Source organism: Apium graveolens, unplaced genomic scaffold (assembly GCF_009905375.1).
Source record: "Apium graveolens cultivar Ventura unplaced genomic scaffold, ASM990537v1 ctg6109, whole genome shotgun sequence".
NCBI lineage: Eukaryota > Viridiplantae > Streptophyta > Magnoliopsida > Apiales > Apiaceae > Apium > Apium graveolens.
Window position 1 is genome coordinate 122,945 of NW_027419224.1, and position 64,767 is coordinate 187,711.

General features: G+C 32.0%; 1 protein-coding gene and 2 long non-coding RNA genes across 4 annotated transcripts; 1 reads left to right on the forward strand and 2 right to left on the reverse strand.

Annotated features, from left to right (window-relative positions):
• The first annotated feature begins 36,394 nt into the window (after nt 1-36,394).
• On the forward strand, nt 36,395-37,788 carry LOC141703042 (uncharacterized). 2 transcript variants are annotated; one of them, XR_012567339.1, is made up of 3 exons: nt 36,395-36,803; nt 36,984-37,030; nt 37,329-37,788. It is a non-coding gene; the product is annotated as an uncharacterized LOC141703042 (long non-coding RNA). The 2 variants fall into 2 exon arrangements; XR_012567340.1 differs by lacking the exon at nt 36,984-37,030.
• A 4,750-nt stretch (nt 37,789-42,538) lies between these two features.
• On the reverse strand, nt 42,539-43,519 carry LOC141703037 (uncharacterized). Its single transcript, XM_074506655.1, has one exon. The coding sequence runs from the start codon at nt 43,517-43,519 to the stop codon at nt 42,539-42,541; it is 981 nt and encodes a 326-aa protein (XP_074362756.1).
• Nucleotides 43,520-50,001: 6,482 nt separating this feature from the next.
• On the reverse strand, nt 50,002-50,573 carry LOC141703040 (uncharacterized). The gene is made up of 4 exons (XR_012567337.1): nt 50,476-50,573; nt 50,326-50,397; nt 50,089-50,160; nt 50,002-50,017 (listed from the first exon to the last, which is right to left on the reverse strand). It is a non-coding gene; the product is annotated as an uncharacterized LOC141703040 (long non-coding RNA).
• Nucleotides 50,574-64,767: the final 14,194 nt, after the last annotated feature.

The window sequence follows — 64,767 nt, forward strand, 5'->3', positions numbered from 1 at the left end:
AATTGTCAATTGATTTTTATGTTTGTCTTCTATGAATATGTACATAATCGAAAGAATCAATGATGTTTGTTGATGAAAAAGAAAGTTGCAGATTGTTGATGATGAAGAAATTGTGGAACGAAGTGTACGGAGGAAGTCCAATTTTCTAATTTTTTATCTTCTTGTATTGTTGTCGTATTTGTGCAATATAAATTGTTTATTAACGTAGATTTGCAAATACTTTTAAAAACTGTAATTATTTTTGCAAAACTTTTATTTTTTTAGTATATTTATGAAAAATCCCCTAAAAATATAATTAAAAACAGGAAAATGAAAGAAAGAGAAGTCTATATGAACATATCAAAATATGATTTGTAAATCTCTTCTACTCAACAACTCAAGTATCTTCCACACAATATTTGAACAAAAACAATAAAAACGTATATTATTTATATGGGCTATTAAATTAATATACAAATATGATTAAAAGCTCAAGATATGAAACTGAAATATTAATATAAAAAATGTTAATAAGAAAATATTTAGTATAATAATTGAAAAAAATTATAAAAAAATTATTTTTCTTGAAAAGTATTTATTCAAAAATATCTAACAAAATATCTCTTAAAAATTGTCACTAAACTACATTGTTGCAAAACTAATATAATATCAATGTTATAAAATTCGGGAATCGAAAGATATCGGTCAAGATACCGATTAGAATTTATCGGAGATCTGGGATTAATCAGATGCACTTTATATTTTAAATTATATTTAGTTTTAATATCCTTATTTTAGTAGTAATTTATAAGTCAATACACATTTATCATATTATATAATTATCATTATTTATGTTTAATTAAAATTCTATATTACCGATTAAGAAAAATACATAAAGATTAATCGGATCTCAAAAATCGAATCGGTATCGTGCCTTTTCGAGAATTAATCGATAAAATCGGGAATCTTTAGAATCATGGATAATAATGTATATCCGACAAAAAGAATGTATAATAATGTAAAACATAGATCCTTATTATATGATATGCATAAAATGGATCTTATCCAGATTTTTGATAGTTATTGTCCATTTACTATCAGTTTAATATGGATCGTTATATCTTTAAAAAAATTGATCATAACCGTTAGAATTAAAATAAATGAATATTTTATAACCAACGATAATTAGGTATTTTATATTAAATAGAATATCCTACCCTTTCAATGATTTAAACAAAAAATAAGTAGGTATTCTAAACCGAATATAATAATAATGCAAAATTCGTAATTACTATTTTCTTCAAATTCTAGATCATATTTGTTGAACAAAATTTATAAACCATCACTGAATTAAACATTAATTCGTGAGATTCGCATGAGCTGTAAATCGTAAAAATCTGATGTACAAAACTCAAGATAGAGCCGAAATAAAATCAAATGAAACTCAGTAATTTTTTTGTTTGTTTAAAATTTAATATATTTTTTTACTATTTTAAATTAATGAACAATTGTTAAATAAAAAGTAAAATATTCGTGCATTGCATGGCGAAACATTAAAAATTTGGTAGTCGGTTAGTCGGTACCGTATTTGAGTTTATATAATACTTGAATTTGATCATATAATGGGTGTGAGGATAAAATAATTTAAAATTAAATTAAATATGATTCACATACTTTTGAACGAGGATAAAACTTAGCGTTTAATTAAAAAATAATTATATTTTGTAAACACACATAAAAATAACAATAATACTATATGTTTCAATTTGAAATATTTCTTTTCAAAGTTATATACATTTAAATAAAACTATCAAATTATATTCTTATATAAATATATATAAGGGGCTTTTATCCAAATTTTTATTAGTTATGACACTGTACAGATTTAATATGGACACTTAGATCTTTTTGTAAATATATGAGTATATATGTATAATTATTCATATCTTAATCATATAAAATAAGAGTAAATAAATTTCGCAGCCTAAAAGTTGTCATTCAATTATTATTTAGAAAAATATAAAAAAAATTGCATCGCATTGGTTAGTAATAAAAAGAATAAGACGTGAGGAATGAACTCGCTAAACAAGAACTTGTTAAAAATTGTTTCGTAGACAAAATTATTTATACCAATAATTTAGTTTATCAGTTTTTAAGTTTTGGGAAAAATAATTTACTTGTCAATAAGGCTTTTCCTGATAAAATGAATTAATTGTAACTAAATTTAATATTATAAGATGTCGTTCATATAATTTTTATTCAATTTAACATTAATTAATAAGATTTTCCCTATATTTTGTTTTTGTAAAAAATTATAAGATTTTTAATTTTATATGGAAAAAAAGTATTATTTACAAGTAGCATCAATTGAGCATAAAATAAAAGTTGATCTAAAATTTGATATTACGACTCATTGCATAAGTATTTCTTTTTCTTTTTTTATTGAAGTATGTGTTTCTTTATTTTTTTGTCTAAGTATGTATTCTTTCTTAGTTTAACATTAATTAATAATTTATTTAATAGTTAATATTAATGTCAGTCGATAATAGTTAACACACCTAATTTATTGTCCCAGCAATTAAGAAAAGTAAACAACTTTCCATGTAGTTGCTTACTTGACACAGGTGATATTATACCCAACGGCACTTGGAACGACACTAGGACTAACAGCGGAATAATTAAGATTTATTACAAATAAACAAATTGTAATTAAATTAAATAAGAATTCGAATAGAAGTTCTTAAACTCAGCCCATAAACCCAGCTCACGTACTATATAAACATTAATAATCTTGAATCATTAACAACATTAGAGAATTGTCACAGACTCACGAACGATGGACAGAGAGGAATGTGACATTTGCCAAGGACTAAAGGTAGGGTTTCGCTTTGCGCCTTCACCACACGAAGTCTTGCTCCAATATCTCATCCCTATGATCCAAAAACAACCACTCCCCTGCGATCGTATCATCAAACAAGCTGATGTTTACGGAGCCTCGACGCAATGCGAAGTTTTCAGAGACGATGATCTCTTCTGGCAGTCAGCATCATCCGGCAAGAAGAAGACTATTTACGTGTTCACTAAGTTGTCCAAGAACGGTAAGCGTGTTTCGAGGAGAGCTGGTCGTGGCACTTGGGTTGGTCAGAGCAATAAAAAGATTAAGGACAAGAAGAGTAATGAGGTTCTTGGAAGCAGAGGAGCTTTTACGTACAAAAGGTTCTGAGTTCAGACTCGTTGAAAAGAATTAGTTACATAGTAGTATAAAGGCATTGTAGGGGTAAGTGTTTTTATCCGTAAGGTTATGAGTAATAAAGAACTGCCAAAACATCGATTAAAAATTTAATATACGGTTCCATTAAAGTCGAAACAGCACAATCATTTGATCATGGTACTCCTGTATGTGCTTTAGATTTCATGAAGTTCTGACTTCTGAGTTCTGACTCGAAAACAAGCTCCCTACAAAAATAAGGATAATACTGCGTTATTATGAATTTCTCTTCAACAAGTCGACGCTTTAACTAATTACAACTATTCATACCTATGCAATGATGAAAAGTGAAAACAATGCCTTTACTTTGTCAAAGAAAAGATTCCCCTTGTTCTGTATATGCACTGTTTAATACTAATCAACAACACAATACAAGCAGATTAAGGTATGCAAATGTGTAGCAGCAGCCCACTTTAGGAGAAGGAAGAATTGCAGAAAGAATAAAGCCGATGTAGAACTTATATTCAACGAATGTAGCGATGATTGTCGTATACAAATGACATTCTTGACGTAGTTATAGTGCATATACTTTTTCTCAGGTAAACGGCCAAAAGAATGGCATTAGGACTAATATGCATTGGTTTGATCCCACTATTTAGTTTTCTGGGTAGGATATAGTCATATCCTTTGACCTCTATAGTATCGGTCTTCATACATTTTAACATTTTTTCTTAGTAAAAGACGTTTTTACCCTCCGATATTGGCCGATATGTCGTTTTATCTCCGAAAATGGCTAAAATGAACGATACCTAATACTACAGGGGTTAAAATGTATGACTTCATACTTTTGAGGCTGAATACTTTAGGGGTCAAAAAGTCATTAAGCCTAGGAGTTTTTTACTTTTGAAATACTTTTAGGTTTTCTATTCCAACATTGTTGTAATTTGTGGTATTATTTAAACTTTCATTTAGTTTTTGCAGTTTCATATTTCTACCTGTTTAGATAATTTTCATCTTAAATTTCATGTAATCTCTTGATTCAGTATATCTACTACTCTGCTTTCATTTAATAACTCTATCATATTTCAAGTTGAAAACTTTTGTCAAGGCAACAATTTAAATGTGAACGATCTAATCTTTTAAAACCTAATGGATGAGATCCTGGTTCTCTAGGTTAGCTCACTGAAGTAGATTTCCCTATATATTGCCTACAAATTCGATAATGTTATATAAATTTAAGAACTTTTTCTACTGATACAGCATGACAGAGTTCACAATGTTAAAGACAATTTAAAAATCTCAAATTATCGGTAATTGAGCGTAATGCTACAAAAAGTGAAGAATTAAAGAGTCTAAAAGTGAGGTTTAACCGTACCATCACCGATTTTTTCACAAAATTCTACGACCTCCAAATTTTAAAGGTGGATCCGCCATAGCACATGAACGCATATGTATACACGTTTCAGGCCTTTTGGGCCTGATGTATTGATAGTGGCTCTATGGCTGTACACTACTGACACTAAGTTGGTGCCTGGTGGGAGATCAGAATTGGAAAATTGGATGCCTTTGGAAACGTGTATTTGTTTGGGCATGTTTTGGCTAGAGATTGCTATAAATTCCATGATCTCTCTAATCCACAGTCCACAGATCAAAATATTCTGAAAAGTAGTGTGAGACATGGAGTCATGGAAATATTATATGCAGTCAATAGCATGGTGGAACATGAATACATTCATCCCAGAAATTAACAGTGCTGCACATAATTCAAAATAAAGCAAGCACATCAATTACATTGGCAGAGACATCATTAAATAGAATCCTTAACATCACTATTAATCCAACAACAAAAGAACAAGAAACTTATACTGAGGATGTAAAAGCTAGCTTAAGAATTCCCTGAAGAATTAGTCTTAGGTCCACTTCCTCTGGTGGGCGGTCGCCTTGGAGGCGTCGGAAACGTATTGTCATGTCTTCCTGTATAAATCCGAGGACAGATAAATACAACAAAATTACAGTGATCGAACTAGAATTTTAAAATATTTGTGACAAAATACATAAGGGTAAGGAAACAATTAAAATTTCAAGATAGTCGAGATTAAAAAAAATAATTCAATTTATTTACGAGGTTAGTCGAGTTTTAGCCTCCCCTGGTTCCATCCCCGGATTGAGGAGGTTAGCACACATTAACCGACTTCTGTAACCATATTTTTGTTTTGTTTGGGAGAAGGTCAATTTGTGACAATTAAACCTCATATACTATCAAAATATATTTCACACATATCCAAAATTCCTTTATCTTAATCTGTGTATATATTCAAGTAAATGGAAGAGATTAACAGAACTTACAGTTGGTTGTGGAGAAGATGATGGACAGGGTTGAGGAACAAGTTAAGTTGTTGAAGAAGGCTGTGGTGGATCTCCTTCTTTCACATCTGGAGTTGCAACAGCAGCGTCTGGTTCAGTACTAGTTTCATAACCAAAACACTTGAAGAAAATAGCTCTTACAACTTTATGCAAAGAATACTTGCAAAACACTATGTTACTGCAGCAACTATAATGATCATGTCCCCACTCTGTTTTTCTCTCTCATGTTCTCTCTCTCACTCGTGTTCTCTCTCTGGTGCTCTCTCTCTCCACACACACATAAATATACATACAGGTTCTTATATTCAACTTGTTCTCAATTAAATTCTGAACTATTCTAGTTTATTGATTCTCGTAATTCACAATTCAATCAGCTCAACCTTGTTCATAGTGATTTATGTGCAGACTTTAAGATTAGGGGATGGGTTTTTGGGATTTTGCGTTCATGGGTTGTGGTTAAGAAAGGGTTTGTGGAGTGTAATGTGTTTGTTTGTAATATGCTTACGATGATGTATTTTAAGAGTGGGGTTTTGAGGGATGCGCGGAAGCTATTTGATGATATGTGTCATATACGGGTTGAGGATGTTGTTTCGTGGAATTCGATTGTGGCTGTGTACATGTAGAGTGGGGGATGTTAAGGGTGCGTTGAGGTTGTTTGAGAGGTGGGGAGAAGGGGGAGTTTGGTGTGAGGGTGGATGCGGTTAGTCTTGTTAATGTTCTTCCTGCTTGTGGGGTTGAGAAAGTGTGGAGGAGAGGGAAGGAGGTTCACGGGTATGCGCTTCGGAGTGGGCTTTCTCAGGATGTGTTTGTGGGGAATGCTATTGTGGATATGAATGTAAAGTGTGAGTTGATGGATGATGTGAATAAAGTGACTGAGAGGATAAAGGTGACAGATGTTATTTTTTGGAATGCAATGGTTACTGGGTATTTTCAGGTTAGGAGGTTTGAAGATGCTTTGAGCATGTTTGAGATGATAAAAAGTGGAGAAGAGGTTTGGTATTGACGGGAAGTGGAAGAGAAGATTTGAGAGGATGGATTTTGGTTGCGTTCAGGCGATTTTTGCTCTGATTTTAGTTGATTTCATGGTTACTTTTGTGATATTAGTATTGGCCCTGCAGGCGCACTTATTTTTCATCATTTGCAACCACTTGCAACTTATTTTGCAACTAAATGTAATTTTCAACATATTTTTTCAAATTTGCATTTGTGGTTGCATATATGGTTGCTAGCAGTTGTAGGTATGGTTGCAAATACAACCTTCATCTTTAAGTTAACCTTTGGATAAGAGATACTTCAGTTTATGCCAAGTATCTCAACACTCATCACAATAACAAGTTATGTTATGCAAAAGATTCCTTAGAAGAGGGTCACGTTTCAGATTCTGATACAGTAATCTCCCATGAACAAGAGTGTCAAATAGGTAAAACCATAATTAGTTGATTTTTCCAAGTATTAAAACAATAAAATGATATGCTGGTAACTGATAAGTAAATACATTACATGCTTAGCAACTTTTACTGCAACCTAAACTTCATAAAATGGATATCCATGTAATTTTTGCAAGTACAAATTAATTCCTTTTTTGGAATAATTTTTTTAAAGTTATACAACATATAACTGATGACACAAATGTTTTAACAAATGACAAGATCATTGCAAAACGATCCTCCTAAACTGCAAGGAGCTCTCGATTTTCCTCAACCATAACTAATACAATAGTTTAAGTTAATTATTGCAAAGTTCGCAACCTAGTGACTGAGTACACAAATGTTTTGACAAGATTGTTGCAACCTGAACTTCCTAAATTGCAAGAACCTCTCGATGTAATTTTTAAAAACATAAACCAATAAAATAGTTCTAGTTAACTATTCAAAATTGTGCAACCTAACGACTAAATTCACAAATCCTTTAACAATAAAATTGAAACCTGAACCTCGTAAATTACAAGGGCATCTAGATGATCCTTTCGCAACCATAAATTAATGAATTACTTTTACACTTTCTTTTTAAAATTATGCAACTTATTTAAGAACTGAATAACTACTTTTCTAGACACATCAATCGCAACAAAAAAAAAAGCTAAAATGAAACATCATTTAGCTTAGACACTTAAAAACATAATCTAATTAAAGAAATTTGTTACACATTATTCAAATGTATGCAACTTAATAACTCAATCATATTGAAAATCAAAAACCTCTTATACAACTAAAATAATCAATTGCTCAAACTCAACAATAAACTTCATAATCCTTTCATAATGTATATCTACAATTTTCATATAAAATCAGTAATTAGAAGTTACCTTTTTACGATTTGAATAAATTGGAAGAAATAGTTTGACTTTCGATATCAATGATGAAGTACAGATAAATTGTCAATTGATTTTTATGTTTGTCTTCTATGAATATGTACATAATCGAAAGAATCAATGATGTTTGTTGACGAAAAAGAAAGTTGCAGATTGTTGATGATGAAGAAATTGTGGAACGAAGTGTACGGAGGAAGTCAAATTTTCTAATTTTTTATCTTCTTGTATTGTTGTCGTATTTGTGCAATATATATTGTTTATTAACGTAGATTTGCAAATACTTTTAAAAACTGTAATTATTTTTGCAAAACTTTTCTTTTTTTAGTATATTTATGAAAAATCCCCTAAAATATAATTAAAAACACGAAAATGAAAGAAAGAGAAGTCTATATGAATATATCAAAATATGATTTATAAATCTCTTCTACTCAACAACTCAAGTATCTTCCACACAATATTTGAACAAAAACAATAAAAACGTATATTATTTATATGGGCTATTAAATTAATATATAAATATGATTAAAAGCTCAAGATATGAAACTGAAATATTAATATAAAAATTATTAATAAGAAAATATTTAATATTATAATTGAAAAAAATATATAAGAAATTTATTTTTATTAAAAAGTATTTATTCAAAAATATCTAATAAAATATCTCTTAAAAAATTGTCACTAAACTACATTGTTGCAAAACTAATATAATATCAATGTTATAAAATTCGGGAATCGAAAGATATCGGTCGAGGTACCGATTAGAATTTATCGGAGATTTGGGATTAATCAGATGCACTTTATATTTTAAATTATATTTAGTTTTAATATCCTTATTTTAGTAGTAATTTATAAGTTAATACACATTTATCATATTATATAATTATCATTATTTATGTTTAATTAAAATTCTATATTACCGATTAAGAAAAATATATAAAGATTAATCGGATTTCAAAAATCGAATCGGTATCGTGCCTTTTCGAGAATTAATCGATAAAATCGGGAATCTTTAGAATCGTGGATAATAATGTATATCCGACAAAAAGAATGTATAATAATGTAAAATATAGGTCCTTATTATATGATATGCATAAAATGGATCTTATCGAGGTTTTTGATAGTTATTGTCCATTTACTATCAGTTTATTATGGATCGTTATATCTTTAAAAAAATTGATCATGACCGTTAGATTTAAAATAAATGAATATTTTATAACCAACGATAAGTAGGTATTTTATATTAAATAGAATATCCTACCCTTTCAATGATTTAAACAAAAAATAAGTAGGTATTCTAAACCGAATATAATAATAATGCAAAATTCGTAATTACTATTTTCTTCAAATTCTAGATCATATTTGTTGAACAAAATTTATAAACCATCACTGAATTAAACATTAATTCGTGAGATTCGCATGTGCTGTAAATCGTAAAAATCTGATGTACAAAACTCAAGATAGAGCCGAAATAAAATCAAATGAAACTCAGTAATTTTTTTGTTTGTTTAAAATTTAATATAATTTTTTTACTATTTTAAATTAATGAACAATTGTTAAATAAAGAGTAAAATATTCATGCATTGCATGGCGAAATATTAAAAATTTGGTAGTCGGTTAGTCGGTACTGTATTTGAGTTTATATAATACTTGAGTTTATATAATATACGGGATTGTTTTTTTTATTTATGTTATTCATTATATTTTCTCAAAACTTAAATAGAGACAGTTCGTTCATCGGTGTAATCACATTGGAATAAGACAAAATAATATATGTTATTTATTCTGAATAAAACAAAATTATACTATTGGACGTGATTAATATAAATTTAAAACAAACTAAATATAACTTCTTAAATTTAGTCGGTGCAATGGATTTCGGTTTAAAATAAAATAATGACTACTTAGCTAAAAAATTATACTCATTATGTCCCCCTAGTATTATATACTGGAGGATGGGGGCTTGACACACATTTTAAAACTCCTTTAAATTATAGATCCGTAAACAGTTTTTAAAACTTTTTTTTGTTCCGAATAAAAATTTGTTGTTTAAAGTTTAATAAAAAACTCAAAAATAAATAATAAAATTATACTTTATATTCACTTTAAAATGCGTGTCGAATATTGAAAAAAGACTGTATTCCGTCGATCGAAATAATAGCACCAGGTTAAAACAAAATAACTTAAACTATTCATCGGACTAAAAAATTATACAACCCATCCGCGGTAAAATAAAATTAAAATCAAAATAAAATTCAACCAATTTAAACAAAATAATATGTACTATTCATATGAGTTAAACAAAAGTCTATATTTATCTGGGTTTAAACTAAATTAAAATCAAATTAAATATTATTAGTAGAATTTGATCATATAATGGGTCTGAGGATAAAATTATTTAAAATTAAATTAATTATGATTCACATACTTTTGAACCAGGATAAAATTATCGTTTAATTAAAAAATAATTATATTTTGTAAACAAACATAAAAATAACAATAATACTATATGTTTCAATTTGAAATATTTCTTTTCAAAGTAATATACATTTAAATAAAACTATCGAATTACATTCTTATATAAATATATATAAGGGGGATTTTATCCAAATTTTTATTATTTATGACAGTGCACCGATTTAATATGGACACTTAGATCTTTTTGTAAATTTTTATTAGTTATGACAGTGTACCGATTTTATCCAAAAGAATAAGACGTGAGGAATGAACTCGCTAAACAAGAACTTGTTAAAAATTGTTTCGTAGACAAAATTATTTATACCAATAATTTAGTTTATGAGTTTTTAAGTTTTGGGAAAAATAATTTACTTGTCAATAAGGCTTTTCCTGAAAAAAATGAATTAATTGTAACTAAATTTAATATTATAAGATGTCGTTCATATAATTTTTATTCAATTTAACATTAATTAATAAGATTTTCCCTATATTTTGTTTTTGTAAAAAATTATAAGATTTTTAATTTTATATGAAAAAAGAAAGTATTATTTACAAGTAGCATCAATTGAGCATAAAATAAAAATTGATTTAAAATTTGATATTACGACTCATTGCATAACTATTTTTTTTCTTTTTTTATTGAAGTATGTGTTTCTTTATTTTTTTGTCTAAGTATGTATTCTTTCTTATTTTAACATTAATTAATAATTTATTTAATAATTAATATTAATGTCAGTCTATAATAGTTAACACACCTAATTTATTGTCGGAGAAATTAAGAAAAGTAAACAACTTTCCATGTAGTTGCTTACTTGGCACAGGTGATATTATACCCAACGGCACTAAGAACGACACTAGGACTAACAGCTGAATAATTAAGATTTATTACAAATAAACAAATTGTGATTAAATTAAATAAGAATCCAAATAGAAGTCTTAAACCCAGCCCATAAACCCAGCTCACGTACTATATAAACATTAATAATTTTGAATCATACAACATTAGAGAATTGTCACAGACTCACGATGGACAGAGAGGAATGTGACATTTGCCAAGGACTAAAGGTAGGGTTTCGCTTTGTGCCTTCACCACACGAAGTCTTGCTCCAATATCTCATCCCTATGATCCAAAAACAACCACTCCCCTGCGATCGTATCATCAAACAAGCTGATGTTTACGGAGCCTCGACGCAATGCGAAGTTTTCAGAGACGATGATCTCTTCTGGCAGTCAGCATCATCCGGCAAGAAGAAGACTATTTACGTGTTCACTAAGTTGTCCAAGAACGGTAAGCGTGTTTCGAGGAGAGCTGGTCGTGCCACTTGGGTTGGTCAGAGTAATAAAAAGATTAAGGACAAGAAGAGTAATGAGGTTCTTGGAAGCAGAGGAGCTTTTACGTACAAAATCGACAAGAAGGTGAGTAGTAATGGTGAGAGTGATGATAAGTGGTGCATGTATGAGTATACTCTGGATGATAAATTTTCGAAAAAACTTGGTTTACCAGAATCAGTTCAAGACTATGCGATATGCGAGATTATTAAGCGAGGTGATGATAATGCCAGCGAGTACTCTGTTAATCTACTGGAATCATCTAATCAATATGATACTGATTCTTCAGTGCTTATGGGCGAAGTTAATCAGATACTAACAGATTCACAACGAGTTCCCAACATTATTGATACTTATTCTCCGATGCATGTGGGCGAAGTTAATCAGATAGTCCCGGTTGCACAAGGAGTTCCCAACACTGATCACGAGCCTTGGTTCGATGCTGATTTTTCAATGCCTATGGGTGAATTTAATCAGATACTACCTGTTGCAGAAGGAGTTCCCAACATTGATGACGAGTCTTGGATTGATGATATTGATTTTACAATGCCTATGGGTGAATTTGATCAGATACTACCTGTTGCAGAAGGAGTTCCCTACCTTGATCATGAGCCTTGGATTGATACTTATTCTTCGATGCCTGGGGGTGAAGTTAATCAGATACTACCAGTTGCACAAGGAGTTCCCAACATCGATCAAGGCCCTTGGATTGATACTGATTTTTCAATGCCCATGGGAGAATTTAATCAGATACTACCTGTTGATCAGCAAGGAGTACTTCCCAACATTGATCACGAGCCTTGGATTGTCGATGACAGCAATTATTCGCAAGCAGCAAATCCTCAACATGTTATCAATCAGAATAATCCTAATATTTTAATCCTTCCTGGAGAGACTGACCAACCAATCCCGGTTGCAGAAGGAGTTATCCACAATGTTCCTGCACCGGATTATCAACCTGAGACTGTAATCGGGAACAATCAATCATCAGCGACTATTCCATTGATGGATGAAGGTGAGCTCGAATCACTAGTTTCGCTTTTTGCTTCATTACCAGGGGAAGATTTCGACGACTACATGCAGAGAAGCTCGATGAAGTGAATTTGACAAACAAGAAAGTAAAACAAGGGAACCAACTACACAAAACAATGTTTGTTTAGGGTTCTCTTAAGTAGTGCAGTATCTTTTTCCTACATTAGGAGTTTTTTGCTTTTGAAATACTTTTAGGTTTTCTATTCCAACATTGTTGTAATTGGTGGTGTTATTTAAACTTTCATTTAGCTTTTGCAGTTTCATATTTCTACCTGTTTACATAATTTTCATCTTAAATTTAATGTAATCTCTTGATTCGGTATATCTACTACTCTGCTTTCATTTAATAACTCTATCCTGTTTCAAGTTGAAAGCTTTTGTCAAGGACATCAGCAAGGCAACAATTTAAATGCGAACAATCTAATCTTTGCGAAGGCTTGCAAGAGTTATTCCCCCACACTTTGCATTAGGTTTGCTACTTTCTTTTGTGAAGTATATTGTCTCTTCAGGGGCATTATTTCAAACTTTTATCAAGAGATTGATTTTATCTGGATAACCTCTATTCTTGACAAATGTTGTCTCAAGAGAATTTCTAAATGACTGAGAGCTAAAAGTATGTGACCCGATCTTGTTTGATTTACTTTCCTCCATTGAAGGAGGCAAAGTATAAAAAGGATTTTCCATGTAAGGTTTACACGGTTTCTCTTTGGAGGGTAGTGCTTTTCTTACATTCTGCATTTCACAAGTCTGCTTGTCTAGAGCTTGTATTAGATGCTCTTTAGGAATAATTAGGACCATATCCTTTCCTTTCTCTCTGCATTTCAAAAGCATACAGCACTGAAATTCCTACCTATCTGTTTCCAACTAAATTCAACTCGTTTCGGCTACAAAAGGTTCTGAGTTCAGACTCGTTGAACAGAATTAGTTACATAGTAGTATAAAGGCATTGTAGGGGTAAGTGTTTTTATCCGTAAGGTTATGAGTAATAAAGAACTGCCAAAACATCGATTAAAAATTTAATCTACGGTTCCATTAAAGTCGAAACAGCACAATCATTTGATCATGGTACTCCTGTATGTGCTTTAGATTTCATGAAGTTCTGACTTCTGAGTTCTGACTCGAAAACAAGCTCCCTACAGAAATAAGGATAATACTGCGTTATTATGAATTTCTCTTCAACAAGTCGACGCTTTAACTAATTACAACTATTCACACCTATGCAATGATGAAAAGTGAAAACAATGCCTTTACTTTGTCAAAGAAAAGATTCCCCTTGTTCTGTATAAGCACTGTTTAATACTAATCAACAACACAATACAAGCAGATTAAGGTATGCAAATGTGTAGCAGCAGCCCACTTTAGGAGAAGGAAGAATTGCAGAAAGAATAAAGCCGATGTAGAACTTATATTCAACGAATGTAGCGATGATTGTCGTATACAAATGACATTCTTGGCGTAGTTATAGTGCATATACTTTTTCTCAGGTAAACGGCCAAAAGAATGGCATTAGGACTAATATGCATTGGTTTGATCCCACTATTTAGTTTTCTGGGTAGGATGTAGTCATATCCTTTGACCTCTATAGTATCGGTATACCTTTTAACATTTTTTCTTAGTAAAAGACGTTTTTACCCTCCGATATTGGCCGATATGTCGTTTTATCTCCGAAAATGGCTAAAAGGAATGATACCTAATACTACAGGGGTTAAAATGTATGACTTCATACTTTTGAGGCTGAATACTTTAGGGGTCAAAAGGTCATTAAGCCTAGGAGTTTTTTGCTTTTGAAATACTTTTAGGTTTTCTATTCCAACATTGTTGTAATTGGTGGTGTTATTTAAACTTTCATTTAGCTTTTGCAGTTTCATATTTCTACCTGTTTAGATAATTTTTATCTTAAATTTCATGTAATCTCTTGATTCAGTATATCTACTACTCTGCTTTCATTTAATAACTCTCAAACCCAATTTTCTTTTTCACTATGAGGCGAATATTTTATTTGCAGAAGGTGATAAAGTCTGGACATCATGTACAATGATTCTGGTTGAGGTTTTCGTCGATGGCGGTTGTGACAAACAAGACGTTTTCTGCAACTTCTCTTCACATCATCAAACTCCCAAGAGAATGGAATCTGCAGCAGTTGATAAAGTAAAACTCGGTTATTAGTGATTATGTCGAGTGTGGTGTTCATTGCTAGGCTAATAGGGAACACGGTTAGAACCGAACACTAACAGAAAATAAATGAGCGAATGAAGAAAGTAAGACCTGATAAGAGTATAGAAGGGATGCATATTTAGGCATTTTTGATTAGTTTTACTGGTTTTTGTAGTTAAAAGTTGCGAGCAGCCTTGTTCTTTGGAAGATCCATCTCGTGTTAGTATTTTCATAATTATTGGCATTACTTCTATTCCAGAGAAAAGTTTAAGATTATAGCAAGATAACGTGCAACCTATATATCCTCTCTAGCATTCATCCACATGTTATTATAATTAGTAGAGAACTAATCGAAACAATCCACGTGTTTTGAACAAAATAGAATGAAAGATATCATAAAAGAACTGACACCGGAGCAGAGATATGGCTTGATTCAGACTCAGAAAGCCTCACCTGCTGCATTGCTGGCAGTACCTTTGCTCTCCGCCTTTGCTTATCAGAACAGGGATCTTTGAGTGACCCTCGCAAACCCTGTGGCGCCTATGGTACTCCCTGCACTTATTGAGGTCTTCCAAACACCCATCCACTAAACACGAGGACTTTTTTGCGTAACTGAAAGCACATACCTTCTTCGATTCTAAAGGTAATGGCAGTGATGGTAACCCCTTTGGCCCCTGCAATCTGTCCATTGCTCCATCTCGCACATCTCCTAATGTACTTGGTCTTTGATCATAGCAAATCATCACCATTCTTTGACAATCACGCATACGCTACCATTAATTACACACTTTAATTGATTTTCTTTGTTTTGCTTTTTTTTTCTCTTCTTAACTCAACATGTTATAAATCAGAATAATCCTAATATTCCAATGCTTCCTGGTGAGACTGATCAACCAATCCCGTTTGCAGAAGGAGTTATCCACAATGTTCCTGTGGCCGATTATCAACCTGGCACTGCAAACGGGAACAATCAATCATCAGCGACTATTCCATTGATGGACGAAGGTGAGCTCGAATCACTAGTATCGCTTTTTGCTTCATTACCAGGGGAAGATTTCGACGACTACATGCAGAGAAGCTCGATGAAGTGAATTAGACAAACAAAAAGTAAAACAAGGGAACCAACTACACAAAACAATGTTTGTTTAGGGTTCTCTTAAGTAGTGTAGTATCTTTTTCCTACATTAGGAGTTTTTTGCTTTTGAAATACTTTTAGGTTTTCTATTCCAACATTGTTGTAATTTGTGGTGTTATTTAAACTTTCATTTAGCTTTTGCAGTTTCATATTTTACCTGTTTAGATAATTTTCATCTTAAATTTCATGTAATCTCTTGATTCAGTATATCTACTACTCTGTTTTCATTTAATAACTCTATCATGTTTCAAGTTGAAAACTTTTGTCAAGGCAACAATTTAAATGTGAACGATGTAATCTTTTAAAACCTAATGGATATGATCCTAGTTCTATAAGTTTGCTCACTGAAGTAGATTTCCCTATATATTGCCTACAAATTCGATAATGTTATATAAATTTAAGAACTTTTTCTACTGATACAACATGACAGAGTTCACAATGTTAAAGACAATTTAAAAATCTCAAATTATCGGCAATTGAGCGTAATGCTACAAAAAGTGAAGAATTAGAGAGTCTAAAAGTGAGGTTTAACCGTACCATCACCGATTTTTTCACAAAATTCTACGACCTCCAAATTTTAAAGGTGGATCCGCCATACCACATGAACGCATATGTATACACGTTTCAGGCCTTCTGGGCCTGATGTATTGATAGTGGCTCTATGGCTGTACACTACTGACACTAAGTTGGTGCCTGGTGGGAGATCAGAATTGGAAAATTGGATGGCTTTGGAAACGTGTATTTGTTTGGGCATGTTTTGGCTAGAGATTGCTATAAATTCCATGATCTCTCTAATCCACAGTCCACAGATCAAAATTTTCCGAAAAGTAGTGTGAGACATGGAGTCATGGAAATATTATATGCAGTCAATAGCATGGTGGAACATGAATACATTCATCCCAGAAATTAACAGTGCTGCACATAATTCAAAATAAAGCAAGCACATCAATTACATTGGCAGAGACATCATTACATAGAATCCTTAACATCACTATTATTACAACAACAAAAGAACAAGAAACTTATACTGAGGATGTAAAAGCTAGCTTAAGAATTCCCTGAAGAATTAGTCTCAGGTCCACTTCCTCTGGTGGGCGGTCGCCTTGGAGGCGGTTGGAAACGCATTGTCATGTCTTCCTGGGACAGATAAATACAACAAAATTACAGTGAATACTTTCAAAACACTATGTTACTGCAGCAACTATAATGATCATGTCCCCACTCTGTTTTTCTCTCTCATGTTCTCTCTCTCACTTGTGTTCTCTCTCTGGTGCTCTCTCTCTGCACACACACAAATATACATACAGGTTCTTATATTCAACTTGTTCTCAATTAAATTCTGAACTATTCTAGTTTATTGATTCTCTTAATTCACAATTCAATCAGCACAACCTTGTTCTTAGTGATTTATGTGCAGACTTTAAGATTAGGGGGATGGGTTTTTGGGATTTTGCGTTCATGGGTTGTGGTTAAGAAAGGGTTTGTGGAGTGTAATGTGTTTGTTTGTAATGTGCTTACGATGATGTATTTTAAGAGTGGGGTTTTGAGGGATGCGCGGAAGGTATTTGATGATATGTGTCATATAGGGGTTGAGGATGTTGTTTCGTGGAATTCGATTATGGCTGTGTACGTGTAGAGTGGGGGATGTGAAGGGTGCGTTGAGGTTGTTTGAGAGGTGGGGAGAAGGGGGAGTTTGGTGTGAGGGTGGATGCGGTTAGTCTTGTTAATGTTCTTCCTGCTTGTGGGGTTGAGAAAGTGTGGAGGAGAGGGAAGGAGGTTCACGGGTATGCGCTTCGGAGTGGGTTTCTCATGATGTGTTTGTGGGGAATGTTATTGTGGATATGAATGCAAAGTGTGAGTTGATGGATGATGTGAGTAAAGTGACTGAGAGTATAAAGGTGACAGATATTGTTTTTTGGAATGCAATGGTTACCGGGTATTTTCAGGTTAGGAGGTTTGAAGATGCTTTGAGCATGTTTGAGATGATAAAAAGTGGAGAAGAGGTTTGGTATTGACGGGAAGTGGAAAGAGGAAGATTGGAGAGGATGGATTTTGGTTGCGTTCAGGCGATTTTTGCTCTGATTTTAGTTGATTTCATGGTTACTTTTGTGATATTAGTATTGGCCCTGCAGGCGCACTTATTTTTCGTCATTTGCAACCACTTGCAACTTATTTTGCAACTAAATGTAATTTTCAACATATTTTTTCAAATTTACATTTGTGGTTGCATATATGGTTGCTAGCAGTTGTAGGTATGGTTGCAAATACAACCTTCATCTTTAAGTTAACCTTTGGATAAGAGATACTTCAGTTTATGCCAAGTATCTCAACACTGATCACAATAACAAGTTATGTTATGCAAAAGATTCTTTAGAAGAGGGTCACGTTTCAGATTCTGATATAGTAATCTCCCATGAACAAGAGTGTCAAATAGGTAAAACCATAATTAGTTGATTGTTCCAAGTATTAAAACAATAAAATGATAGGCACTGTGGTAACTGATAAGTAAGCACACAAAGAGGGATTAGTTAAAGTACCTATGATAATGATCATCATCAAAATCATAACCAATGGCCTGGTCAGAGCAATTAGTTAGCATCTTTAAGTTATGCTTTTTTCATCAATGCTATTTTTATGTCTGATCATACATACCCCAAGTATCTCAACACTGATCACAATAACATTTGAGTAATTGTTTAGAGGTTCACCAATTCCATAATTGGGTTTTAGAAGCTTGAGTAAGACTGTAACATTTGCGGTTACATCTAAAGTTACATAATTTATGTATTAGATAAATTTTTAATTTTTAAATTTGCATAGGTGGTTGAAATCTAGGTTTATATTATTTCTATAAGGTTAATTTACAGTTATGGTGAGATTATATTTAGAGTTATATAATGGTTATATTAGATATTAATAATCTTGTAATTTTTATAGTTGCATATGTTGTTGAATTCTAGGTTTAAAACATGTATATAAGGTTGCATTAAACATGTTATATTTAGTATTGCATAAGTAGTTTCATAAAAAGTTACAAATAACATTGTATGTTGCTTTTTATAACAACATAATATGAAATGTGTTGCATTTGAGATTTTTTTGAGTTGCAAATGTAATTGAGGTATCTAGTTGAGATTTCTTTGAGTTGTATTTGTAGTTGAATAATGGGTTTATAGTTTCGTATTTATATGAGTTGCACCGGTAGTTGAATTTTGGATTTCTTTGAGTTACAAATGTAGTTGCAGATAAGGTTTCTAGTTGAATTTGAGATTTATTTGAGTTGTATATGCAGTTGCGTAGTTACTCATAGTTGCTCATAGGATCTCTCAATGATACTGTCACAACCGTAAGTTAGTGAACTAGTTTGAAATAAGTTTTAGAAAATGCACAACCTAACTATTGAATACACCAAAATCTTCGATGTAAGTAATATGACCAAGAGCAATTTCAGATGAATCTTAAATCAAATTTAGAACCAAATTATAATTCATCTTGGACCCTAATTTAATAGTTTTTTAATATTTAGAGTTCAATAATCCCCTACTGGGTTTTAGAAACTTTTATAAGACTGTAATATAACGTACAACGATTTTATAATTTTTAATTTAACCCTTAACCCTACAATCCAAACATTTTATGCTGAACATTGAGTTTCATAATATGTTTACATATTAAATTTTAAACATTTTGTAATTGCATATGTGGTTGCAATCTAGGTTGAATATCATGTGTATAAGGTTGTATAATATGTTTAATATCAAAATCTATCACATTAGGTTGTTTATCATGCATGCTTTTTTATTAGACTTAGAGTTTATGGAGAGGTTGCATTGAGAGTTACATAAGTGGTTGCATAAATAATGTCACAAACATTATATGCAATGTTGCTTCTGTGGTTGCATTGAGAGTTGAATCATGTACATAAGGTTGCATAAAGAGTTCAATATGTAGATCTATCACAAGATGGTATAGTACAAATGCTTTCATAAACCTTTTAATCATATTTCTTATTCAAATAAAAATGAAGCCAAAACTGAATTTGTGTTATACAACATGAAACAACTATTTTATGCCAATTGGTGTTTCCTTGGCTTCATAAATCTGAAATTTTGATAAATCTCGATGGTGTTTGTCAATGATCACCTCGTCTTTCTTGTGATGTATAATATCTTCTTCTACTGTTGTTTCAGTTGGTATTTGTAGTATTTCTATTAAAATTAGGTCTGCGTAATCCACTTAATCTCCAATCATTATGGTATTTACTTCATCACTGATATCATTTGTTGCGTTTGATGGTATAACCTATTAAATTTGAATATCAACACGTCAATATTTGTTATCCTTTCACTATTAAAGATGGTAGCTGATAGTTCCATAACCGAGTTTTCAATTATTATTCACAAAGGGTATGTGTTGAAGTCCGTTTCCCTTATCTTGAGCTCTTTATAGAATAGTCATTAAAGATCGTCAAAAATTGTGAAAGGAGAACATGCCTAACAATGAAAATTACACAACCAAAGAACATGTTAGGTGACATAATTTATAGGAATTTATCAATTCATATATAACATAGTTGAAGATATCAATTGCAATCACAAACTGCTAAAATGCAGGAAAAAAATAACATCTAGGCTTTTTAAAAATATATGCAACTTAATACAGAACATTTTTCCAGAATCAATTGCATTAGCAAAGTCATAAATTGAAAAAACGGGGTAAACCATGTATTTTTCGGACATAAACAAATTCATCACATTGTTCAACATGTATTGCTGCATGTAATTCCTTAAATTAAAGTACATCTAGATGAGGTGTTTTAAGCATCAACTAATGCACCAATTTGACTTATTTTTAAAAAGTATCAAAATGTAGCAAGTAAATACATTACATGCTTAGAAACTTTTACTGCAACCTAAACTTCATAAAATGGATCTCCATGTAATTTTTGCAAGTACAAATTAATTCCTTTTTTGGAATAATTTTTTTAAAGTTATACAACATATAACTGATGACACAAATGCTTTAACAAATGACAAGATCATTGCAAACCGATCCTCCTAAACTGCAAGCAGCTCTCGATTTTCCTCAACCATAACTAATACAATAGTTTAAGTTAATTATTGCAAAGTTCGCAACCTAGTGACTGAGTACACAAATGTTTTAACAAGATTGTTGCAACCTGAACTTCCTAAATTGCAAGAACCTCTCGATGTAATTTTTAAAAACATAAACCAATAAAATAGTTCTAGTTAACTACTCAAAATTGTGCAACCTAACGACTGAATTCACAAATCCTTTAACAATAAAATTGAAACCTGAACCTCGTGGGCATCTAGATGATCCTTTCGCAACCATAAATTAATGAATTACTTTTACAGTTTCTTTTTAAAATTATGCAACTTATTTAAGAACTGAATAACTACTTTTCTAGACACATCAATCGCAACAAAAAAAAAGCTAAAATGAAACATCATTTAGCTTAGACACTTAAAAATATAATCTAATTAAAGAAATTTGTTACACATTATTCAAATGTATGCAACTTAATAACTCAATCATATTGAAAATCAAAAACCTCTTATACAACTAAAATAATCAATTGCTCAAACTCAACAATAAACTTCATAATCCTTTCATAATACAAAACAAGTATATCTACAATTTTCATATAAAATCAGTAATTAGAAGTTACCTTTCTACGATTTGAATAAATTTGAAGAAATAGTTTGACTTTCGATATCAATGATGAAGTACAGATAAATTGTCAATTGATTTTTATGTTTGTCTTCTATGAATATGTACATAATCGAAAGAATCTATGATGTTTGTTGACGAAAAAGAAAGTTGCAGATTGTTGATGATGAAGAAATTGTGGAACGAAGTGTACGGAGGAAGTCCAATTTTCTAATTTTTTATCTTCTTGTATTGTTGTCGTATTTGTGCAATATAAATTGTTTATTAACGTAGATTTGCAAATACTTTTAAAAACTGTAATTATTTTTGAAAAACTTTTCTTTTTTTAGTATATTTATGAAAAATCCCCTAAAAATATAATTAAAAACAGGAAAATGAAAGAAAGAGAAGTCTATATGAACATATCAAAATATGATTTGTAAATCTCTTCTACTCAACAACTCAAGTATCTTCCACATAATATTTGAACAAAAACAATAAAAACGTATATTATTTATATGGGCTATTAAATTAATATATAAATATGATTAAAAGCTCAAGATATGAAACTGAAATATTAATATAAAAATTATTAATAAGAAAATATTTAATATTATAATTGAGAAAAATATATAAGAAATTTATTTTTATTAAAAAGTATTTATTCAAAAATATCTAACAAAATATCTCTTAAAAATTGTCACTAAACTACATTGTTGTAAAACTAATATAATATCAATGTTATAAAATTCAGGAATCGAAAGATATCGGTCGAGGTACCGATTAGAATTTATCGGAGATCTGGGATTAATCAGATGCACTTTATATTTTAAATTATATTTAGTTTTAATATCCTTATTTTAGTAGTAATTTATAAGTTAATACACATTTATCATATTATATAATTATCATTATTTATGTTTAATTAAAATTCTATATTACCGATTAAGAAAAATACATAAATATTAATCGGATTTCAAAAATCGAATCGGTATCGTGCCTTTTCGAGAATTAATCGATAAAATCGGGAATCTTTAGAATCATGGATAATAATGTATATTCAACAAAAAGAATGTATAATAATGTAAAACATAGGTCCTTATTATATGATATGCATAAAATGGATCTTATCCAGATTTTTGATAGTTATTGTCCATTTACTATCAGTTTATTATGGATCGTTATATCTTTAAAAAAATTGATCATGACCGTTAGATTTAAAATAAATGAAAATTTTTATAACCAACGATAAGTAGGTATTTTATATTAAATAGAATATCCTACCCTTTCAATGATTTAAATAAAAAATAAGTAGGTATTCTAAATCGAATATAATAATAATGCAAAATTCGTAATTACTATTTTCTTCAAATTCTAGATCATATTTGTTGAACAAAATTTATAAACCATCACTGAATTAAACATTAATTCGTGAGATTCGCATGAGCTGTATATCGTAAAAATCTGATGTACCAAACTCAAGATAGAGCCGAAATAAAATCAAATGAAACTCAGTAATTTTTTTGTTTGTTTAAAATTTAATATAATTTTTTTACTATTTTAAATTAATGAACAATTGTTAAATAAAAAGTAAAATATTCGTGCATTGCATGGCGAAACATTAAAAATTTGGTAGTCGGTTAGTCGGTACCGTATTTGAGTTTATATAATACTTGAGTTTATATAATATACGGGATTGTTTTTTTTATTTATGTTATTCATGATATTTTCTCAAAACTTAAATAGAGACAGTTCGTTCATTGGTGTAATGACATTGGAATAAGACAAAATAATATATGTTATTTATTCTGAATAAAACAAAATTATACTATTGGACGTGATTAATATAAATTTAAAACAAACTAAATATAACTTCTTAAATTTAGTCGGTGCAATGGATTTCGGTTTAAAATAAAATAATGACTACTTAGCTAAAAAATTATACTCATTATGTCCCCCTAGTAGTATATATTGGAGGACGGGGGCTTGACACACATTTTAAGACTCCTTTAAATTATAGATCCGTAAACAGTTTTTAAAATTTTTTTTGTTCCGAATAAAAATTTGTTGTTTAAAGTTTAATAAAAAAAATCAAAAATAAATAATAAAATTATACTTTATATTCACTTTAAAATCCGTGTCGAATATTGAAAAAAGACTGTATTCCGTCAATCGAAATAATAGCACCTGGTTAAAATAAAATAACTTAAACTATTCATCGGACTAAAAAATTATACAACCCATCCGCGGTAAAATAATATTAAAATCAAAATAAAATTCAACCAATTTATACAAAATAATATGTACTATTCATATGAGTTAAACAAAAGTCTATATTTATCTGGGTTTAAACTAAATTAAAATCAAATTAAATATTATTAGTTGAATTTGATCATATAATGGGTCTGAGGATAAAATAATTTAAAATTAAATTAATTATGATTCACATACTTTTGAACCAGGATAAAACTTATCGTTTAATTAAAAAATAATTGTATTTTGTAAACACACATAAAAATAACAATAATACTATATGTTTCAATTTGAAATATTCTTTTCAAAGTTATATACATTTAAATAAAACTATCGAATTATATTCTTATATAAATATATATAAGGGGGATTTTATCCAAATTTTTATTAGTTATGACAGTGTACCGATTTAATATGGACACTTAGATCTTTTTGTAAATTTTTATTAGTTATGACAGTGTAGCGATTTTATCCAAAAGAATAAGACGTGAGGAATGAACTCGCTAAACAAGAACTTGTTAAAAATTGTTTCGTAGACAAAATTATTTGTACCAATAATTTAGTTTATCAGTTTTTAAGTTTTGGGAAAAATAATTTACTTGTCAATAAGGCTTTTCCTGATAAAATGAATTAATTGTAACTAAATTTAATATTATAAGATGTCGTTCATATAATTTTTATTCAATTTCACATTAATTAATAAGATTTTCCCTATATTTTATTTTTGTAAAAAATTATAAGATTTTTAATTTTATATGAAAAAAAGAAAGTACTATTTACAAGTAGCATCAATTGAGCATAAAATAAAAGTTGATCTAAAATTTGATATTACGACTCATTGCATAAGTATTTTTTTTTCTTTTTTTATTGAAGTATGTGTTTCTTTATTTTTTTGTCTAAGTATGTATTCTTTCTTATTTTAACATTAATTAATAATTTATTTAATAGTTAATATTAATGTCAGTCTATAATAGTTAACACACCTAATTTATTGTCGGAGAAATTAAGAAAAGTAAACAACTTTCCATGTAGTTGCTTACTTGGCACAGGTGATATTATACCAACGTCACTAGGAACGACACTAGGACTAACAGCGGAATAACTAAGATTTATTACAAATAAACAAATTGTATTAAATTAAATAAGAATCCAAATAGAAGTTCTTAAACCCAGCCCATAAACCCAGCTCACGTACTATATAAACATTAATAATTTTGAATCATTAACAACATTAGAGAATTGTCACAGACTCACGATGGACAGAGAGGAATGTGACATTTGCAAAGGACTAAAGGTATGGTTTCGCTTTGCGCCTTCACCACACGAAGTCTTGCTCCAATATCTCATCCCTATGATCCAAAAACAACCACTCCCCTGCGATCGTATCATCAAACAAGCTGATGTTTACGGAGCCTCGAGGCAATGCGAAGTTTTCAGAGACGATGATCTCTTCTGGCAGTCAGCATCATCCGGCAAGAAGAAGACTATTTACGTGTTCACTAAGTTGTCCAAGAACGGTAAGCGTGTTTCGAGGAGAGCTGGTCGTGGCACTTGGGTTGGTCAGAGTAATAAAAAGATTAAGGACAAGAAGAGTAATGAGGTTCTTGGAAGCAGAGGAGCTTTTACGTACAAAATCGACAAGAAGGTGAGTAGTAATGGTGAGAGTGATGATAAGTGGTGCATGTATGAGTATACTCTGGATGATAAATTTTCGAAAAAACTTGGTTTACCAGAATCAGTTCAAGACTATGCGATATGCGAGATTATTAAGCGAGGTGATGATAATGCCAGCGAGTACTCTGTTAATCTACTGGAATCATCTAATCAATATGATACTGATTCTTCAGTGCTTATGGGCGAAGTTAATCAGATACTAACAGATTCACAACGAGTTCCCAACATTATTGATACTTATTCTCCGATGCATGTGGGCGAAGTTAATCAGATAGTCCCGGTTGCACAAGGAGTTCCCAACACTGATCACGAGCCTTGGTTCGATGCTGATTTTTCAATGCCTATGGGTGAATTTAATCAGATACTACCTGTTGCAGAAGGAGTTCCCAACATTGATGACGAGTCTTGGATTGATGATATTGATTTTACAATGCCTATGGGTGAATTTGATCAGATACTATCTGGTGCAGAAGGAGTTCTCTACCTTGATCATGAGCCTTGGATTGATACTTATTCTTCGATGCCTGGGGGTGAAGTTAATCAGATACTACCAGTTGCACAAGGAGTTCCCAACATCGATCACGGCCCTTGGATTGATACTGATTTTTCAATGCCCATGGGAGAATTTAATCAGATACTACCTGTTGATCAGCAAGGAGTACTTCCCAACATTGATCACGAGCCTTGGATTGTCGATGACAGCAATTATTCGCAAGCAGCAAATCCTCAACATGTTATCAATCAGAATAATCCTAATATTTTAATGCTTCCTGGAGAGACTGATCAACCAATCCCGGTTGCAGAAGGAGTTATCCACAATGTTCCTGCACCGGATTATCAACCTGAGACTGTAATCGGGAACAATCAATCATCAGCGACTATTCCATTGATGGATGAAGGTGAGCTCGAATCACTAGTTTCGCTTTTTGCTTCATTACCAGGGGAAGATTTCGACGACTACATGCAGAGAAGCTCGATGAAGTGAATTTGACAAACAAGAAAGTAAAACAAGGGAACCAACTACACAAAACAATGTTTGTTTAGGGTTCTCTTAAGTAGTGCAGTATCTTTTTCCTACATTAGGAGTTTTTTGCTTTTGAAATACTTTTAGGTTTTCTATTCCAACATTGTTGTAATTGGTGGTGTTATTTAAACTTTCATTTAGCTTTTGCAGTTTCATATTTCTACCTGTTTAGATAATTTTCATCTTAAATTTCATGTAATCTCTTGATTCGGTATATCTACTACTCTGCTTTCATTTAATAACTCTATCCTGTTTCAAGTTGGAAGCTTTTGTCAAGGACATCAGCAAGGCAACAATTTAAATGCGAACAATCTAATCTTTGCGAAGGCTTGCAAGAGTTATTCCCCCACACTTTGCATTAGGTTTGCTACTTTCTTTAGGCATTATTTCAAACTTTTATCAAGAGATTGATTTTATCTGGATAACCTCTATTCTTGACAAATGTTGTCTCAAGAGAATTTATAAATGACTGAGAGCTAAAAGTATGTGACCCGATCTTGTTTGATTTACTTTCCTCCATTGAAGGAGGCAAAGTATAAAAAGGATTTTCCATGTAAGGTTTACACGGTTTCTCTTTGGAGGGTAGTGCTTTTCTTACATTCTGCATTTCACAAGTCTGCTTGTCTAGAGCTTGTATTAGATGCTCTTTAGGAATAATTAGGACCATATCCTTTCCTTTCTCTCTGCATTTCAAAAGCATACAGCACTGAAATTCCTACCTATCTGTTTCCAACTAAGTTCAACTCGTTTCGGCTACAGAAGGTTCTGAGTTCAGACTCGTTGAACAAAATTAGTTACATAGTAGTATAAAGGCATTGTAGGGGTAAGTGTTTTTATCCGTAAGGTTATGAGAAATAAAGAACTGCCAAAACATCGATTAAAAATTTAATCTACGGTTCCATTAAAGTCAAAACAGCACAATCATTTGATCATGGTACTCCTGTATGTGCTTTAGATTTCATGAAGTTCTGACTTCTGAGTTCTGACTCGGAAACAAGCTCCCTACAAAAATAGGGATAATACTGCGTTATTATGAATTTATCTTCAACAAGTCGACGCTTTAACTAATTACAACTATTCACACCTATGCAATGATGAAAAGTGAAAACAATGCCTTTACTTTGTCAAAGAAAAGATTCCCCTTGTTCTGTATAAGCACTGTTTAATACTAATCAACAACACAATACAAGCAGATTAAGGTATGCAAATGTGTAGCAGCAGCCCACTTTAGGAGAAGGAAGAATTGCAGAAAGAATAAAGCCGATGTAGAACTTATATTCAACGAATGTAGCGATGATTGTCGTATACAAATGACATTCTTGGCGTAGTTATAGTGCATATACTTTTTCTCAGGTAAACGGCCAAAAGAATGGCATTAGGACTAATATGCATTGGTTTGATCCCACTATTTAGTTTTCTGGGTAGGATGTAGTCATATCCTTTGACCTCTATAGTATCGGTATACCTTTTAACATTTTTTCTTAGTAAAAGACGTTTTTACCCTCCGATATTGGCCGATATGTCGTTTTATCTCCGAAAATGGCTAAAAGGAACGATACCTAATACTACAGGGGTTAAAATGTATGACTTCATACTTTTGAGGCTGAATACTTTAGGGGTCAAAAGGTCATTAAGCCTAGGAGTTTTTTGCTTTTGAAATACTTTTAGGTTTTCTATTCCAACATTGTTGTAATTGGTGGTGTTATTTAAACTTTCATTTAGCTTTTGCAGTTTCATATTTCTACCTGTTTAGATAATTTTTATCTTAAATTTCATGTAATCTCTTGATTCAGTATATCTACTACTCTGCTTTCATTTAATAACTCTCAAACCCAATTTTCTTTTTCACTATGAGGCGAATATTTTATTTGCAGAAGGTGATAAAGTCTGGACATCATGTACAATGATTCTGGTTGAGGTTTTCGTCGATGGCGGTTGTGACAAACAAGACGTTTTCTGCAACTTCTCTTCACATCATCAAACTCCCAAGAGAATGGAATCTGCAGCAGTTGATAAAGTAAAACTCGGTTATTAGTGATTATGTCGAGTGTGGTGTTCATTGCTAGGCTAATAGGGAACACGGTTAGAACCGAACACTAACAGAAAATAAATGAGCGAATGAAGAAAGTAAGACCTGATAAGAGTATAGAAGGGATGCATATTTAGGCATTTTTGATTAGTTTTACTGGTTTTTGTAGTTAAAAGTTGCGAGCAGCCTTGTTCTTTGGAAGATCCATCTCGTGTTAGTATTTTCATAATTATTGGCATTACTTCTATTCCAGAGAAAAGTTTAAGATTATAGCAAGATAACGTGCAACCTATATATCCTCTCTAGCATTCATCCACATGTTATTATAATTAGTAGAGAACTAATCGAAACAATCCACGTGTTTTGAACAAAATAGAATGAAAGATATCATAAAAGAACTGACACCGGAGCAGAGATATGGCTTGATTCAGACTCAGAAAGCCTCACCTGCTGCATTGCTGGCAGTACCTTTGCTCTCCGCCTTTGCTTATCAGAACAGGGATCTTTGAGTGACCCTCGCAAACCCTGTGGCGCCTATGGTACTCCCTGCACTTATTGAGGTCTTCCAAACACCCATCCACTAAACACGAGGCCTTTTTTGCGTAACTGAAAGCACATACCTTCTTCGATTCTAAAGGTAATGGCAGTGATGGTAACCCCTTTGGCCCCTGCAATCTGTCCATTGCTCCATCTCGCACATCTCCTAATGTACTTGGTCTTTGATCATAGCAAATCATCACCATTCTTTGACAATCACGCATACGCTACCATTAATTACACACTTTAATTGATTTTCTTTGTTTTGCTTTTTTTTTCTCTTCTTAACTCAACATGTTATAAATCAGAATAATCCTAATATTCCAATGCTTCCTGGTGAGACTGATCAACCAATCCCGTTTGCAGAAGGAGTTATCCACAATGTTCCTGTGCCCGATTATCAACCTGGCACTGCAAACGGGAACAATCAATCATCAGCGACTATTCCATTGATGGACGAAGGTGAGCTCGAATCACTAGTATCCCTTTTTGCTTCATTACCAGGGGAAGATTTCGACGACTACATGCAGAGAAGCTCGATGAAGTGAATTAGACAAACAAAAAGTAAAACAAGGGAACCAACTACACAAAACAATGTTTGTTTAGGGTTCTCTTAAGTAGTGTAGTATCTTTTTCCTACATTAGGAGTTTTTTGCTTTTGAAATACTTTTAGGTTTTCTATTCCAACATTGTTGTAATTTGTGGTGTTATTTAAACTTTCATTTAGCTTTTGCAGTTTCATATTTCTACCTGTTTAGATAATTTTCATCTTAAATTTCATGTAATCTCTTGATTCAGTATATCTACTACTCTGCTTTCATTTAATAACTCTATCATGTTTCAAGTTAAAAACTTTTGTCAAGGCAACAATTTAAATGTGAACGATCTAATCTTTTAAAACCTAATGGATATGATCCTAGTTCTCTAGGTTTGCTCACTGAAGTAGATTTCCCTATATATTGCCTACAAATTCGATAATGTTATATAAATTTAAGAACTTTTTCTACTGATACAACATGACAGAGTTCACAATGTTAAAGACAATTTAAAAATCTCAAATTATCGGTAATTGAGCGTAATGCTACAAAAAGTGAAGAATTAGAGAGTCTAAAAGTGAGGTTTAACCGTACCATCACCGATTTTTTCACAAAATTCTACGACCTCCAAATTTTAAAGGTGGATCCGCCATAGCACATGAACGCATATGTATACACGTTTCAGGCCTTCTGGGCCTGATGTATTGATAGCGGCTCTATGGCTGTACACTACTGACACTAAGTTGGTGCCTGGTGGGAGATCAGAATTGGAAAATTGGATGCCTTTGGAAACGTGTATTTGTTTGGGCATGTTTTGGCTAGAGATTGCTATAAATTCCATGATCTCTCTAATCCACAGTCCACAGATCAAAATATTCCGAAAAGTAGTGTGAGACATGGAGTCATGGAAATATTATATGCAGTCAAAATAAACAGTGCTGCACATAATTCAAAATAAAGCAAGCACATCAATTACATTGGCAGAGACATCATTACATAGAATCCTTAACATCACTATTAATCCAACAACAAAAGAACAAGAAACTTATACTGAGGATGTAAAAGCTAGCTTAATAATTCCCTGAAGAATTAGTCTCAGGTCCACTTCCTCTGGTGGGCGGTCGCCTTGGAGGCGGTTGGAAACGCATTGTCATGTCTTCCTGGGACAGATAAATACAACAAAATTACAGTGAATACTTGCAAAACACTATGTTACTGCAGCAACTATAATGATCATGTCCCCACTCTGTTTTTCTCTCTCAATTTCTCTCTCTCACTCGTGTTCTCTCTCTGGTGCTCTCTCTCTCCACACACAAATATACATACAGGTTCTTATATTCAACTTGTTCTCAATTAAATTCTGAACTATTCTAGTTTATTGATTCTCGTAATTCACAATTCAATCAGCACAACCTTGTTCTTCACTACAAGAAAAATGTCATCAGACAACACCCATCAGACAACGCTTGACCAAAAAAGTGTTGCCCAGAAATTTTACACAACAGTTTTTTAAAAACCAGAAAACAGGTGTTGTGTGAATCCCTTTGCTACAATAGGTTTAAAACTGTTGTCTAGCATATCGTATCAGACAACCGTTTTCTGAGATAAGGTGTTGTTTAAATAAAAAGATTTCATCATTCCTACAATGCTTTAAAAACTATTGTCTAGGTAATCGACACAGACAAGCCTTTCTAAAGATATGTTGTGCAAATGAGGTAGTTTGTACAACAGTTTAATTTTGCATTGTCTGAAAGTAATGGAGACAACGTTGTGAAACACCGTTGTTGGAATGAGACAAGTGTTTTCTCAATGGATTAGTTAAGCTGGAATCAAATAACGTACTTCCATTGGTGAGCTGGTATAATGAGAGACGTTCATTAAGAGGAGATGAGGTGGCACCATGTGATTGGTGAAAAAACATTCACTTGGATTGCTGAGTTGGTGTAATAAGAGCAGTTGATTGAAAGTATATTTAATATCAGCCATTAGATTAAAAAACGCTGTTACGTTTACACAACAGCTTTTGTTCAAATAAATGTTGTCAATGTTCATCTAAGACAACCTTTTTTCATAGAAAACCGTTGTCTGTAAGTCTGATTCTTGAAATTTCTGAAGCATTGCTTGTGATGAGGTGGCACCATGTGATTGGTGAAAAAACATTCACTTGGATTGTTGAGTTGGTGTAATTAGAGCCGTTGATTAAAAGTAGATTTAATATCAGTCGTAGGATTTAAAAAAGTTGATCATCTAAAACAACGGTTTTTTTTCAAAAAAACTGTTGTCACTATTTATTTCAGACAAGACTTTTTCAAAGAAAACTGTTGGATGTTGCCTCGTACTAGATTTTTTTCCATACCCGATTAAAGAGATAAATTTTTAAAATGATTTTTTAGATGATCCAACCGTACGGATGTTAAGAAATACTTATTTTAGTCACATGAAAAAAGTATTAAAAAATTTCAAATTCATCTCGAATGTCAAGATTAGAAAAATCTGGTAAAAGCACTACTTCCCAACACGGGATTCGTTCCCGATGAACAAGATAAATTTTTTAAATGATTTTTTTGGCGATCCAACCGTACGGATGTGAAGATATACTTATTTTAGTCACATGAAAAAAGTATTAAAAAATTTCAAATTCATCTCGAATGTCAGGTTTAGAAAAATCTGGTAAAAGCACTACTTCCCAACATGAAATTCGTTCCCGATGAACAAGATAATTTTTTTTAAATGATTTTTTCAACGATCCAACCGTATGGATGTTAAGATATACTTATTTTAGTCACATGAAAAAAGTATTAAAAAATTTCAAATTCATCTCGAATGTCAGGATTAGAAAAATCTGGTAAAAGCACTTCTTCCCAACACGGGATTCGTTCCCGATGAACAAGATAAATTTTTTAAAAGATTTTTTCACACTTGTTTGTGATGAGGTGGCACCATGTGATTGGTGAAAAAACATTCACTTGGATTGCTGAGTTGGTGTAATAAGAGCAGTTGATTGAATGTATATTTATTATCAGCCATTAGATTAAAAAACGCTGCTACGCTTACACAACAACTTTTGTTCAAATAAATGTTGTCAATGTTCATCTAAGACAACCTTTTTTCATAAAAAATTGTTGTCTGTAAGTCTGATTCTTGAAATTTCTGAAGTGTTGCTTGTGATGAGGTGACACCATGTGATTGGGGAAAAAACATTCACTTGGATTGTTGAGTTGGTGTAATTAGAGCCGTTGATTAAAAGTAGATTTAATATCAGCCGTAAGATTTAAAAAAGTTGATCATCTAAGATAACGGTTTTTTTCAAAAAAACTGTTGTCACAATTTATTTCAGACAATAATTTTTCATAAAAAAACCGTTGGGTGTTGCCTCGTACTAGATTTTTTTCATACCTAATGAAAAAGATAAATTTTTTTAATGATTTTTTAGAGGATCCAACCGCACGGATGTTAAGAAATACTCATTTTAGTTTCATGAAAAAAGTATTAAAAAATTTGAAATTCATCTCGAATGTCAGGATTAGAAAAATCTGGTAAAAGTACCCCTCCTGACAACGAGACTCGTTCCCGATTTACAGGATTAATATTTTAAAATGATTTTTCGACGATCCAACCGTACGGATGTTAAGATATATCGATTTTAGTCATAAGAACAAATTATTAAAAAATTTGAAATTCATTTTGCATGCCAGGATTAGAAAAATTTGGTAAAAGTATCCCTCCCAACAACGAGACTCGTTCCCGATTTACAGGATTAATTTTTTAAAATGATTTTTCGACGATCCAACCGTACGAATGTTAAGATATATCGATTTTAGTTATAAGAATAAATTATTAAAAAATTTGAAATTCATTTTGCATGCCAAGATTAGAAAAATTTGGTAAAAGTACCCCTCCCGACAACGAGACTCGTTCCCGATTTACAGGATTAATTTTTTAAAATGATTTTTCAACGATCGAACCGTACGGATGTTAGGATATATTGATTTTAGTCATAAGAAAAAATTATTAAAAAATTTGAAATTCATTTTGCATGCCATGATTAGAAAAATCTGGTAAAAGTACCCCTCCCGACAACGAGACTCGTTCCCGATTTACAGGATTAATTTTTTAAAATAATTTTTCGACGATCCAACCGTACGGATATTAGGATATATCGATTTTTGTCATAAGAAAAAATTATTAAAAAATTTGAAATACATTTTGCATGTCAGGATTAGAAAAATCTGGTAAAAGTACCCCTCCCGACAACGAGACTCGTTCCCGATTTACAGGATTAATTTTTTAAAATGATTTTTCGACGATCCAACCGTACGGATGTTAGGATATATCGATTTTAGTCATAAGAAAAAATTATTAAAAAATTTGAAATTCATTTTGCATGTCAGGATTAGAAAAATCTGGTAAAAGTACCCCTCCCGACAATGAGACTCGTTCCCGATTTACAGGATTAATTTTTTAAAATAATTTTTCGACGATCCAACCATACGGATGTTAGGATATATCGATTTTAGTCATAAGAAAAAATTATTAAAAAATTTGAAATTCATTTTGCATGTCAGGATTAGAAAAATCTGGTAAAAGTACCCCTTCCGACAACGAGACTCGTTCCCGATTTACAGGATTAATTTTTTAAAATGATTTTTCGACGATCCAACCATACGGATGTTAAGATATATCGATTTTAGTCATAAGAACAAATTATTAAAAAATTTGAAATTCATTTTGCATGCCAGGATTAGAAAAATTTGGTAAAAGTACCCCTCCCGACAACGAGACTCGTTCCCGATTTACAGGATTAATTTTTTAAAATGATTTTTCGACAATCCAACCGTACGGATGTTAAGATATACTGATTTTATTCACATGAAAAAAGTATTAAAAAATTTGAAATTCATTTTGCATGCCAGGATTAGAAAAATCTGGTAAAAGTACCCCTCCCGACAACGAGACTCGTTCCCGATTTACAGGATTAATTTTTTAAAATGATTTTTTGACGATCCTACCATACGGATGTTAGGATATATCGATTTTAGTCATAAGAAAAAATTATTAAAAAATTTGAAATTCATTTTGCATGCCAGGATTAGAAAAATCTGGTAAAAGTACCCCTCCCGACAACGAGACTCGTTCCCGATTTACAGGATTAATTTTTTAAAATGATTTTTCGACGATCCAACCGTACGGATGTTAAGAAATACTCATTTTAGTCACATGAAAAAAGTATTAAAAAATTTGAAATTCATCTCGAATGTCAGGATTAGAAAAATCTGGTAAAAGTACCCATCTCGACAACGAGACTCGTTCCCGATTTACAGGATTAATTTTTGAAAAGCATTTTTCGATGATCCAACCGTACGGATGTTAGGATATATCGATTTTAGTCATAAGAAAAAATTATTAAAAAATTTGAAATTCATTTGCATGCCAGGATTAGAAAAATCTGGTAAAAGTACCCCTCCCGACAACGAGACTCGTTCCCGATTTACAGGATTAATTTTTTAAAATGATTTTTCGACGATCCAACCGTACGGATGTTAAGATATATAGATTTTAGTCATAAGAACAAATTATTAAAAAATTTAAAATTCATTTTGCATGCCATGATTAGAAACATCTGGTAAAAGTACCCCTCCCGACAACGAGACTCGTTCCCGATTTACAGGATTAATTTTTTAAAATGATTTTTCTCAGACGTTGTCGTATAAACTATGTACAACAGGCTTTTTAAAAATACCGTTGTGTGATTCAACAACGGTTTTTTTCTTGGAAACCGTTATTGACATTGTTTTTAAATAACCTTTTTTGGTTATAAACCGTTGTATGAATTTGGCACTATTTATTTGGTTGATATTACATCCCACAATTGTTTTATATTAAAAACTGTTGTGTGACTTTTGTTAAGACAACACATTTTAAATTTCAGACAATTATTTTTAATGCCATATATTTTATTGACTTTGTTAATATATATTCCTTAAACTGTTGATGTTAATATATATTGATTTTATTCACTTAAAAAATATTTTAAAATTTTCAAATATATCTTTCTTGAAATTATAACGAAAATGTAGTGAAAGTGGTAGTTCCTAAAATGGATTTCGTTCCTGCTTAACAAAATAATTTTTTGAAATGATTTTTTTCTAATATCTAACCATATGGATATTAATATATATTTGTTTAAGTGAATTATAAATTAATGAAAATGTTAGATTGAATTTTATTACATTAATATGTAATATAAAATTTTATGTAATAATTTATAAATTCAAAAAAATATCTTGCATAACTTTACAAGAAGATTCTAGTTGAAGTACTACTTTCTCAAACTAGACACGTTCCTCATTAACAAAATGATTATTTAAATAAATTTTTCGACGATCCAACCATACGGATGTTAAGATATATTAATTTTGATTATCTTCTTATAAAATAAAGTAAAAAAATTATAAAATAATACATATAAATAAAAAAATATCTATTTACCCCTATTTCACCTTAAACCCCACTTTTTCATTTTCCCCTTGTTTAAATTTTCATTTCCCCCTTCACCCAAATTTCACTTTTTAGGCCATTTTTTCATTCCATCTCCTCTATTTTTAGTTTGCCCCCAAGTGAAAATTTTATTTCCCCCTTATATCTCCCCCCATTTTGTTAACCCCGTTTATATCTCCTTCTCATCGGTGTCTGCTCTCACCCCTCTATTTTCCCTGTTCTCTCTCTCCCAACTCTCCCTTCTCATCACTGACTCTCTCTCTCCATCTCCCCATTCTTTCTGTCCCAACTCCCCCTTCTCATGGATCTCTCTCTCTATCTCCCCATCTTTTGTTCACTCATTTCCCCTTTACATGGTAGTCCATCTCCCTCTCTAAGCTGTAACTCCCTTTCTCTCATGTTCTCTCTCTTTGAACTTCCTATGCGGCCTCTCTTTCCATCACACCATCTGTGTAATTAAAACCTAATTTTTAACACCTCAATTTACTCTAACCTCTCACCTCTCTAAATCCAAACCCAAACTCCAATTCAAATCTTAGAAACTAACCCCTAACTCGAGTTATTCAAAAGCTCGATTTCAAACGCAAACCCTAGTTCGATTTTTGGGTTAAAGGTATACACTTGTCTTATTTCTTTTTTAAATGATTTTATTTTCATTGCCTTGGGTTTTATATTCTTTTCATATATTATTAAAGGAGCTCATATGTTCAATTAATGTATTAGTATTAAAAACCTACTAATTTGTTATGTCATGTAATTTTATACTGCAATTTTTATTTCATCCATTTTGCAGGTGGTCCTATGATATTAATTAATTTTTGATTGCTCACTCTTATCAGTGTATGTATGTTTTCTTAGCTGCTGGATAAATTTTAGTTATATGATTGCTCAATTCACATATTTTATTTCAATAGATTCTTGATTTTTGGATGCTTTTAATATATGATTTGTTCTTATCTTGATTTTATTGCTTTTAATTAATATTTTTTGCTTCAGATTAAATAAATTTTCATGCTGTCTATTCTAAACAAAGTTATATGATTGATTTAAGAAATTATTGGTTTTGCAAGTACTATGATTCAAGATTGCATGTATCTTAACTTTGTTCTATTTTTATCAAACTATTGGTTGTTTGTAGTACCTGGTAAACAAGTTTGAATGGGATGCGGAGAGATTATATAAACTTTGTTGATATGTTTAACCAAGCCCATGTATAGATTGTTGCTAGAGGAGGAAAGAAGTTATCTAGAGTTGCAACTGTTGTAGGGGTATTGTCTCAATAGAAAGGATGATACTTGTTGGAAGCCAACATCCACACCAGGAACATAGAAGACAAGATGTGAGTGATGGGTTAGAAGGTGTGGTCGAATCTTGTGATTTGGTGGAGGTCTTTATTAATTGTCTTGTGTGAATACAAAATAAAATAGAAGCTTACACAACTCTCGTGTATCAACAACATATACTTTTTTTGCAGGTTGAACTTGACTAACCAAAGATTGCCAAGTTGGTATCGTTGAAGAGTGTATTGAAGATTCTTGTGTGAACTGTACAAAGATAACTGCTAGAAGAAAATGGAGTTTGTAAAAGTGATCATTAGGTTTGAACTTTTTGTTTTAAATTAAACCTGAAGTATTTTATTATTTGCATAAATTGATACATGGAATTGAATTTATGAAGAGAGGAAGTTTTAGTCACGAGGAGCTTAATATTTTTGTTTCTCTATTGGAATTTGCCGGACAAAATAAGACCCGAGAGCAAAGACCACGAGAATGTCTTGGACAACTGCCAACCACAGGAAAATCAATTATTAATCTTCAAGCCATGGAAATCAAAATTTATTGATGATATGAACCTATTACAGGGGATTCAAAAGCTAAAAATTCATTGGAAAATATAGTTGGATATAGTTGAGCAAAAAAGGTATTTATAGTTGGCATATTAGTGCGTATACTAGAGAAAGCGTCATGTGTGTTTGCACATGTAAATGTCACCTGAATTTCTAAAGAAAGTTAACTCAGATTTTTCATTTTTATATGTTTTAACAAGCAATATAGAGTCCCGAAGTACATGTACTCGAATGGTCTTATTTTTCTTAAGATAGAACTTGGTTATACTTAGTTGGTTTTTAGTTGAAATGGTGTAATGGATGGTTGGTTGATTGCTGGAGTAATGGAGGGTTGGTTGTTTGCTAGTGTAATGGTGATGACTTGATTGTAATCTCAATGGTTTTTCTTTGGATTTTAAATTTGATGGCATATTAATTTTACAATGTTGTTTTATTTGCTTTGCATTTGGAAACCATTGTCTGAGGGGATTTTAGCCCGTAAGTTATCCAGTTAAAACATTGTTATAGTTTGTTTGACACAATAATTTCAAAAACTAAAAGCTTGTTATATTGACTTTCGCACAATACCAAACTGAATAAAAAACCCTTCTCTATAAAACTAATTATGTTCAGACAACACCATTTGTTATAAAAAAAATCATATCTTAAACACTAACTCAACACATTGTAAACTAAAAGACAAGTGTGAAACTAAATCACACAACACAAGAAATAGGACAAATCTTGTATGAGAAGAGTTCCTACAACACAAAACAAAATGCAAGTGTTGTCTGTAGAATTTTACTACAAGAGCTATTTAATTCATTTGTGTTGTGTGTTGATCTGTAGAACAACCATTTGAGGACAATAAGAGTTGTATTACTTGTTTTGTTCTTATATTATTATGGACACACTACACAACCGTTTCCAGAACACTTGACTAATACAGATGTTTACAATATAAGTTACAAGAATGCGTTGTCTATTCTGGATGTAACACAACAGGTTTACTACTCTGGTCGTTGTCTGTGCTCATTCACACAACAGTTTTTTCCCGTTGTCTGATCCATGTAAGAGAGGCGGCTCAATAGTCAACGGTTTTTCAGGGTATCAGATAACGGGCAAAAACCGTTGTGTGAGCCGATTTTCCTTGTAGTGCTTAGTGATTTAAATGCAGACTTTAAGATTAGGGGGATGGGTTTTTGGGATTTTGCGTTCATGGGTTGTGGTTAAGAAAGGGTTTGTGGAGTGTAATGTGTTTGTTTGTAATGTTCTTACGATGATGTATTTTAAGAGTGGGGTTTTGAGGGATGCGCGGAAGGTATTTGATGATATGTGTCATATAGGGGTTGAGGATGTTGTTTCATGGAATTCGATTGTGGCTGTGTACGTGTAGAGTAGGGGATGTTAAGGGTGTGTTGAGGTTGTTTGAGAGGTGGGGAGAAGGGGGAGTTTGGTGTGATGGTGGATGTGGTTAGTCTTGTTAATGTTCTTCCTGCTTGTGGGGTTGAGAAAGTGTGGAGGAGATGGAAGGAGGTTCACGGGTATGCGCTTCGGAGTGGGCTTTCTCATGATGTGTTTGTGGGGAATGCTATTGTGGATATGAATGCAAAGTGTGAGTTGATGGATGATGTGAGTAAAGTGACTGAGAGTATAAAGGTGACAGATGTTGTTTTTTGGAATGCAATGGTTATCGGGTATTTTCAGGTTAGGAGGTTTGAAGATGCTTTGAGCATGTTTGAGATGATAAAAAGTGGAGAAGAGGTTTGGTATTGACGGGAAGTGGAAAGAGGAAGATTGAAGAGGATGGATTTTGGTTGCGTTCAGGCGATTTTTGCTCTGATTTTAGTTGATTTCATGGTTACTTTTGTGATATTAGTATTGGCCCTGCAGGCGCACTTATTTTCCGTCATTTGCAACCACTTGCAACTTATTTTGCAACTAAATGTAATTTTCAACATATTTTTTCAAATTTGCATTTGTGGTTGCATATATGGTTGCTAGCAGTTGTAGGTATGGTTGCAAATACAACCTTCATCTTTACCTTTGGATAAGAGATACTTCAGTTTATGCCAAGTATCTCAACACTGATCACAATAACAAGTTATGTTATGCAAAAGATTCCTTAGAAGAGGGTCACGTTTCAGATTCTGATACAGTAATCTCCCATGAACAAGAGTGTCAAATAGGTAAAACCATAATTAGTAGTTGATTGTTCCAAGTATTAAAACAATAAAATGATATGCAATGCGGTAATTGATAAGTAAGCACACAAATAGGGATTAGTTAAAGTACCTATGATAATGATCATCATCAAAATCATAACCAATGGCCTCGTCAGAGCAATTAGTTAGCATCTTTAAGTTATGTTTTTTTCATCAATGCTATTTTTATGTCTGATCATACATACCCCAAGTATATCAACACTGATCACAATAACATTTGAGTAATTGTTTAGAGGTTCACCAATTCCATAATTGGGTTTTAGAAGCTTGAGTAAGACTGTAACATTTGCGGTTACATCTAAAGTTACATAATTTATGTATTAGGTAAATTTTTAATTTTTAAAGTTGCATAGGTGGTTGAAATCTAGGTTTAAATTATTTCTATAAAGTTAATTTACAGTTATGGTGAGATTACATTTAGAGTTACATAATGGTTATATTAGATATTAATAATCTTGTAATTTTTATAGTTGCATATGTTGTTGAATTCTAGGTTTAAAACATGTATATAAGGTTGCATTAAACATGTTATATTTAGGATTGCATAAGTAGTTTCATAAAAAGTTACAAATAACATTGTATCTTGCTTTTTATAACAACATAATATGAAATGTGTTGCATTTGAGATTTCTTTGAGTTGCAAATGTAATTGAGGTATCTGGTTGAGATTTCTTTGAGTTGTATTTGTAGTTGAATAATGGGTTTATAGTTTCGTATTTATATGAGTTGCACCGGTAGTTGAATTTTGGATTTATTTGAGTTACAAATTGTAACAGCCCGCACTTCCGGACTATTAAATTCTAAATCGAAAACTAAAAATAAAATATATTATTACTCGATAATTCTAATAGATCACGAAATTCAAAGCAGCGGTCAAACGCAATAATCAAAATCATAAAAATAGAGACGCAACTCCACAAATCCGATAATAATTGTCTAACAGATAATTAAATTTATTCTCTAAAAACAAAATCTTTATTCTAATTCAAATAGCACAAAACGAAGCAGCACAGATCTCCACATAGTTCTCATTCCTTAATCTTAATATGCTCCAAATTCCGAACCTGAAATGTTAAAAGGGGTGAGCTACACAGCTCAGCAAGTACAAATTGACTAACTTTTAAACAGAAAAACAATGGGTGTTTTGATAAAACGATTTTTCTTAAAACAATAATAATTTTGTAAAACATTTTCTAAAATAAATCCAACCCAAAGTTTTATATTTTAAAATTCAGAATTTAAAACAGAACAGAGCAGAATTTATAACAGTACAGATTTTATAACAGATCTGAGCAGAATAAAACAGAACGAAACGATAATTCTTATAAATACCACAGTCTTGATCTACGGCCACACTTTGCCAGTAGCCGGCATCTAATTCTTATTCTTATTCTTTATACCACACTTTGCCAGTGGTCGGCATCTAAAGTTCAATAATTACGCGCCCTTAATAGGTATCTAAAGTTGCACACTTGTGCGCCTACTAAGGGTATCTAAGGCTAGTTCCGGAACTATAGCGTAAATTACGAACGGTTCGAAAACGTAGAGACTGGGTTCTAAAATTCACAAATACTTATATCTTATAATTTCGAAATCAAAGTTTTTATATCTTATATGAAATTAAAAACAGAACTGAAATATCTTTTCGGAAATTTAAAAGTAAGTCAAAAGGTACTTACCTCAAAGCCTGACCAGATCTGAATTTACTCTTTTTGACCCTCTAAACGATATTTTCTTGAAAAACACGAAACACGAAAGCTGAAGATAACGAAAAGACCTTTCTGAAAAGTCCAGAATCACTGAATTCTGACTTACGATGAATTTTCTACGAATTTTATAAGACAGCTGATTTTTGCTGAGAAAGTCCTACGAATTTTAATGATAAAAACAAGGAATACGAATATGGTGTATTTATAACGATACAAAACCCTATATCTCAACTAGGAAATAATAATATTTCCTCCTAAAGATTTACAACCTCTCCAAGTAAATTCCATAAATAAAATATTTGATACACACAATTACCTAAACTAAAAAAATTTCGATTTTCTAAATTATTCTTACACTTATTTCCACAAATAACAAATCTTTTCACAAATCAACTACCTTGCACAAAATGTTTTCAGAATATTCTAATTTTTAAAATATTTATCTAGACAAATTAATATCTAATTTCTAATAAATAAATTAAAAATAAAATTACGAATTTTACATTCTTCCCTCCTTAAAAGAATTTGGTCCCCAAATTCACATAACATAAATAAATTAAATAAGTCACTAAAGAAAAGAAATCATACCTTAATTGCGATAGTTGTCATTTCCTGTCAGCTGAAACACACGTCCTTTGCCCATCTTGTTATCTGCTTCCTTCCTTGGTGGCGGTGGCGGATTGTGCGGATAATTCGAAATCTTATGTCCTACTTCTCCGCAATGAAAACAAGCACCTGTATTCCAACGACAGACTTTGTCCGGATGATTCTTGCCGCACCTGGTACACGTCTCTCGATCACCTTGACCCCCGATGTTATCGTACACGTGTGGCTTCTTGAGTGGTCCCCCTTGAAAAGATTGCCCACTAGTTTGAGTGAACCGCCTCTTATTCCAACTGCCAGACGCCTTTTCAGATTCTGCCAAGCCCCTTTCGATCACTAACGCCTTGTTGAGGACAGCCTCGTACGTCTGAAGTTCAAACGACGCCACTGAATTCCTGATGTCACTTCGAAGTCCCTCCTCTAATCTTCGTGCTCGACTGCTCTCATCTGCTACTAGGGTCGACGCGTACTTCGCAAGCTTTGCAAATTCTGCTTCGTATTCAATGACGGTTCTTCCACCTTGTTGAAGTCGAATGAAGTCCCTCTCTTTCTGCAGACGAACTGTTCTCGGAAAGTACTTGTCCTCTAAAGCCTTCTTGAACTTTGCCCAAGTGTACGGTTCATGATTTTCTTCAAGATTTGTCGTCTCATTCTTCCTCTTTTCCATAAGCCACCAGTCGTAAGCGCTTCCTTGCAATTGGTACACAGCTAAGGTCACCTTCTGTTCCTCATTGCTCCCCAGAAGTCCGAAAGCTTTTTCCATCTCTTGGATCCACATCTCAACGATAGCCGGGTCTGTAGCTCCATCAAAAGTTGGCGGGTTCAAACGCTTGAATTGAGAGACGATGTTGGGCTTCGGTTGCTGATTCACAAGTACAGCTAGAGTTTCAGCCAGCTGGTCAAAGACGTTTCCTCCTTCATCATTATTGCCCTGATTTTCATTGTTGTTCTGATTTTCTCCATCCATCTTTACTAGAACACACAAAACAAATTCTAAACTTATAGTCAATAATCAAAAAAAACACAAAAGTCAAACATATCAAATAATCACACAAATAAATGCCCTAAATCCAAAATAATTTTCTAAGACCTATACGATAGTCTAAAGGATCGCATCCTAGGGAATGTACTAGTCCCATACCTAATACACTCCGAAGGACAGCCTGCTCTTGATACCAACTGTACCAGCCCGCACTTCCGGACTATTAAATTCTAAATCGAAAACTAAAAATAAAATATATTATTACTCGATAATTCTAATAGATCACGAAATTCAAAGCAGCGGTCAAACGCAATAATCAAAATCATAAAAATAGAGACGCAGCTCCACAAATCCGATAATAATTGTCTAACAGATAATTAAATTTATTCTCTAAAAACAAAATCTTTATTCTAATTCAAATAGCACAAAACGAAGCAGCACAGATCTCCACATAGTTCTCATTCCTTAATCTTAATATGCTCCAAATTCCGAACCTGAAATGTTAAAAGGGGTGAGCTACACAGCTCAGCAAGTACAAATTGACTAACTTTTAAACAGAAAAACAATGGGTGTTTTGATAAAACGATTTTTCTTAAAACAATAATAATTTTGTAAAACATTTTCTAAAATAAATCCAACCCAAAGTTTTATATTTTAAAATTCAGAATTTAAAACAGAACATAGCAGAATTTATAACAGTACAGATTTTATAACAGATCTGAGCAGAATAAAACAGAACGAAACGATAATTCTTATAAATACCACAGTCTTGATCTACGGCCACACTTTGCCAGTAGCCGGCATCTAATTCTTATTCTTATTCTTTATACCACACTTTGCCAGTGGTCGGCATCTAAAGTTCAATAATTACGCGCCCTTAATAGGTATCTAAAGTTGCACACTTGTGCGCCTACTAAGGGTATCTAAGGCTAGTTCCGGAACTATAGCGTAAATTACGAACGGTTCGAAAACGTAGAGACTGGGTTCTAAAATTCACAAATACTTATATCTTATAATTTCGAAATCAAAGTTTTTATATCTTATATGAAATTAAAAACAGAACTGAAATATCTTTTCGGAAATTTAAAAGTAAGTCAAAAGGTACTTACCTCAAAGCCTGACCAGATCTGAATTTACTCTTTTTGACCCTCTAAACGATATTTTCTTGAAAAACACGAAACACGAAAGCTGAAGATAACGAAAAGACCTTTCTGAAAAGTCCAGAATCACTGAATTCTGACTTACGATGAATTTTCTACGAATTTTACAAGACAGCTGATTTTTGCTGAGAAAGTCCTACGAATTTTAATGATAAAAACAAGGAATACGAATATGGTGTATTTATAACGATACAAAACCCTATATCTCAACTAGGAAATAATAATATTTCCTCCTAAAGATTTACAACCTCTCCAAGTAAATTCCATAAATAAAATATTTGATACACACAATTACCTAAACTAAAAAAATTTCGATTTTCTAAATTATTCTTACACTTATTTCCACAAATAACAAATCTTTTCACAAATCAACTACCTTGCACAAAATGTTTTCAGAATATTCTAATTTTTAAAATATTTATCTAGACAAATTAATATCTAATTTCTAATAAATAAATTAAAAATAAAATTACGAATTTTACACAAATGTAGTTGCAGATAAGGTTTCTAGTTGAATTTGAGATTTATTTGATTTGTATATGCAGTTGCTTAGTTGCTCATAGTTGCTCATAAGATCTCTCAATGATACTGTCGCAACCGTAAGTTAGTGAACTAGTTTGAAATAAGTTTTAGAAAATGCACAACCTAACTATTGAATACACCAAAATCTTCGATGTAAGTAATATGACCAAGAGCAATTTCAGATGAATCTTAAATCAAATTTAGAACCAAATTATAATTCATCTTGGACCATAATTTAATAGTTTTTTAATATTTAGAGTTCAATAATCCCCTACTGGGTTTTAGAAACTTTTATAAGACTGTAATATAACGTACAACGATTTTATAATTTTTAATTTAACCCTAAACCCTACAATTCAAACATTTTATGCTCAACATTGAGTTTCATAATATGTTTACATATTAAATTTTAAACATTTTGTAATTGCATATGTGGTTGCAATCTAGGTTGAATATCATGTGTATAAGGTTGTATAATATGTTTAATATCAAAATCTATCACATTAGGTTGTTTATCATGCATGCTTTTTTATTAGACTTAGAGTTTATGGAGAGGTTGCATTGAGAGTTACATAAGTGGTTGCATAAATAATGTCACAAACATTATATGCAATGTTGCTTCTGTGGTTGCATTGAGAGTTGAATCATGTACATAAGGTTGCATAAAGAGTTCAATATGTAGATCTATCACAAGATGGTATAGTACAAATGCTTTCATAAACCTTTTAATCATATTTCTTATTCAAATAAAAATGAAGCCAAAACTGAATTTGTGTTATACAACATGAAACAACTATTTTATGCCAATTGGTGTTTCCTTGGCTTCATAAATCTGAAATTTTGATAAATCTCGATGGTGTTTGTCAATGATCACCTCGTCTTTCTTGTGATGTATAATATCTTCTTCTACTGTTGTTTCAGTTGGTATTTGTAGTATTTCTATAAAAATTAGGTCCGCGTAATCCACTTAATCTCCAATCATTATGGTATTTACTTCATCACTGATATCATTTGTTGCGTTTGATGGTATAAACCTATTAAATTTGAATATCAACACGTCAATATTTGTTATCCTTTCACTATTAAAGATGGTAGCTGATAGTTCCATAACCGAGTTTTCAATTATTATTCACAAAGGGTATGTGTTGAAGTCCGTTTCCCTTATCTTGAGCTCTTTATAGAATAGTCATTAAAGATCGTCAAAAATTGTGAAAGGAGAACATGCCTAACAATGAAAATTACACAACCAAAGAACATGTTAGATGACATAATTTATAGGAATTTATCAATTCATATATAACATAGTTGAAGATATCAATTGCAATCACAAACTGCTAAAATGCAGGAAAAAAATAACATCTAGGCTTTTTAAAAATATATGCAACTTAATACAGAACATTTTTCCAGAATCAATTGCATTAGCAAAGTCATAAATTGAAAAAACGGGGTAAACCATGTATTTTTCGGACATAAACAAATTCATCACATTGTTCAACATGTATTGCTGCATGTAATTCCTTAAATTAAAGTACATCTAGAGAGGTGTTTTAAGCATCAACTAATGCACCAATTTGACTTATTTTTAAAAAGTATCAAAATGTAGCAAGTAAATACATTACATGCTTAGAAACTTTAACTGCAACCTAAACTTCATAAATGGATCTCCATGTAATTTTTGCAAGTACAAATTATTCCTTTTTGGAATAATTTTTTTAAAGTTATACAACATATAACTGATGACAGAAATGCTTTAACAAATGACAAGATCATTGCAAACCGATCCTCCTAAACTGCAAGGAGCTCTCGATTTTCCTCAACCATAACAAATACAATAGTTTAAGTTAATTATTGCAAAGTTCGCAACCTAGTGACTGAGTACACAAATGTTTTGACAAGATTGTTGCAACCTGAACTTCCTAAATTGCAAGAACCTCTCGATGTAATTTTTAAAAAGATAAACCAATAAAATAGTTCTAGTTAACTATTCAAATTGTGCAACACTACAAGAAAAAAGTCCATAGACATCGGTTTTTGACCGATGTCTATGCTGTCTGGCAACCGATGTTGATGTCGGTGATGTCTATTCTAGACATCGGCCATAACCCGATGTCTTTACTAGCTTAGACATCGTTTCTAAAAAAAAAACTGATGTCCATGCATTGTTTTTTTACAAAAAATGTTAGAAATAAATAATTTAATAAATAAATTACACTTATTACAACAGATTAAACATATAATGAGTTTATGTTTTTTACCACATAGACATCATATATTTCTTTTAGGTGATGTAAAATCAGATATTAAACATCGATTTATTCAGTAAAATGCGATGGTCTATAGTTGCACATAAACATCAATTATATGCCAAACAAAGTGATGTCTGTTCAATTTACACTTGAATATGTCTATCTTTGGACATCAGTTTTTTTATCAAAAATGATGTACATTAACTTTTTTGACATCAGTTTTTCTTCTTTAAAAGTAATGTATAATTATTTTTGAGATATCAGTATTTATTCATTAAAAGTGATGTACAATTGTTTTTTGACATCAGTATTAATTCATTAAAATACGTGTTTGCATCTCAGTATTTCAGCACTATTTTTATTTTTTGAAGTTAAATGCTGCAATTGGAAGATCTGAGAATTAATATATATTTGAAATTCTACACTGCCAGTGCAAACTACAAGATATTTGATGAAATATTTACAAGATTTTCAGCAAGATCAAATCAACCAAATCAAGAGTCACACTAGTTCCCCCTGTTATGATACAAAGTTGTGCGCACTAGTAAGCTGGTTTTGCAACAACTTTACTTTGATGCTTGAGGACTTTGTAATAGAGCAGCTATATCCAGTCCATGACTCCCACTCCGTTGTAGTCCCTCCACAGTGGATAAAAGTGAGTAATCTGCGGGTTTCACAATAGCTCTTTGTCTCAGAATATGGAGGTGATCTTGATTTGGAAGCAACTCGACATCATAGTTGAAGAGTAGATTGTTTGTTGCACTTACATTGAGGTTTTCGGGAGCAGGGAAGATCTTTCTTTAAGCACCAAGCAACTCTACAAAATAAACTAAGCTAGTTCATGGCGTGCTTATAAAAAACTAGTAGATATCATATCTATAGAAACTTACGAATTGTTATTTGAAGATGACATGCTGGATACAAGATTCTTGTAAAAGATACAAAAGGAATTTAAAAAAATATGATATTTAGTTTATAGAGTATATGAAGCAGGAAGAAACCTACACATTAGATGGCTGGCAGTTATATTCAGCTATCCGTGAAAAATTGTTGTAAGATACATCACTGCAGCCAATACAATTATGAAATTTGTGAATACGATAAATATGGAACTTAATAATGATCCATCCTGGCATGTGGTTTCTCTAAATCTAGATGATATATTGAACTGAAAGCTGTGTAAAGAACTAACAAATTTTCTTTGCTGCCAGAATCCAACTTGGTATCTCTCCAGTCAATGAATTGTGATTCAGATACCTACATTCGATTACAAGTTGGTGTCACACTTCTGAGTACATTATTTTGCAAATTACATAGAGGCTAAAGTAAACATGTATAGGAAAGAAGATAAATTATGCAAGTCCAGCTATCCGAGTTAGTTGCATGTGTTCCTGGAAGGTAATAATTTCTTATAATAAGTATTTGAAATAATTCACATACAGATATTGTATACTAAGGTCGTTTAAGAGCGCCATTGAATCTGGTATTTGGCCAGTCAACCGATTAAAGCTCAGATCTCTGCAAACAAATAAATAAAACTCAAAATGATTAAATTTTGATATATTTCCTAGCATACATGTTTCTGCAGGTTTTTGCATTCAACATGGCACATCACACGCTACACAAGCATATAAAGCTAATTTTTAGGACCTAACTGTAAAAGTAGAACAATACTTTTGAAAATCCAGAGTACCCTCATAATTTATAATGTTCTTCTTTATATGCATAGATAGAATAGTGTACTAATTATTATAAGGAGAGTCTCTGAATGTGCTAATGAATTCTACATAGTAATACTTAAAAATATAGGTCTCTGTTGTGTGCTTGTATCGACTAATGCATCTGTGAAAACATATATAGTACATTGTAATCCCTCACACGCGCATGCACAGACATACATTGTGAGGAACTCCATTACCAGAAATTAGTTCCGGATTGAGCAATAATAAAAGTTAGCTTACAGGGTTTTTAGTTGACCAAGTACTCCAAAGTATTCTGGAATTGCACCATTGATCAAGCAATTTCTTAATATCCTGCAAAAGAAAGAAATGTTAACTAATTTTTTCAGGGAAACACATCTGCATCAGACAAAAATTTATGTACGACTTACAGCACATGCAAGGATTGCATATCTTTTAAATCTGGGATAGTCGATTTTCTTCCAGTCCAGATCAGATATCCTCCTATCAAACAGAAAGCACAGAAGTAATCAACTGATCTCAAAAGTCCCAAACCAAAAATCAACTACAATGATAGAAGTCATGAAGGTATTAAACATTGCTAGATATTTGAGCAGTTCTTACAGTTCTATTAGATTTCTCAGACGGGAGATGCTCAAAGGAATTGGACCCTCCAGTCCTATTCCCTGCAAGTCCCTGCACAAAATTTGAAGTTTATTGAGAGGTATATGTACCGTAGTGTCTAGAATATGTACTAACAACCAAGTAGAACCAAACTGAAGCATAATCGACCAAAATTACTCACAGTCTTGTCATATTTGTCCAGTTTCCAATGAAATCGGGTATCTTCCCAGAGAATCATTCCCATCTATCCTACTGCAAGGAGTAGTTAATTTTAAGACTCTGTTAAACTTAGAAATATACAATATAGATGAAGTAGTACTTACAAATCCTCTAGATTCCTCAGGTTGCCAAATGTTTCTGGTATTGTTCCATTTAATTTATTTGCAGAAACAACGCTGTGAAGATTGTTTGCAAGATTTCCATCAATAGATAAATAATGATAGAAGTGTTAAAGCATCATGTAATTATGTTTTAATTATGATAAAAATGTGAACACAATTATGTAATAAATAAAAGCCCTCCATGAAGAACCCTTTAGGCATGTAAATTATAATTCTTACAATCTCCTCAAGCCAATCAAACTTCCAAAGTTTCGAGGAATAGGCCCTTCAAGTAGATTATCTTCCAAAAACCTGAAAAGTTCAGCTCAGATTAAGTCAACCAAAGGTTATACTTGAAATCCAAGTCATATAGATCACATTTTCACTTACAGCTCCTGAAGAGTAGCGATGTTGGCTAGTTCCTGAGGAATCGAACCTTGGATACGATTCCCCAAAAGGGATCTGCAGAAAGGAGAGTTCTAATTTACCTACAACTCTAAGAGGTCATGCTAGGAAGCTTAATTTAAAGATATGTTTAGTTCACTACACTGCACAAAAAAATGCAGACAAGAACTTAACAAGCAACACAACAAAACCATACAGAAAGATAACGCGAAGCTGACCAAAAAGCTCTGGGAATGGCTCCTCCGAGGACTCAGAGGCATGAACCTCGAGTGAGAAGAAGGCCCAGATGATGAAATTCACATGATTCACCAAACCTATTCATTGGGGAGCTTAATCATGTATTAGTCTTATTATAAGATCTGAAGTTTTCCCACATCATTCATCCCCGCGAATCCTGTTAATAAGCATCAAGTTCTTAGCAGCCAATACAGGAATCATTGCTACAATAATACAGAAATCAAAATACTGAAAGTAGTATCCATATTTAAGTTTTAACTAACAACATGTTATTTTTAGACACATACAAGACTCAACCAAAACTAACCAGGTCATAGTGTTCAACAAAATTTTTGTTTTGTCAACTACAGAGCATGGCACATACATCTGTTTCAACTTTTCACAAAATTAAAGCAACATGAGCTATTTCGAACATAAATATGTGATAAATCATTAATCAGTGACAACATTTTACAGGAAAGATCCAGCAGACGAGCACAAACAAGCTTTTAGATGTTCATGTCCTCTAGATCCAAACTAAAAGGCAAGTAAAAGGTCATAATATAAAACTAAAATAAACAAAAAGATCATAGATTGTATCAGTTTTCTTTCACATGTACTTTAAACTATCACATACATATGTAGTTCCTTTTTTATGCACCAATCAAAATTATTCTAGTAAATCTAAAGCTCATCATCAGATATAAAATTGAAGCAACAGATAAATAACAAGAGGCAGTGATGTACTAATACTAATATCATCTCCGGCAACGTCAATTCTATTAAACATATTCAAATAAGTAAATTAGGGTTACAATTTAAAAAAAAAACCAAAATTAAAAAATTCAGGGTTTCGATTTTAAAAAACCCCCAATTGAAAACTACTCACAGAGGAATATCCTATTTCAAAATAACATAGTAAATTCACTTACCAATTCGAGTTTCCTAAAATGATAACCAAGTAGAGAAGATCATAATTCAAGCTTATCCTCTTACGAGCTTAGCATAGAAAAATGGAGAGAGATGGTGGAGATGATGGTGGTGAGTGGTGGAGATGATGGTGGTGAGCAGAGCGGCGGTGATGTTGGTGAGTGGGGGTGGTGAGTGGTGGAGATGATGATGGTGGGGTGAGAGAGTCGGGGCGAGAGAGTCGGTATGAGAGAGAGAGCTTATGTGTCTCGTGGGGAAAAACAAAAGGGGGGAAAGAATATTTGCTAAGGGGGGAAATTTATTTGGCTAAGGCGGAAACAAAAATAAAGTGGGCGGGGAGTGAATTTTTTTTTGGAACTTTAGACACCAGTTTTAAAAGAACCGATGTTTTAAAACAACATAGACATCATAAAAACACGGGGTGATATTATAAATTCTTTTAACATCAGTGGCAAACCTAACCGATGTCTAATGTGTGATGTCTATTGACAGTTTTCTTGTAGTGCAACCTAACGACTGAATTCACAAATCCTTTAACAATAAAATTGAAACCTGAACCTCGTAAATTACAAGGGCATCTAGATGATCCTTTCGCAACCATAAATTAATGAATTACTTTTACACTTTCTTTTTAAAATTATGCAACTTATTTAAGAACTGAATAACTACTTTTCTAGACACATCAATCGCAACAAAAAAAAGCTAAAATGAAACATCATTTAGCTTAGACACTTAAAAACATAATCTAATTAAAGAAATTTGTTACATTATTCAAATGTATGCAACTTAATAACTCAATCATATTGAAAATCAAAAACCTCTTATACAACTAAAATAATCAATTGCTCAAACTCAACAATAAACTTCATAATCCTTTCATAATACAAAACAAGTATATCTACAATTTTCATATAAAATCAGTAATTAGAAGTTACCTTTCTACGATTTGAATAAATTTGAAGAAATAGTTTGACTTTCGATATCAATGATGAAGTCCAGATAAATTATCAATTGATTTTTATGTTTGTCTCTCTATGAATATGTACATAATCGAAAAATCTATGATGTTTGTTGACGAAAAAGAAAGTTGCAGATTGTTGATGATGAAGAAATTGTGGAACGAAGTGTACGGAGGAAGTCCAATTTTCTAATTTTTTATCTTCTTGTATTGTTGTCGTATTTGTGCAATATAAATTGTTTATTAACGTAGATTTGCAAATACTTTTAAAAACTGTAATTATTTTTGCAAAACTTTTCTTTTTTTAGTATATTTATGAAAAATCCCCTAAAAATATAATTAAAAACAGGAAAATGAAAGAAAGAGAAGTCTATATGAACATATCAAAATATGATTTGTAAATCTCTTCTACTCAACAACTCAAGTATCTTCCACACAATATTTGAACAAAAACAATAAAAACGTATATTATTTATTGGCCTATTAAATTAATATATAAATATGATTAAAAGCTCAAGATATGAAACTGAAATATTAATATAAAAATTATTAATAAGAAATATTTAATATTATAATTGAGAAAAATATATAAGAAATTTATTTTTATTAAAAAGTATTTATTCAAAAATATCTAACAAAATATCTCTTAAAAATTGTCACTAAACTACATTGTTGCAAAACTAATATAATATCAATGTTATAAAATTCGGTAATCGAAAGATATCGGTCGAGGTACCGATTAGAATTTATCGGAGATCTGGGATTAATCAGATGCACTTTATATTTTAAATTATATTTAGTTTTAATATCCTTATTTTAGTAGTAATTTATAAGTTAATACACATTTATCATATATAATTATCATTATTTATGTTTAATTAAAATTCTATATTACCGATTAAGAAAAATACATAAATATTAATCGGATTTCAAAAATCGAATCGGTATCGTGCCTTTTCGAGAATTAATCGATAAAATCGGGAATCTTTAGAATCATGGATAATAATGTATATTCGACAAAAAGAATGTATAATAATGTAAAACATAGGTCCTTATTATATGATATGCATAAAATGGATCTTATCCAGATTTTTGATAGTTATTGTCCATTTACTATCAGTTTATTATGGATCGTTATATCTTTAAAAAAATTGATCATGACCGTTAGATTTAAAATAAATGAAAATTTTATAACCAACGATAAGTAGGTATTTTATATTAAATAGAATATCCTACCCTTTCAATGATTTAAATAAAAAATAAGTAGGTATTCTAAACTGAATATAATAATAATGCAAAATTCGTAATTACTATTTTCTTCAAATTCTAGATCATATTTGTTGAACAAAATTTATAAACCATCACTGAATTAAACATTAATTCGTGAGATTCGCATGAGCTGTATATCGTAAAAATCTGATGTACAAAACTCAAGATAGAGCCGAAATAAAATCAAATGAAACTCAGTAATTTTTTTGTTTGTTTAAAATTTAATATAATTTTTTTACTATTTTAAATTAATGAACAATTGTTAAATAAAAAGTAAAATGTTCGTGCATTGCATGGCGAAACATAAAAATTTGGTAGTCGGTTATCGGTACCGTATTTGAGTTTATATAATACTTGAGTTTATAATATACGGGATTGTTTTTTTTATTTATGTTATTCATGATATTTTCTCAAAACTTAAAGAGACAGTTCGTTCATAGGTGTAATGACATTGGAATAAGACAAAATAATATATGTTATTTATTCTGAATAAAAAAAATTATACTATTGGACGTGATTAATATAAATTTAAAACAAACTAAATATAACTTCTTAAATTTAGTCGGTGCAATGGATTTCGGTTTAAAATAAAATAATGACTACTTAGCTAAAAAATTATACTCATTATGTCCCCCTAGTAGTATATATTGGAGGACGGGGGCTTGACACACATTTTAAGACTCCTTTAAATTATAGATCCGTAAACAGTTTTTAAAACTTTTTTTTGTTCCGAATAAAAATTTTTGTTTAAAGTTTAATAAAAAAATCAAAAATAAATAATAAAATTATACTTTATATTCACTTTAAAATCGTGTCGAATATTGAAAAAAGACTGTATTCCGTCAATCGAAATAATAGCACCTGGTTAAAATAAAATAACTTAAACTATTCATCGGACTAAAAAATTATACAACCCATCCGCGGTAAAATAATATTAAAATCAAAATAAAATTCAACCAATTTATACAAAATAATATGTACTATTCATATGAGTTAAACAAAAGTCTATATTTATCTGGGTTTAAACTAAATTAAAATCAAATTAAATATTATTAGTTGAATTTGATCATATAATGGGTCTGAGGATAAAATAATTTAAATTAAATTAATTATGATTCACATACTTTTGAACCAGGATAAAACTTATCGTTTAATTAAAAAATAATTTATTTGTAAACACACATAAAAATAACAATAATACTATATGTTTCAATTTGAAATATTTCTTTTCAAAGTTATATACATTTAAAAAAACTATCGAATTATATTCTTATATAAATATATATAAGGGGGATTTTATCCAAATTTTTATTAGTTATGACAGTGTACCGATTTAATATGGACACTTAGATCTTTTTGTAAATTTTTATTAGTTATGACAGTGTAGCGATTTTATCCAAAAGAATAAGACGTGAGGAATGAACTCGCTAAACAAGAACTTGTTAAAAATTGTTTCGTAGACAAAATTATTTATACCAATAATTTAGTTTATCAGTTTTTAAGTTTTGGGAAAAATAATTTACTTGTCAATAAGGCTTTTCCTGATAAAATGAATTAATTGTAACTAAATTTATATTATAAGATGTCGTTCATATAATTTTTATTCAATTTAACATTAATTAATAAGATTTTCCCTATATTTTGTTTTTGTAAAAAATTATAAGATTTTTAATTTTATATGAAAAAAGAAAGTACTATTTACAAGTAGCATCAATTGAGCATAAAATAAAAGTTGATCTAAAATTTGATATTACGACTCATTGCATAAGTATTTTTTTTTTTTTTTTATTGAAGTATGTGTTTCTTTATTTTTTTGTCTAAGTATGTATTCTTTCTTATTTTAACATTAATTAATAATTTATTTAATAGTTAATATTAATGTCAGTCTATAATAGTTAACACACCTAATTTATTGTCGGAGAAATTAAGAAAAGTAAACAACTTTCCATGTAGTTGCTTACTTGGCACAGGTGATATTATACCAACGGCACTAGAACGACACTAGGACTAACAGCGAATAACTAAGATTTATTACAAATAAACAAATTGTGATTAAATTAAATAAGAATCCAAATAGAAGTCTTAAACCCAGCCCATAAACCCAGCTCACGTACTATATAAACATTAATAATTTTGAATCATACAACATTAGAGAATTGTCACAGACTCACGATGGACAGAGAGGAATGTGACATTTGCAAGGACTAAAGGTAGGGTTTCGCTTTGCGCCTTCACCACACGAAGTCTTGCTCCAATATCTCATCCCTATGATCCAAAAACAACCACTCCCCTGCGATCGTATCATCAAACAAGCTGATGTTTACGGAGCCTCGACGCAATGCGAAGTTTTCAGAGACGATGATCTCTTCTGGCAGTCAGCATCATCCGGCAAGAAGAAGACTATTTACGTGTTCACTAAGTTGTCCAAGAACGGTAAGCGTGTTTCGAGGAGAGCTGGTCGTGCACTTGGGTTGGTCAGAGTAATAAAAAGATTAAGGACAAGAAGAGTAATGAGGTTCTTGGAAGCAGAGGAGCTTTTACGTACAAAATCGACAAGAAGGTGAGTAGTAATGGTGAGAGTGATGATAAGTGGTGCATGTATGAGTATACTCTGGATGATAAATTTTCGAAAAAACTTGGTTTACCAGAATCAGTTCAAGACTATGCGATATGCGAGATTATTAAGCGAGGTGATGATAATGCCAGCGAGTACTCTGTTAATCTACTGGAATCATCTAATCAATATGATACTGATTCTTCAGTGCTTATGGGCGAAGTTAATCAGATACTAACAGATTCACAACGAGTTCCCAACATTATTGATACTTATTCTCCGATGCATGTGGGCGAAGTTAATCAGATAGTCCCGGTTGCACAAGGAGTTCCCAACACTGATCACGAGCCTTGGTTCGATGCTGATTTTTCAATGCCTATGGGTGAATTTAATCAGATACTACCTGTTGCAGAAGGAGTTCCCAACATTGATGACGAGTCTTGGATTGATGATATTGATTTTACAATGCCTATGGGTGAATTTGATCAGATACTACCTGTTGCAGAAGGAGTTCCCTACCTTGATCATGAGCCTTGGATTGATACTTATTCTTCGATGCCTGGGGGTGAAGTTAATCAGATACTACCAGTTGCACAAGGAGTTCCCAACATCGATCACGGCCCTTGGATTGATACTGATTTTTCAATGCCCATGGGAGAATTTAATCAGATACTACCTGTTGATCAGCAAGGAGTACTTCCCAACATTGATCACGAGCCTTGGATTGTCGATGACAGCAATTATTCGCAAGCAGCAAATCCTCAACATGTTATCAATCAGAATAATCCTAATATTTTAATGCTTCCTGGAGAGACTGATCAACCAATCCCGGTTGCAGAAGGAGTTATCCACAATGTTCCTGCACCGGATTATCAACCTGAGACTGTAATCGGGAACAATCAATCATCAGCGACTATTCCATTGATGGATGAAGGTGAGCTCGAATCACTAGTTTCGCTTTTGCTTCATTACCAGGGGAAGATTTCGACGACTACATGCAGAGAAGCTCGATGAAGTGAATTTGACAAACAAGAAAGTAAAACAAGGGAACCAACTACACAAAACAATGTTTGTTTAGGGTTCTCTTAAGTAGTGCAGTATCTTTTTCCTACATTAGGAGTTTTTTGCTTTTGAAATACTTTTAGGTTTTCTATTCCAACATTGTTGTAATTGGTGGTGTTATTTAAACTTTCATTTAGCTTTTGCAGTTTCATATTTCTACCTGTTTACATAATTTTCATCTTAAATTTCATGTAATCTCTTGATTCGGTATATCTACTACTCTGCTTTCATTTAATAACTCTATCCTGTTTCAAGTTGAAAGCTTTTGTCAAGGACATCAGCAAGGCAACAATTTAAATGCGAACAATCTAATCTTTGCGAAGGCTTGCAAGAGTTATTCCCCCACACTTTGCATTAGGTTTGCTACTTTCTTTTGTGAAGTATATTGTCTCTTCAGGGGCATTATTTCAAACTTTTATCAAGAGATTGATTTTATCTGGATAACCTCTATTCTTGACAAATGTTGTCTCAAGAGAATTTCTAAATGACTGAGAGCTAAAAGTATGTGACCCGATCTTGTTTGATTTACTTTCCTCCATTGAAGGAGGCAAAGTATAAAAAGGATTTTCCATGTAAGGTTTACACGGTTTCTCTTTGGAGGGTAGTGCTTTTCTTACATTCTGCATTTCACAAGTCTGCTTGTCTAGAGCTTGTATTAGATGCTCTTTAGGAATAATTAGGACCATATCCTTTCCTTTCTCTCTGCATTTCAAAAGCATACAGCACTGAAATTCCTACCTATCTGTTTCCAACTAAGTTCAACTCGTTTCGGCTACAGAAGGTTCTGAGTTCAGACTCGTTGAACAAAATTAGTTACATAGTAGTATAAAGGCATTGTAGGGGTAAGTGTTTTTATCCGTAAGGTTATGAGAAATAAAGAACTGCCAAAACATCGATTAAAAATTTAATCTACGGTTCCATTAAAGTCGAAACAGCACAATCATTTGATCATGGTACTCCTGTATGTGCTTTAGATTTCATGAAGTTCTGACTTCTGAGTTCTGACTCGGAAACAAGCTCCCTACAAAAATAAGGATAATACTGCGTTATTATGAATTTCTCTTCAACAAGTCGACGCTTTAACTAATTACAACTATTCACACCTATGCAATGATGAAAAGTGAAAACAATGCCTTTACTTTGTCAAAGAAAAGATTCCCCTTGTTCTGTATAAGCACTGTTTAATACTAATCAACAACACAATACAAGCAGATTAAGGTATGCAAATGTGTAGCAGCAGCCCACTTTAGGAGAAGGAAGAATTGCAGAAAGAATAAAGCCGATGTAGAACTTATATTCAACGAATGTAGCGATGATTGTCGTATACAAATGACATTCTTGGCGTAGTTATAGTGCATATACTTTTTCTCAGGTAAACGGCCAAAAGAATGGCATTAGGACTAATATGCATTCGTTTGATCCCACTATTTAGTTTTCTGGGTAGGATGTAGTCATATCCTTTGACCTCTATAGTATCGGTCTTCATACATTTTAACATTTTTTCTTAGTAAAAGACGTTTTTACCCTCCGATATTGGCCGATATGTCGTTTTATCTCCGAAAATGGCTAAAAGGAACGATACCTAATACAACAGGGGTTAAAATGTATGACTTCATACTTTTGAGGCTGAATACTTTAGGGTCAAAAGGTCATTAAGCCTAGGAGTTTTTTGCTTTTGAAATACTTTTAGGTTTTCTATTCCAACATTGTTGTAATTGGTGGTGTTATTTAAACTTTCATTTAGCTTTTGCAGTTTCATATTTCTACCTGTTTAGATAATTTTCATCTTAAATTTCATGTAATCTCTTGATTCAGTATATCTACTACTCTGCTTTCATTTAATAACTCTCAAACCCAATTTTCTTTTTCACTATGAGGCGAATATTTTATTTGCAGAAGGTGATAAAGTCTGGACCTCATGTACAATGATTCTGGTTGAGGTTTTCGTCGATGGCGGTTGTGACAAACAAGACGTTTTCTGCAACTTCTCTTCACATCATCAAACTCCCAAGAGAATGGAATCTGCAGCAGTTGATAAAGTAAAACTCGGTTATTAGTGATTATGTCGAGTGTGGTGTTCATTGCTAGGCTAATAGGGAACACGGTTAGAACCGAACACTAACAGAAAATAAATGAGCGAATGAAGAAAGTAAGACCTGATAAGAGTATAGAAGGGATGCATATTTAGGCATTTTTGATTAGTTTTACTGGTTTTTGTAGTTAAAAGTTGCGAGCAGCCTTGTTCTTTGGAAGATCCATCTCGTGTTAGTATTTTCATAATTATTGGCATTACTTCTATTCCAGAGAAAAGTTTAAGATTATAGCAAGATAACGTGCAACCTATATATCCTCTCTAGCATTCATCCACATGTTATTATAATTAGTAGAGAACTAATCGAAACAATCCACGTGTTTTGAACAAAATAGAATGAAAGATATCATAAAAGAACTGACACCGGAGCAGAGATATGGCTTGATTCAGACTCAGAAAGCCTCACCTGCTGCATTGCTGGCAGTACCTTTGCTCTCTGCCTTTACTTATCAGAACAGGGATCTTTGAGTGACCCTCGCAAACCCTGTGGCGCCTATGGTACTCCCTGCACTTATTGAGGTCTTCCAAACACCCATCCACTAAACACGAGGCCTTTTTTGCGTAACTGAAAGCACATACCTTCTTCGATTCTAAAGGTAATGGCAGTGATGGTAACCCCTTTGGCCCCTGCAATCTGTCCATTGCTCCATCTCGCACATCTCCTAATGTACTTGGTCTTTGATCATAGCAAATCATCACCATTCTTTGACAATCACGCATACGCTACCATTAATTACACACTTTAATTGATTTTCTTTGTTTTGCTTTTTTTTTGTCTTGTTAACTCAACATGTTATAAATCAGAATAATCCTAATATTCCAATGCTTCCTGGTGAGACTGATCAACCAATCCCGTTTGCAGAAGGAGTTATCCACAATGTTCCTGTGCCCGATTATCAACCTGGCACTGCAAACGGGAACAATCAATCATCAGCGACTATTCCATTGATGGACGAAGGTGAGCTCGAATCACTAGTATCGCTTTTTGCTTCATTACCAGGGGAAGATTTCGACGACTACATGCAGAGAAGCTCGATGAAGTGAATTAGACAAACAAAAAGTAAAACAAGGGAACCAACTACACAAAACAATGTTTGTTTAGGGTTCTCTTAAGTAGTGTAGTATATTTTTCCTACATTAGGAGTTTTTTGCTTTTGAAATACTTTTAGGTTTTCTATTCCAACATTGTTGTAATTTGTGGTGTTATTTAAACTTTCATTTAGCTTTTGCAGTTTCATATTTCTACCTGTTTAGATAATTTTCATCTTAAATTTCATGTAATCTCTTGATTCAGTATATCTACTACTGCTTTCATTTAATAACTCTATCATGTTTCAAGTTGAAAACTTTTGTCAAGGCAACAATTTAAATGTGAACGATCTAATCTTTTAAAACCTAATGGATATGATCCTAGTTCTCTAGGTTTGCTCACTGAAGTAGATTTCCCTATATATTGCCTACAAATTCGATAATGTTATATAAATTTAAGAACTTTTTCTACTGATACAACATGACAGAGTTCACAATGTTAAAGACAATTTAAAAATCTCAAATTATCGGTAATTGAGCGTAATGCTACAAAAAGTGAAGAATTAGAGAGTCTAAAAGTGAGGTTTAACCGTACCATCACCGATTTTTTCACAAAATTCTACGACCTCCAAATTTTAAAGGTGGATCCGCCATAGCACATGAACGCATATGTATACACGTTTCAGGCCTTCTGGGCCTGATGTATTGATAGTGGCTGTACTACTGACACTAAGTTGGTGCCTGGTGGGAGATCAGAATTGGAAAATTGGATGCCTTTGGAAACGTGTATTTGTTTGGGCATGTTTTGGCTAGAGATTGCTATAAATTCCATGATCTCTCTAATCCACAGTCCACAGATCAAAATTTTCCGAAAAGTAGTGTGAGACATAGAGTCATGGAAATATTATATGCAGTCAATAGCATGGTGGAACATGAATACATTCATCCCAGAAATTAACAGTGCTGCATATAATTCAAAATAAAGCAAGCACATCAATTACATTGGCAGAGACATCATTACATAGAATCCTTAACATCACTATTAATCCAACAACAAAAGAACAAGAAACTTATACTGAGGATGTAAAAGCTAGCTTAAGAATTCCATGAAGAATTAGTCTCAGGTCCACTCTGGTGGGCGGTCGCCTTGGAGGCGGTTGGAAACGCATTGTCATGTCTTCCTGGGACAGATAAATACAACAAAATTACAGTGAATACTTGCAAAACACTATGTTACTGCAGCAACTATAATGATCATGTCCCTACTCTGTTTTTCTCTCTCATGTTCTCTCTCTCACTCGTGTTCTCTCTCTGGTGCTCTCCTCTCCACACACACAAATATACATACAGGTTCTTATATTCAACTTGTTCTCAATTAAATTCTGAACTATTCTAGTTTATTGATTCTCGTAATTCACAATTCAATCAGCACAACCTTGTTCTTAGTGATTTATGTGCAGACTTTAAGATTAGGGGGATGGGTTTTGGGATTTTGCGTTCATGGGTTGTGGTTAAGAAAGGGTTTGTGGAGTGTAATGTGTTTGTTTGTAATGTGCTTACGATGATGTATTTTAAGAGTGGGGTTTTGAGGGATGCGCGGAAGGTATTTGATGATATGTGTCATATAGGGGTTGAGGATGTTGTTTCGTGGAATTCGATTGTGGCTGTGTACGTGTAGAGTGGGGGATGTTAAGGAGTGTTGAGGTTGTTTGAGAGGTGGGGAGAAGGGGGAGTTTGGTGTGAGGGTGGATGCGGTTAGACTTGTTAATGTTCTTCCTGCTTGTGGGGTTGAGAAAGTGTGGAGGAGAGGGAAGGAGGTTCACGGGTATGCGCTTCGGAGTGGGCTTTCTCATGATGTGTTTGTGGAGAATGCTATTGTGGATATGAATGCAAAGTGTGAGTTGATGGATGATGTGAGTAAAGTGACTGAGAGTATAAAGGTGAAATGTTTTTTTTGGAATGCAATGGTTATCGGGTATTTTCAGGTTAGGAGGTTTGAAGATGCTTTGAGCATGTTTGAGATGATAAAAAGTGGAGAAGAGGTTTGGTATTGACGGGAAGTGGAAAGAGGAAGATTGAAGAGGATGGATTTTGGTTGCGTTCAGGCGATTTTTGCTCTGATTTTAGTTGATTTCATGGTTACTTTTGTGATATTAGTATTGGCCCTGCAGGCGCACTTATTTTCCATCATTTGCAACCACTTGCAACTTATTTTGCAACTAAATGTAATTTTCAACATTTTTTTCAAATTTGCCTTTGTGGTTGCATATATGGTTGCTAGCAGTTGTAGGTATGGTTGCAAATACAACCTTCATCTTTACCTTTGGATAAGAGATACTTCAGTTTATGCCAAGTATCTCAACACTGATCACAATAACAAGTTATGTTATGCAAAAGATTCCTTAGAAGAGGGTCACGTTTCAGATTCTGATACAGTAATCTCCCATGAACAAGAGTGTCAAATAGGTAAAACCATAATTAGTAGTTGATTGTTCCAAGTATTAAAACAATAAAATGATATGCAATGCGGTAACTGATAAGTAAGCACACGGGATTAGTTAAAGTACCTATGATAATGATCATCATCAAAATCATAACCAATGGCCTCGTCAGAGCAATTAGTTAGCATCTTTAAGTTATGTTTTTTCATCAATGCTATTTTTATGTCTGATCATACATACCCCAAGTATCTCAACACTGATCACAATAACATTTGAGTAATTGTTTAGAGGTTCACCAATTCCATAATTGGGTTTTAGAAGCTTGAGTAAGACTGTAACATTTGCGGTTACATCTAAAGTTACATAATTTATGTATTAGATAAATTTTTAATTTTTAAATTTGCATAGTGGTTGAAATCTAGGTTTAAATTATTTCTATAAGGTTAATTTACAGTTATGGTGAGATTACATTTAGAGTTACATAATGGTTATATTAGATATTATAATCTTGTTTTTTATAGTTGCATTTGTTGAATTCTAGGTTTAAAACATGTATATAAGGTTGCATTAAACATGTTATATTTAGGATTGCATAAGTAGTTTCATAAAAAGTTACAAATAACATTGTATGTTGCTTTTTATAACAACATAATATGAAATGTGTTGCATTTGAGATTTCTTTGAGTTGCAAATGTAATTGAGGTATCTAGTTGAGATTTCTTTGAGTTGTATTTGTAGTTGAATAATGGGTTTATAGTTTCGTATTTATATGAGTTGCACCGGTAGTTGAATTTTGGATTTCTTTGAGTTACAAATGTAGTTGCAGATAAGGTTTCTAGTTGAATTTGAGATTTATTTGAGTTGTATATGCAGTTGCTTAGTTGCTCATAGTTGCTCATAGGATCTCTCAATGATACTGTCGCAACCGTAAGTTAGTGAACTAGTTTGAAATAAGTTTTAGAAAATGCACAACCTAACTATTGAATACACCAAAATCTTCGATGTAAGTAATATGACCAAGAGCAATTTCAGATGAATCTTAAATCAAATTTAGAACCAAATTATAATTCATCTTGGACCCTAATTTAATAGTTTTTTAATATTTAGAGTTCAATAATCCCCTACTGGGTTTTAGAAACTTTTATAAGACTGATATAACGTACATAGATTTTATAATTTTTAATTTAACCCTAAACCCTACAATCCAAACATTTTATGTTGAACATTGAGTTTCATAATATTTACATATTAAATTTTAAACATTTTGTAATTGCATATGTGGTTGCAATCTAGGTTGAATATCATGTGTATAAGGTTGTATAATATGTTTAATATCAAAATCTGTCACATTAGGTTGTTTATCATGCATGCTTTTTTATTAGACTTAGAGTTTATGGAGAGGTTGCATTGAGAGTTACATAAGTGGTTGCATAAATAATGTCACAAACATTATATGCAATGTTGCTTCTGTGGTTGCATTGAGAGTTGAATCATGTACATAAGGTTGCATAAAGAGTTCAATATGTAGATCTATCACAAGATGGTATAGTACAAATGCTTTCATAAACCTTTTAATCATATTTCTTATTCAAATAAAAATGAAGCCAAAACTGAATTTGTGTTATACAACATGAAACAACTATTTTATGCCAATTGGTGTTTCCTTGGCTTCATAAATCTGAAATTTTGATAAATCTCGATGGTGTTTGTCAATGATCACCTCGTG

Excerpts from the sequence above, each read along its gene's own strand:
- LOC141703037 (XM_074506655.1), bottom strand. The coding sequence starts at position 43,519 with ATGGATGGAGAAAATCAGAACAACAATGAAAATCAGGGCAATAATGAT.